The sequence below is a fragment of the Lytechinus variegatus genome, chromosome 4 (assembly GCF_018143015.1).
Source record: "Lytechinus variegatus isolate NC3 chromosome 4, Lvar_3.0, whole genome shotgun sequence".
NCBI classification, from domain to species: Eukaryota; Metazoa; Echinodermata; class Echinoidea; order Temnopleuroida; family Toxopneustidae; genus Lytechinus; species Lytechinus variegatus.
In genome coordinates this window covers 33,086,533-33,158,621 of record NC_054743.1, presented here as the reverse complement: position 1 = coordinate 33,158,621, position 72,089 = coordinate 33,086,533, and the positions used below count along the sequence as shown (strand labels likewise).

At 36.7% G+C, this 72,089-nt stretch overlaps 4 protein-coding genes across 5 annotated transcripts in view; 2 read left to right on the top strand and 2 right to left on the bottom strand.

Moving 5' to 3' along the window:
- Window positions 1-22,568, top strand: part of LOC121413878 — a 24,050-nt gene extending 1,482 nt beyond the window's left edge. Inside the window, exons 2-16 of one of the 2 annotated variants that reach the window (XM_041606856.1) lie at window positions 228-707; window positions 1,318-1,487; window positions 2,265-2,698; window positions 3,228-3,535; window positions 5,607-6,038; window positions 6,997-7,176; window positions 7,603-7,687; window positions 10,461-10,737; window positions 11,247-11,402; window positions 15,406-15,615; window positions 16,344-16,428; window positions 16,749-17,793; window positions 18,517-18,996; window positions 19,234-19,688; window positions 20,074-22,568. In XM_041606856.1, coding sequence (XP_041462790.1) covers window positions 228-707; window positions 1,318-1,487; window positions 2,265-2,698; window positions 3,228-3,535; window positions 5,607-6,038; window positions 6,997-7,176; window positions 7,603-7,687; window positions 10,461-10,737; window positions 11,247-11,402; window positions 15,406-15,615; window positions 16,344-16,428; window positions 16,749-17,793; window positions 18,517-18,996; window positions 19,234-19,688; window positions 20,074-21,236 — 5,960 coding nt within the window. In that variant the 3' untranslated portion in view covers window positions 21,237-22,568. Of the gene's footprint in view, window positions 1-227; window positions 708-1,317; window positions 1,488-2,264; window positions 2,699-3,227; window positions 3,536-5,606; window positions 6,039-6,996; window positions 7,177-7,602; window positions 7,688-10,460; window positions 10,738-11,246; window positions 11,403-15,405; window positions 15,616-16,343; window positions 16,429-16,748; window positions 17,794-18,516; window positions 19,689-20,073 lie in introns of both variants that reach the window. The other variant, XM_041606855.1, reaches the window with a different exon arrangement.
- A 3,117-nt stretch (window positions 22,569-25,685) lies between these two features.
- On the bottom strand, window positions 25,686-29,155 carry LOC121413877 (mitochondrial transcription rescue factor 1-like). The gene is made up of 3 exons (XM_041606854.1): window positions 28,233-29,155; window positions 27,775-27,847; window positions 25,686-26,978 (listed from the first exon to the last, which is right to left on the bottom strand). The coding sequence occupies exons 1-3, from the start codon at window positions 28,727-28,729 to the stop codon at window positions 26,796-26,798; spliced, it is 753 nt and encodes a 250-aa protein (XP_041462788.1). The 5' UTR covers window positions 28,730-29,155; the 3' UTR covers window positions 25,686-26,795.
- A 122-nt stretch (window positions 29,156-29,277) lies between these two features.
- LOC121413876 lies at window positions 29,278-33,898 on the top strand. Its single transcript, XM_041606852.1, has 5 exons — window positions 29,278-29,496; window positions 31,070-31,136; window positions 31,647-31,769; window positions 32,366-32,465; window positions 33,175-33,898. The coding sequence occupies exons 1-5, from the start codon at window positions 29,328-29,330 to the stop codon at window positions 33,745-33,747; spliced, it is 1,032 nt and encodes a 343-aa protein (XP_041462786.1). The 5' UTR covers window positions 29,278-29,327; the 3' UTR covers window positions 33,748-33,898.
- A 9,768-nt stretch (window positions 33,899-43,666) lies between these two features.
- Window positions 43,667-63,228, bottom strand: LOC121413875 (creatinase-like). The gene is made up of 6 exons (XM_041606851.1): window positions 62,911-63,228; window positions 51,016-51,231; window positions 50,083-50,698; window positions 49,320-49,434; window positions 48,337-48,584; window positions 43,667-44,486 (listed from the first exon to the last, which is right to left on the bottom strand). Exons 2-6 carry the CDS (start codon window positions 51,229-51,231, stop codon window positions 44,287-44,289), a joined length of 1,395 nt encoding a protein of 464 aa, XP_041462785.1. The 5' UTR covers window positions 62,911-63,228; the 3' UTR covers window positions 43,667-44,286.
- Between the last annotated feature and the right edge of the window lie 8,861 nt (window positions 63,229-72,089).

The following is a 72,089-nucleotide window of genomic DNA, read 5'->3' as shown; positions in this document are numbered from 1 at the left end:
TTTGATTTTCAATTCTAGACAAGGGGCCTGTTGCATACATACAATTTTTTACCTGAGAAAACTCTGGTAAAAACTGAAAATCAAGGTTAGACTGATTTCTGCCATTGACTTTAACACAGGGCAAAGACTCCGGTAAAAACAACCTGAGTTTTCTCAGGTAAAAAGTTTTATGCAACGGGCCCAAGGTTACCTACTAACTACCTTTCACAATGGTTTTTTTTTTTCAGGTATCATGATAAGGAAAGGGGGCAAGAACAAAGAGATCAAAGTCAAGGGAAAATTCATGGTGGATGGACCTTGGTTCATCATCTCCTTTGATGCTGTTTTGGTGAACAATGTCTACGATGTTCAGGGGACACCTACATACTCTCTCCGAATGGAGATGGGGACGAATGGCGAGGACATCCTGAACAAGCTGCTCGGGTACTCTTTCGGCTTTCCAAGCCCGAAAATTCCTGAGGGCCAGATGAAGGAAGCCTTTTTGACCTACTTCAATCAGTGCCGTAGTAGGAATAAGGTGAAGAACTTCACCTTCAATCAGTTCTTCAAGGCATTGGAAGAAGCCTTGAAGATGGAGGTAGACCCCGATTCAAAACTGTTGATACAGGCAGCTAAGAAAATGATCTATCGGTTTGATCCATTCAATAAATGCTTTCGTGGTGTACCTCATGACCGGGAGGAGGAGGAGAAGAAGAAGCAATCCAAATGTGAGTGACTAACAGACAAAAATATTCTCATCTGTAAATTCTGTATTGTGTGATTGGTCTTGAAAGTAAGGTCTTCCAGTTTTTATGCATGATGTACTATCCAAATATTCAGGGAGTATAGAGTACTTATTTGCACTTTAATGGCACATCAGCTGTTTACTTGTACAGTACAAATGACTATACATGTATTTTAAGCCTTTCGGCAAACTTAAATCTAGCACATTTAGAAGAAGAAAAATTGATTACAGAAATTTGTCACATGTGGCTTTGTGAAAATAAATGCAGAGGGTAAGTGCCTGGCATGCATCTTTTTATGCAAGTTATTCTGATTGTGAGGTGAAATAATAAGAAGAGAAATAGTGTCCAAATCACACATCACCTGGAATAAAAGAGAACTTTGTTACTCTTATTTTTTTTGTGGGGGCTGTTAACATTTTTGAAGAGGAGGGGATCTTGTCTTGTGTTATGTTTTAAAGATTTTTTTTAATTAGGCACTCGTGGAATTCAAAATCATACAGAAATACAATGCTGATCAGTGCTCAACCTGTTCTAATGCTTTTCATTATTATATCCTTGCATTCAATATTCCTTCAAAACTTTTTTTACACAGTTGACCTACGGTACATCTACAGATGTTACAAGTGTCCGGTACTCTTTAGAGTGCTCCCTCTGTTGATGGAGAAGGAAGCATTGGCTATCCTGTCAACGGATATATTGAGTGACCTGGAAGATCTTGAATCGGTGCTCAAAAACTCCCCTGAAGACCTAGGATTTTATACCGTAAGATGTTCGTGAGATGATCTTCAATGCGTAACTTTTTCTTTAAAGAGTATTATGGTAACTACTATACGTGTACATGTACCACGGTAATTGGGCTCAATATCCATGTTTGAGATTTCCTATCACCAGTCCTTTGTCTTAGATTTGCCTCTCTGCCTGAATGCAGAGGTGTTTTAGGTAAAGCTAGATAATAATGATGAGCCTGTACTGAATGATAATACACTTGTTATGAAACATGTCCTACTGTGATTGATAAAGGACATGAATTACTTTATTTTATTGTTCATGAATAAGAGTGAATACAAGGCCCCGTCTTACAAAGAGTTATGATTGATCCAATCAATCGTGACTATGGAAATCCATCAGTGTCCTAATTTTTTCAACAGGAAATATGCAAAATGTCTGTTGTAAACAAAGAAGAACATAGCAAATTGTCAAGAAATCGATTAATTTATGGATGTACATTCATATCTAGAAAAGTTTTTGAACCAACATGCATTTTATATGTTGACTTTGCTAGCTTTCGATAGTTGCGATTGATTGGATCAATCGCAACGCTTTGTAAGACAGGGCCCAGGTGTTCCTGTCATTCTGCTGTGGTTAACGTTCATTATCATTCAGTGTCATTGTATGATAATGAATAAACCTTGAATAGACGGTGGAGCATTACATAAATGATGCATATCCTCTCTGTTTATCTCCATCTTGCTCTCTCTCTCTCTGTCTTTACCTATCTCCCCTCTCTCTCTCCCACACTTTATTTATCAAAAACCACAGACCATGCAAGAGCATGGCTGGGGACGGGTGGAGGCTTCCTTCCAAGGCTTCGTGAAAGCTGGCTTGATACCAGCCAACCTCTTCAAATGCACCCAAGACTCTACACAACAAGGCCTATCTTCCAAACCACCCAGTAACCGGAAGTGCCACCATGATGAACCCTCTACATCCACTGCTCACCAAGACAACGCAGGCACCTCATCATCCAGACAAACCAAAAGACCATTACCTTTATCTGTCACGATGGCTAAGGCGATAAAGGACTATGACTTGGTCAAGTCCTTATGCAGGGAAGGAAAACACACATTTGTGAAGGATTACATGATGAGAAAGGCTTGGCATAGAGATGCCTGTTGTCCAAATGTTCCCTTTGGTCACATCAAAGAGGATCATTTTGTGGAGCTTCAGAAGAGAGACGTGGTGACTATCGAAGAGTATGTTTGGTTTGATTTTTGATTCTGCACAATCAGGTGTATTATAGTGTTCTTGTTCGAAGTTTAAACTGATTAAACTCTCTTACATGTACCTGCATTACTGATTTCATAATAAATGAAACCATTGTATACATTCATGAATTTTCATGTACTAAGGGATATAGGTATTGGACAATTTTATGAGGATGGTAAGTCGTCTCTTTCATGTAAAGCAAGTCCAAGAAAGCCTGTACTGGCATTTCATTGATTTGCCTCGACTGCTTCCTACATTGACAAGTGTGCTAATGTTGATAAATTGGCGTGGGCAGAAGAGAGTTTCAGTCAGTAAGCTTTACATACATCAGATGTGTGATTGCATATGTTAAATTTTTGTTTTGCATTGCTCATCAAATTGGCAACAATATGATTTTCTTTTCATTTTACTTATTTGAATGATTGAATATGGATGCAATACAATTCAAAATGAATAATAAATGCTTTTACAAATTGCCAACTGATTTTGTTGCCTTTCTCTCTCCTTTGTCTGCAGAAGAATACCCCAATCTGAAACAATGTACCACTGGAACAGATATCGCCGATATGAGGAGAAGATTGCACGTGCACTGGTATCAGATCTGCTTCACCAAACTGTTGCCAATCAGTCTACCCCACCCACAGAAGAATTCTCAGAGTTCAACCTCGATGAATACCAACTCCCGGCTGTCATGCACATGTGGAAGTCTCCAGTGTCGATCATCCTCGGCAGGGGAGGCTGTGGCAAGACTCATGTTGTAGCCTCCTATATTTCCAAGTGCCTCAAAGAAAGGGAGAATGAAAAGAAGCTTAAAGTAGAGAAAGGTTTGATGATTCTAATGATTCACTTGATTTGATTCGTCATTGTCAACATTACATAAAGTTGGGTCATTGCTACAATCTGCAGAGAATATATATACATTAGAGGATTATTAGCTCATGAGCTTGAATCAAGTGCTAATAATGTAACTTCATGTACTTGATGACTTATTCAGTGCTTCACACGTGTACACGTAGCAACGGGGTTGCTATTCAATCATTAACAAAATCAAGTCTATAAAAACAAGTATGTAACTTTGTTGTGTCGGTGCAGGAACGCCCTTAGCACCACACATACGCGCACCTCATCGGTGCGGAGACGCCTACACATTGAACAATATGGGTGTTATAAATTGCATTTCTGCACACATGTAAGCCGCGAAATTGTGGTGTGAAGGACGTTCTTGCACCGACATAACGACTTCTATGTTTATGGTAGAGCGATTCCATAAGGTACATTGACCCTTACTAAACCCCCAACAAATATTGTCACTACGCCGTCACGCGAAATGTTTTGACCGCGCTGCTTGCTGACTTTTTAATTTCAAGTCTTGCACATCTTTTGAGACCAAATTTTCGACGCCTGGGTACGCCGTCCCGAAATTGCTCAAAAACGCGATTCTGTGTACAAACTCAATGCAGATTGTGTTTTTCAACAAAAAATCATAAATGTATGATTATTTTTACTTTTTTGGTTTGAATAGATTTATTTTATGCTATTTATGATCACAAAAGGGTCCCTGACAAAGTTCATTGGAAAAAACAATAAAATACATAAGAATTTTAAAAACAATAAAATACATAAGAAATTTATTATATTTTTGCAATTTTGTTGTAGATATTTGTTAGAAATGTAATAATTGATACTCCCACCAAAAATTAGTATTCTAGTAGCTATATAAATTGAGTTAAAGACAAAAAAAATACATATAAAAAGAAATTTAGGGCAAATTTCATATGCTTATTTACATTATTAGTTTATAAAAAATATAAACAATTCATTTTTCAAAAATTTTACTACACTGTCTTGTAGTTTGCATCCGGCTCTGCGCGCATGCAAATTTTCGCGGCGATTGCGCAATCAGCGGCCGAGATCTGGGGGGTGACATTGACCCCCCCTCCCCGTATATACTGGTCCGAAATAGCCCAGTAAAGATAAGGTTAATGTATGTCTAATGTCTTGTGGAAACTTCCTGAAGAAATTTGTGTTTGTCTCCTGTTTTACATTCAGATTATAGTGTCTTGAACAATTAAGGAAATGAAAGAAGAATGAAAATAATGGGGGATGAACGTACATGTACAAATATGTTGACTATGGAATTGCACTGTCGTAAAATACTACCAATTTCCAGAATTCTGACTCGTAATTTTGTAATATCTTGATATTTATTCCAAGGCTTCGATTAACCATCGAAGGCTTAATTTGTACGAAATCAAGTTCTTTTGGTGCGATTGATTAAATTGTGCATTATTCAGCAACGATAGTGTGAATTCACATTGCTTGTTAGTAAGAATACATTGTTGATGTAGGCTTGCTAAATATAAAATACTAGAATTCAAGTAAGAAATTTTCTTAGTATGGATCGATTCCTTGTGGAATAGAGTTGCATGAGAAGGCAAAATGGAATGTTAAGTACAGTTCTTTAATTCATTTTATCAGTAAAGTTTGCAGATCTGGGGAGCATTTCATGAAAGGATTTGTCATACGTTTTATCCGACAAGTACCATTTCTATCCGACAGTTTCCATAGTAACACTGCTTCTTAGTCAATGAACATCATTGAAACTTGTCAGATCTGCCAATTTGTCGGACAAAAATGTTGATGAAACCCTCCCCTGGTGAGGGTTTCATCAACATTTTCATCCGACAAGTTGTCACACCTGACAACTTCTTGATTTTGATTTTCTGAGAACCACTGTTACTTTCGTAACTGTCAGAGAAAACAGGACTTGTCGGATAAGTCCTTTACATGAAACACTCCCCATCTTTATCATTGTAATTTGCAAACTACTGCAAACTTTTCTGCTCTATTGGATGCATTTTGAAATTCAATATTATTTTCTTTTACTCAATGAAGCTGCACAAGAAGGTAATCAGGAAGCTACTGATGAGGCTTCAGATGGAGAGGAGAAGGAGGAGAAAGACAAAGAAGAGGGCGAGAGCAATGATAACAGAAATAGAGTAAGAATCAAGGCAATGGACGAACCACTGGTCCTCCTGACGGCCCCTACCGGCCGCGCAGCCTCCATCATCGGAAGACGCACCGGGCTTAAAGCGAAGACGCTTCATAGCGTTTTGGGTACCGCCCGCATGTCTGAACCAGACAAATTCATCTACAGGAAGGTTGAGATCCTCGTCGTTGATGAATGCAGTCTGGTTCCTATCTCTGTCTTGTCAGGAGTCTTGAGTGCACTTCTTAGACATAGCCTCAAGAAGGTCATCTTCCTTGGAGACCCTCATCAGCTTCCTTCCATCGATCCAGGAAACTTCCTTCAAGACATCATCAAAGGTACTCTATCAGATCTGGGCCTCGTCTTACAGAGAGTTGCGATTGATCCAATCAATCGCATCTATGGATTGCCAGCAACATTAACATCTATTATGCATGTTTGTTTAAAATATTTTCTAGCTTTAATGTATATTCATGCATTCATTGTTTTCTTGAAATTTCACTGTGGTTCTCTTTGTTTACAAAGGACATTGGGCAAATTTCCTGTAGAAAAAATCATGACACTGTTGGATTTCCATAGAGTTACGATTGATCATTCGTAACTCTTTGTATTAAAGACGGGGCCCTGTTTTATTTCAGAAGCCAAGAAGAAGCTATTCATTCAGGTAGGTGTTTCATGAAGCTGTTCTTAAGTAACGAGCGGCTTTATGAACGACCGGTGATCCTTTTCATGGTAAATTTTGAGAACCAAATTTTTATTAGTGTGGATTTAGCCCCTAAGAATGAATCACCTGTCGCTCATAAAGTTGCTTATAACTTACACACGGCTTAATGAGACACCTACCTGAATGTATTTAATAGAGATTGATATTTCATCCCATAGGCAAACCTATTTGCAAAATAATTCAAACCATATTATGTGAAAACATGGGTTATAAACCCTTTCAATGTCGAACAAATTTTTTATTGACCCAGAGATTTAACTTGGATAAAGTTACCTGTATTCAGAAAATATCCACCATTGTGGTGATAAAGTAATAGAAATTTCGTTAGATAACAATTCTGAATTTATTCACAATTCTTAATTTTGTTAATAATTCAATGTGGTAATTAAAAAAAAAAATAATTTTACTTGGTGCATTAATGCTGGCTGTAAAACATTCCACCCTGTTTTGTCTTTTTTTTTTTTGCAAATTACAATGTATCTCTATCAATTGCCAATGATTATTTCCATGCACTACTATCAAACGTCAATTTTGTCATGCTCATTTCGCATCCACAATTCCCTTCTCGCTAGTGTTTAAGGAAACCAACAGTGACTGCATCCATACACTGAAGAAAAACCACAGGACCGACGAGGGCGGCAGACTCATCAATGAGAACTCGAGGAAAATAGCCGAAGAGAAACGGAGCGACCTTCAATATCAACCTGACATGTTTGAATTGTTGGACACCTCGGCACGTCAAGCTGGAAATGGTAAGTGGTGCCTTTGCATCTGTGATGGTAGGGGAAGTCTCAAGTTCTGTTTTGTAAGATTGCATACAGAAAACCAAATAGTTAGTTATTGAGCAGAAGTAAAGATCGAGAATGTTTAGACAATTGCTGGTGTGGTGATAATGGCAGCTTGTTGCTGGCATCTATGTTGTGCAGATTCTCTTTTTAATCTAACATTGTTCACCCCTGCTTTATGCTAAAGGTCTGCATATAATGGTCTGTGTGTATATGGAATCTCAATTATGCTAAATATGTCAGAATGGCATCACTCCTTCAGATTGTTACTTTGAAGTTCCTGCCATCCAAAAATCCAAATTATGTAGAATTAAATTTTCAGATATGATCCAGCCAAACGCTAATTATACACAACATTATTCAATTGTGACATTTTTTTCCCATTTTCTGTAGGTCTAGATCAGACGATAAAGACCTTGCTCGAAAGCAAGCCCCAACTCAAAGATGACAGAAACTCACAGTTTGTTGCATTCAGAAAGTAAGTATGCGAGTCTGGCAGCTAGACATGCAACTTGCCAAATATTAAATTCTTACACCTAACTGAGCTTAATTTAGAAGTTTCATGTATTATGGAGGTGTAATAAATCTAATCTGTATACATTTACTATATATGATAAATTGACTGACTGATATTACTTGGTCAAGATAACTGCCGATTTGTTTATTGCTAATTCGTCCACTCCTCACATTGTCTACCTTCATTTAGTCTAATGCCATTTCCATTGACATTTCGTCAAAAGGTCATTTGGTCCAATAACCATTTGTTCCAATCATCACTTCGTCCAATCACCAGTTCGTCTACAACCATTTCGTCTCATAACCAGTTGCTCTAATACCCATTATCTTTTAATTTCACCCAATCAATATACAAATAGCGAAAAGAAAGATGCTCTATTCAACGAGGCGTTAGCCGAGTTGAATAGAGTGTTTCTTTCTTTCACCGAATGCGAAATCTCACACCATTGCACAAATAAGAATATTCGCTATTTGTGTTGTACAACGCCTCAGATTTTTAGTGAAAATATTGGGGGAAAGGGGAGTTGTTCTTGCAGTATCTATGAACAGGAAGCAAAAAAATTGAAAGCAAAAAGCAAATCCCACAAGCGCACATGACCCAGGGCAGCATTGCGCATGTAGCCAGCAAGCTATGCGCGTATTTAACCTTCATTTACTGAGCGCAATGAATTGAATCGTATTGTGACGTAGCCTCCCAAAGCCATGCAACGGTACATTTTAGATGGTACGTCTTCATGCGTGCAACAGTACAAATGTTTGACATTCATCCTCCCATTTGCTCGCGTACAACAAGCTAAGTAGGCGTTGTACAATACTTAATCCAATTAGACCAAATGGTATATGGACTAAATGGCTATTGGACCAACTGGCTATTAGACTAAATGGTGAGTGGACAAAATGACAATTAGACCATGTGGATAGTGGACAAATTGGCATTATACCAATTGGAAATTGAATCCATTTGTTTACCGAGTTTGATTTTGTTAAGGGGATTAAACTGTAAACCTCTCCACAACAAATTCACACAAAAAAAGCAAAAAAAGAAACAACCTCGATTTTTGTTTGAGATCATTACTTTGAAGATAATTGTATCATTTTCTGAAAGCATTATTAGATGGTGATGATGATGATATTTCAAGTTTCTTCATTAATTTATAGAAACCAGACTGAAATCTTGAAAATAAAGTTTGAAATAGATCATACATTTTAAAGGAAAGGGATAGATTGGGTCTATTGATAATGCTGTGTTACTTGATTTTAAGTTCTACTGTGCGAGTCAAACAAAACTTGACTGTTCACAAATCCCCAATTCATGAACACATAATTATTATATATGGCTTGAAAGAGTATGGTCTCCCAAAGAATTTTATATTAGTGATCAGTAGGTATTCTTTGCAGTCATGTAACTTTTGATTAGCGCCAATGCAAGGTTTAACTGCAATGAATGAATCCAGGGGCGGTATTCTGAACATTGTCTTTTCTCCATATTTTATCTTATCTCAGAGATATGACGAAATCGGTATTCTGGTGGATGTCATAACTTTTGTCACAAAAATTGTCATAAATTTTCTCTCTCCTCTTTAGCGCGCAGCAAAAATATGCGGCTTTAAATGCGCATAATCCTTTTATACAAGCAAAAGATATGAAAAAAGTTATGACGGGGTAGCAGTCATAAATTTTGTCATATCTTTTAGTACCAAATATCCCGATACCCTGCCGACTGAATGTCAAGCAAATAATTATATTATTTAGATTAGATTGTGGTATTAGTTTCACTCATCTTCCATGACAATTTTCAAAATTATTTTTTCATGCTACAATTAGTTAGGCCCTACATATTTATTCCTCCTTTTTTTTCTCTGTTTTCCTTACTTTTCTACTTCTCCTCTAAAATTCTGTCTCTCTTTGTAATTAAGCGCATCAATATACGCGTAGTTGCGCGATGCCAGCAACTGTTTTGGGGATACGCCCTACCTGCCACGGGACCTTCCTATTGGCCAGAAGGGCTCCAACTGGGAACTAACGATGATTTTGATTGGTTTGCTTCCGAAAAGATGGGTGGGAACTTTGAGAGATATGACAGGGAAAAGACAATGTTCAGAATATCGATTTGTGACAATCATAGCGGTGTGACATCTCGGAGAGAAATGACAAAAGATATAACAGAGTTCCAGAATACCACCCCTGATGTCAATGATGCCATAATCCTACAAGGGTTGCATGAAAATCCATTTCTAAATCCCTTTTCAGTAACTTATATTATAATTGTTTCAGTAACACTTTTTAGTATCAGTTCTCAAGTTAATTTAGTCGAAAAGGGATTTGCAAATATGTTGACTAACTCATGTAGGATTATGACATCACTGGCCTCTGGATTCATTCATTGCAGTCATGCCTTACTTTGGCGCAATCAAAATTTACATCACTGCAAAGAATACCTACTGACTGCCCGTGCGTGAAGACATACCTCATAAATATGATATCAAATTATTTGAAAGAAGATACTCGTTCCAGCCATACATAGTGATTATGCGTTCATACCATATTTTTTCCTTTATAAAATTGGGATTTATACGGTGTCAATTTAGTTTTTTAGTCCATGGTAGATGTGCAGAGTCTGGTTGATATGTGGAATCTATGGCCACAAAATCTCGCAATAAAGTCGAGATTCAGTGGTTCTCTACCATTGCAATATAAATTATATTTCCTATTTACCTTTGTTTCATCTTGCTCAGCGTTGACGTCAAGGACATCAATGGGATTTGCTGTCGTCACTACGCTGCCCATGCCCCGTATAAGAAAGGAGGCGGGCTTGACCTCCACATCCACGACAAGATCTGTGCTCGAAAGAACGGTACTATTGTAGTCCATGGGGAATATGATCCAAAGGCCAAGGAGAAGAAGAAGAAAGAAAGAGAGAGGGACGGTGAAGCAGGCTCAAGCAAGGATGATGGGGATGATGGCTGTAGAATTAGACGCATCAATAATGGAGACACTTTCTTCATCAAAAATGTGAGTGAATGAAGAGGACTAACTTCAGATTAGGTTTTATGGTTTCTCGATAGAGGGTGCTAGATAAATGCCAGTTATTATCACCATCATCATTGTCTATCTATTACACATAGTTTCATTCTTGCCATCCAACATTTTGATGCTGATTTTACATAATATAATATGGATGATTCTATAAAGCATGTTTTCTTAAAAGAGGAATTAGTTGTCATGGGAAGTTTTTTAGATGATTTAATTTATCAGTGAAAAGAATTATCTTTTTTCATTTGATGAATGAATTATCTACATTTTGTGTACCGGTAATGATGAGAAGTTGTAGTAGTCATCTAATTGTGATATTGCAGAGAAAAGCTCATCCCATAAAGCTTTCTCTTTTCTATAACTCCTCAGTAAGAAACGATCAAAGTTTGTTGTGCTGTTGTTTTTTTAAGAAAAATTTTGATAATGCTTTATCTTGACAAGAGATTTCAAAGCCTGAAACCAAATAAAAATATTTTTGTTATTGTCAGTGGAGGGTGGAGGTGGAACAGAACAAGAAGAGGGATATTGTTACTCTCCAGTCACTGGACGAAGAAGAAGGAAAGGTGTTTGAGGTCAACTTGAGAGATCTGATACGGAATTTTAAGATAGAGTATGCTTGGGCTCGGACAATCAACACCTACCAGGTAAGTTCATTTGCAGTGATCCTCAGAGATGATGTTCTTACATAGGCTGGGTTTCCCCAGTCTGTCAAATGAGCCAACAAGTCCAAGCTCGGCCAAATTTTCAAGCAAGACACTCAGAGCTACCCAACTAGTACAGAATTTTCAGTATTTAGTATTGAAAAATGTGAAAAATGAGAAAACTTACAAATATTGATATATAAAGTTTCAGTTTTATGTGTTGTCCTGTGGTGGTGATTTTTTAACTGATTGCTAAGAAAGCATGGATGCTTGTAAGCAAGCAACTGGAGGACCGACGGCTTAAAGGTTCTGGCAATGAGGATTAATGCCTTACCAAAGGGCACTAAACGCACCATGTGCCGGATTACCAGAATACGAATCCCCCGCTCTACCGACTTAGCTATCGTGCCTCGCTGTGATATTTCTTTAAAAATACTAATTTTCTCACCGAAATACTGATTTTCATATTTTAAAATATTGAAATGTTCTTGTTCAGGATGGCACGTCTGGACAAGATTGAAATTGGACCCTTAATGATTTTTATTAAAAATAAAAATATTGATCGTCCATACTTTAAAGTAAAGTAAAGTTTCATCAATATCCATTGGTTTAGAGGTATAGCATTCGCATTATTATAATGCTGAAATATTAATATTCCATACTCTTTAGTACTAATGTGCATCCATTAAATGAAAGTTTACAAAAATTTACATATTTTTAGCAAATAGTAAAAATACTCAGCACTCGGCAGCCAACAAAAATGGAGAGTTCTTAGAAGATACTCTGATCATAGATTTTATACTACAAACTCAGGAGAGGGGGGGGGGTCATGTTTCTATGTTCTAAATTCCCTTTTTTAGTTCCACAAATTTGTCTACTCCTTGGAAATACAATGTTTTTATTTTCCATTATTGGTGTTAATTCCTCTTCCATCTCATTTTCATCAATTACGTAGCCCTTTCGCATGTTATTCTAAATGCACATACAAGTACCTTCATTTTTAGTATAAAAAAAATGGGAGGTACCCTCATCTTTAATCCCAGGAGATCAGTGAAAAGGGAAAAATATATATTTGAAAGGCTCGCATTGAATAGAAAACCAGGAAGTTCGAGTGAAAAGGAAAATAAAATCAATACATCCTAGTTGAACTCAAGAAGTCAATGTATAGAAAACATCTATTAAAATTCCCAACCCATTCAACCCACCCCTATTGAATAGAAACACAGAGTTTATTTGAATGGAAGAAAGAATAAAATCAATACACCCATATTGAACATTGTGTACTCCCAGAAGTTAATGCGTGCAAAAATACATCCACCCATCCTCTTCACCAAGTACACAGAAAACACAGGAAGTTAATGAATAGAAGAAAAAAAATCAATACGCCCTCATTGTACTTGTCTACTAATGCATAGAAAAAAAATACAGGGTATCTATGCACCCATCCTCTTCACCCATTACACACTCATTAAATAGAAAACACAGGAGGTTAATGAATAGCGGAATAAATCAATACACCCTCATTGAATATTTTGTACTTAGAAAGTCAATGCATAGGAAAAATATCTATGCACCCATCCTCTTCACCAAGTACACACTCATTAAATAGAAAACACAGGAAGTTGATGAATAGAAGAAGAATCAAAGACCCCATGCTGGGGTTAGCATGAATATACCAAGAAAGTGTGGTTTTTATTCTTTGTAAATTATGAGTCCTACTTTCGTGAGAGAAAGGTTCTTTGGTTAGGTCGAATTTGATATCTCTCTCTTTTTTTATGTTTCTTGTGGATTAGAATAGTTTTGTTATCATTGACAGGGCATTGTGTAAACAAGTGTTCGGTATTTATTTGAGTAATTTAAAGGGGAATCCAGCCTTAGCCATAAAATGTGTTGGGAAGGGGAAAAATACATTAAACAGAATGGTGAAAGTTTGAAAGAATTCAGACAAGCAATAAGAAAGTTATAGCTACTTTAAAGTAGAGATCACTAATAATACTATGTAGATTTCAAATTGGCAACTGGGTAAGTAAATTATGACGAGGGGCAAGGACAACTTTCCCATAGGCCATGTACTTTATCATCAGGGATTTGTGGTTTTCTTCAAGGTACCCATTCCCCAGGGGCAGTAATCTAAATATAACCCAGGTAGTATATTGTTTTATGTCTTCATGAAAGAAAATATAATTTGAAATAAAAATGTTGGGAAAAATTTATTTTAGCCATATGTATTGGAGTACATGCAAGAGTAGTCCTTGCCTTACATCACTATGACATCCCATATGCGGCCAATATGAAGTCTCCATGGGTATAGTGACTACCAATATTTAAAACTTTTAACAATTCATAACTTTCTAGTTAGTCCAATATTGTTCAAACTTTCACCTATCAGCATGTCTGATTTTTATTTTCCTCATAAAAAACAAGTTTTCATTTGGGTTGAATTCCCCTTTCAGCTAGTAAGTTAGCTGTGAGTAGAGTGATGTGATTATTTTGTAGGGAATTGCAAATTTTTCATGTGTAGCAAATATATGTTAAAATGCATATCAAACACTCAAGCTAATATTTAAAAAAAATTGGGTGTGGCAAAAACTGGCAATAAACCTCATGAAATGCTCCTCGAGTTTGCTTAATATTTTTCCTCAACCTTGTACTTATTAATACTGTCTGCGAATCCAGGTTTGAGGCCATGAATGCAATACATATGTTCTGTTTGGAGTTTTTTTTTTCTTCTTTAATCAGATCAATCCTATCATCACAAGTGGTTGCTTCCATATTTGCATTTTTGTGTATTATGAATGCTCATGTTTCACAAAGTGTTATGTGTGAAGTAAATTCCTGGGGTGGGATTCTGAGATCCATTTTATCTCAGATAAAAGAAAATATTTTATCTCCGATAAAATCAGTGACATAAAATACCCTTAAAATACTCTCCAAATTAGTATTCTGAGAACCATTTTATCTCTGTGCATACCTACTTTTGAAGCAATACCCAATGAGAAACAAGCACTTTCATCTCAGTCAACCAATGAAAATCCATATCGTCAGGAGGTGTGGCAAAGGAGCGGGATTGCATCAATTTATTGAGTTCAAATGCGCTTGCACTATACGCTAGCACATCTTTACAGAGATTTCTTTTGAAAAATAACAATACTCTCATTTTTTTTTCGATGTCAATATCTCATCAATACAAGCATCATTTCAAAGACAATGTTAGTCCAGAAAAATCTTATGAAATGGTTCCTCGGAGATTACTCTCAATAAGTATAGGGGCAAGTTGAGTCAACTTTGAAACAGAAAGTACTTTTTTAGAGGAAAATACAAATTTCAGCCAAAAAGTAAAGAATGGTGTGAAATAGATAGGGGCTTTTTAACCACACGTCTTTAAATATAATAAAGACTTAAGAACAACATTGTTAGTCCAGTTATGGATCCTTATTCTTGTCTTTTACATGATGGATGCATATGAAATGTGTGGATGTGAAAATATCGCATTAAGTTCTGACTTGGGTAAGTTGAGCCAGCCAACACAGCTTTACACTAGGCCATTGTAATCTTATGGTAATGTACATGTATATTAAAAAAAACCCTTAAAAATCCATCGATATGCAGGCAGAAAGGAGCAAATTCACATGACAGTTCTTTTACGTTTAGAGCATGTTAGTATTTATAGAGAATTAGCAAGTGAAAGACTTTAAATCAAAACAATTTACATGCTGGTTTTTCCCCCATACATCTTGTACATAGTTTTTGTGGCTCAACTTACCCTGACAAATGAGGGGCAAGTTGTTCCATTTGACATTGTTTTTTTTTCAAAGGTCACAGTGACTTTAATTGTGGGGGTAGAAAGTTATATATAGGTAAAAAATATTTCCCAAGAATTAAATTTTAAGGCAAGGTACTTATTTCTACAAGATTATTTGTCATATCAATTCAAAAATGCAAAAAGCAAAAAGTGTCACAACTTACCCCGCCTTCCCCTACTCTTGTTTTTTCTTTTATAACTCAGGGATCTGAGACAGACCACATTGTCTACGTCCTCAGTCCGAGCTCTCCTTACGAGAACCGGCAGCACCTCTACACTGCCATCACAAGAGGGCGCAAAGGATGCATCATCATCGGGACACCATCCCGCCTAGGCACAGTCATCAAGAAGGATCCTAGAGAAAGATTCACAAGTCTAGCAAGGTTCCTAAAAGAAAACCTTGCTGAACCCCAGGTATGTACTCCATGTACATTATTTCATAGCCCCTTTAGAACCAATGAGTTACCGTAATTGATGGAAATCAGTAAGCGATGATTGTTTCACCAATGTAACAAAGCACTGATTATTTTCCCCTCAATTTGCGTGTTTCTGATGAATTGAATACACTTGTAAATCAGAAAAGTTTATGTCATGATGTGTAGCTCCAGGATATCATTTTATCAATATTTTCGTCTGACAAGTAGTCAGATCTGACAACTTTCCTTGATTTCAATTGAATGAGAAGCACTGCCACTATGGTAACTGTCAGATAAAACAGTACTTGTTGTACATTTATCCTTCAAGTACCTTCATGAAATGCTCCCCTGATTTCGTATTCTATTTCTATTGAGCAATTAGGCTTTACAATAATAATAGCAGGGCCCATTGGGAGAATGGTTTTCAGAACTGAAGTGGCTTCTCTGGGTCAATATACCTATATTATTATCATTATCACATTTTCAAAAGCAGCAGATGTTTTGTCAATAATTGCATATTCTGAATGTTTGTTTACCCCTAAGAGAATACCTTGTTATAAAACCATGATGTTTTCACTAATTTATTTAAGTGAACTTGTTCCTTTGAACTCTCTCTATAGTACATTGTATATTCTACCAACATTATATCATTTTTTTAAAGGGTTCTTTTTGTGTTATGTATTTATTAATTTTCAATATGTTAAAATTTCTTTTTATATCCTACAGTTCTCAAGGTGTAATTATCCTGGACAGGCGGATCCAAGAACACCAGAGAGACAAGCACCAAACAACTTCTCCGGGTCTAACACAGGTAATTAATGAATCCTTGTAGACTGAACCAGTATATTTACTATAAATCTCTGAAAAATTGCCATTCACTGTAGCTAATAGTAGTACTGAGAGATGATCAGCATGTGATCCAGTACTGAATACATAGCAATTTATTATCTTTACACATTTGGGAGCATTTCATTTTCAAACTATCATGAACAGATTAGTAATAATATACGGTAGTTAGTTTGAAAAATAATGATATTATAATTTTTTTTTTTTCATATATTTCTTAAAGGCCAAGTCTGTTTTAAATTAGCACTAATTATTTTTCCCCCATTTTATTTGTTTTTTTTTTAGGAGTTTCGGCATCAAGCCCGTGCCTGAAGAGTCTGGCACAAGAATGGTCTGTGAGGAGATCACCTTTACACCTACCAGCGGGTTCAAATCCATCTACTCCTGCATCTGGTCAGCACCAACCGAACCAGTGGAGAATGTGTGAAGAGCTTGCCAACAGTCTTATATCCAATGGCCATCCAACCTCGAGAGCAGTTCCAGTCTCTGGATGTGAGTCATCTTCAAGATCCAATGGCCCATCAACCTCAAAAGCGGTTCTAGTTTCGGGATGCGAGTCATCTTCAATACCCAATGGCCCATCATTCTCAAGAGCACTTCCAGTCTCAGGATGCGAGTCATTTTCAAGATCCAATGTTCCAGCAACCTCAAGAGCAGTTCCAGTCTCTGAATGTGAGTCATTTTCAAGGTCCAATGGCCCATCAACCTCAAGTGCGGTTCTTGAATCTGGATGCGAGTCATCTTCACTTGGGTGCATGTCGTTAGTGGGCCCCGTAAATGGATGTGGTCCATCAGCACGAGCCACGCCTGCTTGCAATCAACTATCAGGAAACTCCAGAGGTAGCCCATCAGTAGGTCCCTCCACTACAAACACATCATCTACACACAAAGCACGACCAGTGACCGCTAATAAAAGTAACCCATCCATAGCACCAACAGGAACCTCTAATGGATGGAGCCCATCAGAAAAGCCCTCACATGGATACCAACCACTACCAGGAACATCTAATAGAGAAAGCCCATCAGTAAGGCCCTCATCTGGATACCAACCACTACCAGGAACACCTAATAGAGGTAGCCCATCAGTAAGACCCTCATCTGGATACCAACCACTACCAGGAACATCTAATAGAGAAAGCCCATCAGTAAGGTCCTCATCTGGATACCAACCACTACCAGGAACATCTAATAGAGGTAGCCCAACAGTAAGGCCCTTATCTGGATACCAACCACTACCAGGAACATCTAATAGAGAAAGCCCATCAGTAAGGTCCTCATCTGGATACCAACCACTACCAGGAACATCTAATAGAGAAAGCCCATCAGTAAGGTCCTCATCTGGATACCAACCACTACCAGGAAACTCCAGAGGTAGCCCATCAGTAGGTCCCTCAACTGCAAGCACAGCCCCACCAGGAACCTCTAATAGAAGCCCATTAGAAGGTCCGTCATCTACACAGAAAGCACGACCAGTGAACTCTAATAGAAGTAATCCTTCTATAGCACTAACAGGAACCTCTAATGGACATAGCCAATCAGTAAGGCCCTCATCTGGATACCAACCAATCCCAGGAAACTCCAGAGGTAGCCCATCAGTAGGTCCCTCAACTGCAAACACAGCCCCAAAAGGAACCTCTAATAGAAGCCCATCAGAAGGTCTGTCATCTACACACAAAGCACGACCAGTGACCTCTAATAGAAGTAACCCCTCCATAGCACTAACAGGAACCTCTAATAGAGGTAGCCCATCAGTAAGGCCCTCATCTGGATACCAACCACCTGCAGGAAACTCTATTGGATGCAGCCCATCAGTAAGGCCCTCATCTGGATACCAACCACCTGCAGGAACATCTAATAGAGGTAGCCCATCAGTAAGGCCCTCACCTGGATACCAACCACTACCAGGAACATCTAATAGAGAAAGCCCATCAGTAAGGCCCTCATCTGGATACCAACCACCTGCAGGAAACTCTAGATGTAGCCCATCAGTAAGGCCCACATCTGGATACCAACCACCTGCAGGAACATCTAATAGAGGTAGCCCATCAGTAAGGCCCTCATCTGGATACCAACCACTACCAGGAACATCTAATAGAGAAAGCCCATCAGTAAGGCCCTCATCTGGATACCAACCACTACCAGGAACATCTAATAGAGAAAGCCCATCAGTAAGGTCCTCATCTGGATACCAACCACCACCAGGAACATCTAGTAGAGGTAGCCCATCAGTAAAGCCCTCATCTGGATACCAACCACCTGCAGGAAACTCTATTGGATGCAGCCCATCAGTAAGGCCCTCATCTGGATACCAACCACCTGCAGGAACATCTAATAGAGGTAGCCCATCAGTAAGGCCCTCATCTGGATACCAACCACTACCAGGAACATCTAGTAGAGGTAGCCCATCAGTAAGGCCCTCATCTGGATACCAACCACTACCAGGAACATCTAGTAGAGGTAGCCCATCAGTAAGGCCCTCATCTGAATACCAACCACCTGCAGGAACATCTAATAGAGGAAGCCCATCAGTAAGGCCTTCATCTGGATACCAACAACCTGCTGGAAACTCTATTGGATGTAGCCCATCAGTAAGGACCTCATCTGAATACCAATCACCTGCAGGAAACTCTATTGGATGTAGCCCATCAGTAAGGCCCTCATCTGAATACCAACCACTACCAGGAACATCTAATAGAGGAAGCCCATCAGTAAGGCCCTCATCTGGATACCAACCACCTGCAGGAAACTCTAGATGTAGCCCATCAGTAAGGCCCTCATCTGGATACCAACCACCTGCAGGAAACTCTATTGGATGTAGCCCATCAGTAAGGCCCTCACCTGGATGCCAAACTACACATCCACCTCCACCAGGAACCTCTAATGGATGTAACCAGTCAGTCAGGACCTCATCTGGATTCCATCCACCACCAATAACATCTAATATAGGTGCATGTAGCCCATTGGTAAGGCCCTCACCTGGACACCAACCACCACCAGGAACTTCTAATGGCCGTAGCCAGTCAGTAAGGTCCTCACCTGGACACCAACCACTAAGGTCCTCACATGCATACATCTCATCCTCAAGAACATTGCCTGCATGCAACCCTGTAGCAGAAGCCTCATCTGCTTACAATTCATCAGGACCTGTCCCTCTGAGTGATCAATCCAAGGCAGTGGATCTTCCTACACCAGTAGCAACAGAAGATGTTCAGCCAGAAGTCAGAGGTAAGGATGATTATTCAATGTTATATATGAATGATTTTTATATGAATGGTTGATATTTCATTTTCACACTTGATTGTCAGCATTTATCTTTTGGCTTGATTATTTCTGGCGGACTTGGTTTAGATAATTCAGTATAATTTCTGTGATTGATGTCATTACAATAATGAGGTCTTATTATTATGTTAAGATGGATTTCAGAGTGAACACATATAAGTCATAAATGAATCAAGCTACTCTTTGATGATATCCTCAAGAAGAATAATATGAAGTGAAGAGCAGAACCACTGAGCAATACAGATAGATGTTGCCCACTCTCATATTTTCATTTCTGTACTATTCAGGATTCTTATGTATTTTTTTTTCTTTTGTCCTTCTTTATTAACAGCCAAACCCAACAGAGACAGACTGTCGAGGAAGCGTAAAGTCAGAGCTGTTGCTTCTACGGTCAACCAACAGGTGTCGTCCATCCACAATGGTACTGTGCCAGTGGATTCAGGAGAACCCAAGAAGTTTTGTGCAAGGGGATCATCTCTTGCAATGAGTTCAGAGTCTGCTGTAGCCGGGGGGCAGATGCAGCTGAAGAAGGATCCAACATCCATTGAGAATGGTAGAGAACAGGCAAGAGCAAAAGAGACATCGCCAGGAAAGGATGAAAGAGAGATGCCTTTCACTTCTGTTCTTCCCAGGGAACAAACTTTTGTTGTTCCATCCAGGTGCAGTACAGATGGTGATGAGAAAAAGTCCCACTCCACATCCCGCAGCCACTTGAAGCGTTTAAGTGACACCCTAAAGGAAGATGTTCAAAGTGCGGCTACAGGCAGCAAAGTGAAGAGATTAGCTACTGATGAAAAGGTATCAACAGTATCATCTTCCAGGTATGACAGATTGAGCTACAATGATACATCCATTTGCCCAAGGAGGGCAGTGGATGTCAGAGAGTCTCCTAAAAGGCTGAATAGTTGCTCGAGATCACCCTTGAGAAGTCTGTCTTCTACATCTAGAAATGTTCTGAAACCTTTTTCCTCTAAATATCCACAGGGTAAGGAGAAATCTCAAATTATTTCAGAGATTAATGAAATGCAGACGTGTTCTACCAAGATTCAGTCTGTGCAACAATCATCAGAAAGCAGCCAAGAGGTCCAAATCTGTGTTCCAGGTCTATATAGAGGGCGATTCCGTTTTGTAAGGCGGCTCTACAGTCAAGACAGCGAAGACCAATCATCCCAGAATGGAAAGTCAACTGGATGGAAGGAAGAATGTCCATTTGAAGATAGTGAAGATCTAGAATTATCCCAATTTCTCTTGCAGCCACCATGTGCCCCTCAGCTCCATCCACCGCTGAACAGACTGGAAGAATGCCATGAAGATGCTGATGATGAAGGTAGTGATGAGAGTGATGACACTCTTTTATCCTGCTCATCAGATGAAACAGTGTTCTCTTCCAGTGGTACAAGTCCTTGCCTAGGAACAAGTGGTGGTTTTGGTGATGATGAAGATGAGGAACTGTCACAATTCCTCTTTCAACATCCAAGTTTGCAGATACTTTAATTTCTAAATAAGCATCGGAATACTTGCTTATGCTTACATGCAACACAAGACCTTATCAGATGTCCTATATAGTAGTAAATCCCAAAGTCAGGGAGATAAAGGCATAGAAAACTGAATACTTGGCATATCCAGCTTTTCTGGATGGTGTATATGTGAATAAGGGTGATCATGACACCAAGGATTGGTGTGTAGTGTACTTTGTATATAGACAAATCATGAATTGGGTGTGCCTGTAATGTAGAGTAAACACTGCTGTAGTTTACATTGTGCAATAAATAGCAAGCATTCATACTTTTCAAATTCATTGACTGCCTAAATAGATGATATGCATAAATTTCAAGGTGAAACTTCATCAATATCTTGCTACAAAAATCATGTTGCATCATTGATGTATTCCAAGTTATAATAATAATAATAATAATAAGACATTTATAATGCGCAAACATATCCACCCTATTAGGGGTGCTCAAGGCGCTTACAATAAACTTAACTCACTACTGGTACAACTTACAATTTGGCCATTAGATAAGTTTTTAAACTGGCCTTGAAATGTTCTACTGATCTACAGTCTTTTAGTTTAGTTGGAAGATTGTTCCATAGACGGGGAGCTGCTGATGCAAATGCACGATCTCCCCATGACCGTCTGGTTTTTGGAATAGAGAAATCGAGAGAAGAAGTCTTAGAAGAGCGAAGACCAGAGCGACCAGGTTTTCGAAAATCAAGAAGAGAGTTATACTGATTTAATGGCTTGTGTTTTTATTTCTAATCATTGGTAATTTTACAAAGGAAGTTATGTAACACATCACAAGGATGAAAAAGAAAGTGAATATTTCTAACTAAGTAGTGGGGTATGGATTCAGTTAGACCAATATGCTATTCCCAAATTTGAAAACAGTATTTATGTATTTAGTAATTACCATTGTAATACTAGACTGATTACTGAACATTCATTGAAAATGGTCTATTTAATTCATTTGTTTTGTAATCCACCCTCATTTGAAGTGAAAATGGAAATATCAATTGTAAGTAATTGATTATTGATATATTTAGAATGATTATGTAAATCATGAAATTATTTTTTTAAAAATGCAATATATTTATGATGTATTTGATTTCAAAATAAGCTTTAACCCATCCATTTTCAGCATAAATCTGTGCTTTTGCAATCCTTCCAAATATTGAAACTTTGGAGTATTAAAACCTGGTTAAGAAAAAATATATAACCATATCATAAACCAAGCTCTTCGCTCACAAGACCTTGAAGCAGTAATCTATCTTTCTCAAGAAGAGTAGTCTCAAAATTATGTAGTACCGGTATATTGTAATATCAATATGATATTTTTATTAATCTTGTTTCGCAATAATTCTAGTTATCTATACATTACTATCTGTGGGCAATATTGAAATGTATTTTCTAGTTATGTAATTTAATACACATTATTTTACTCTCTGTGCAAAAGTTGATTGTTGGAGGCACTTGGGGCATCGGGTTTCATGATTATGATGAGCCCTCTTGTTTGTTGTTATTAATGAATAGTGGTCTCTCTTTTCATTTCAAACAGTATTACCAATATATATTTCTATATTCAATGACTTTATTTTACTTATCTTGAATTTTGTATAGATATTGTACATAATTTGAATTTTGTTTGATTTTATTTTGAATTTCAATGTAATATGATTTTTGATGTTATATATATATTTGAATGATTTAAATCATTAATTATATAAGTCTAATACATTTCAAAATTTAATTTCTCTGAAGGTTGCACCCACCATTGGTATTACTGATATTGCCTTTGTGTATGCAAATGTATGTAAAAGGGGACCCTTTTTAAATTTTCTGGATATTCTAAATTGCCACTACTGACCTCTGTATAATCGATTATGTACATTGTACAATATGAATGGGCAAAAAAAAAACACATTTTCTCAAAAGTGAGCACTAAAATGTATATTGTAATGTGATCTCTGAGTGAAGAACTGTGTGAAAACATGATAAAATATATCATTACTTATCTCATGTAGGGGTTTTTTGCTGTATTTTTATATATTCCAAATGGCTACTCTACGTCCCTAACTACATGTATATTATGAACAGTTTGAGTGGGGCAAATCATTTTTTACCAAATTTAGCTCTGCTTGACTACAAAATGCCTACAGTGATGTACGAGTGAAATTTATAGTCTGGCAACATAATTTCAAAGAGATATTTCTTTTGGCATATAGATCATAAATGCTGGATTTTGAAATTCAAAATAGCTGCCATGGGCCCTAACAGTATCATGACCAATGTGAATGAGGGACTATATTTTTTTTCACAAGAGCAGTCATCATAAAATGCATGTAATTGTGATCTATTAGTAAATATTATTTTCCTCCATGGTCTACCCACATAGAACATTGCCAGATGGCATTCAGAGGACATTACACATTTTTAACTGCACATTTTTATTTCTACAAATATCCAAGCAATATACATGTACAGTGTGTAACCTTGTGATGGTATGAAGTTTCCTAATAAATATATTTATTTGCTACCAATACCTTCTTTTCTAAAAACTTAGTTTGTACTGTAGTGTGAATATATTGTTTCTTATATATGTTGGGTTGAAAAACTTTGAATTACATGTATGAGGAGAAAATCCAAGGCAATTTTTTTCTAAATCATTTCTAGCAGGATTATAATCAAGGTCCAAGAGTGATTTACATGTACATATAGGTCAAAAAGATCAGCCAACACATGTAAGTATGATTAACTTGGCCATTTAAAATGTTTCCTATATAATTAGTTAAACCTGCTAGGCATTATGCAGCAGAAAGCTGTCCTGTCAGTGTCGAGTTCCTACAGGACTTACTGTGTTAACAGAAACCATATTATCAAGTTTTTCACACACAAAAAAAAATACTTGAAATATATTGGTTGAAAATTAGCATTATTTGTTTTGAAATAATTTAGAGTTTGCACACCAAAAAATAATGTAAATAATCATACTGATAATCTTTACATGTACATTGCCATAATTTCCACAATATGCCCTTTATCTGGCTTTAAAGGGCAAGTCCACCACAACTAAAAGTTGATTTGAATAAAAATAGGAAAATATAACAATAACACTGGAAATGTCATCAATATCGGATGTTAAATAAGAAAATTATGACATTTTAAAGTTTTGCTAAATTTCACAAACAGTTGCAGTATATGCACATTCTGGTCGGTATGCTAATGAGGAGACTGATGATGTCATCTTTTGTATTTCATTAAATATATGAAATATTCTAATTTTCTCATTGCCAATGATTAATTCCCCCTGAACATGTGGAATTAGCATTGTGTACCGGGTAATACTTTTTCTCTCAGTCAAGTAGTCCTTATTTTCAAATCTGTAAAAAATGAAATATTGTATCATTCAAACAATAAAAAACGAAAGTAATAGTGAGTGAGGGACATCATCGACTGTCTCATCTGCATGTCACTAAGTTGTGCATATCACTATTTTGTGAAAAATAAGCAAAACTTTAACATGTTATAACTTCCTTATTTTGACATCCGATTTTGATGACATTTTCAGCGTTAGGGCTAGTTAGAGTTTTCTCTATTCATTCAAGTCAACATTTTTCTGGGGTGGACTTGACCTTTAAAGATGCAATCGTATTTTCATATATTTCAATAAAGAAAACTGCCACATGAAATGTTGATTGCAAAACTAAAAACACTTTTTGGTTCAAACTTCAAGAAAACCCCTTTAAGTTAAAGGACAAGTCCACCCCAACAGAAACTTGATTTGAATAAAAAGAGAAAATTCAACAAGCATAACACTGAAAATTTAATAAAAATCGGATGTAAAATAAGAAAGTTACGGCATTTCAAAGTTTCACTTCATTTCACAAAACAATTTCTCGGTCAGTATGCAAATGAGGAACTGATGACATCACTCACTTTCTTTTGTATTTTATTATATGAAATATGATTTTTTTTTCTCGCATTGCCATGTGAAATGAAGTTTCATTCCTCCATGAACAGGTGGAATTCCATTATTTTAACATTTTGTGCTTCAGGCAAGGAGGTCCTTATCGTCAAATTCTAAAAGATTGAAATATTGTATAATTCAAACAATAAAAACAAAAGAAACTATGAGTGAGCGACATCATCGACTCTCTCATTTGGATGTAACTGGCTCGTTCATAAAACAATTTTGTTAAAAATAAGCGTAACTTTAAAATGTCATAACTTTCTTATTTTACATCCGATTTTGATGAAAATTTCAGCATTGTGCTTGTCTGATATCAACATTTTTCTGAAGTGGACTTGACCTTTAACGAGACAAGAAAAGCCTAAAATTCAAATGCAACCAATATAAAACCTGAATGAAATTTTTTAATAAGTGTTTTTAGAAGAAAAAGACAAATCAGCAAAATATTGCATGATATTACACGAACAAGAAAACTCTGAATATTTGAAAAGTTTTAAAAAGCTGTAAACACTTTATTTGAAATAGAACCCTACAAATTCTATGGGCATCATCAATATGCTTCCATTTGCTCCGATACTCGTAAGGGTAAAGATGAAACTTTCTTTCAAAAATTGTACTTTAAATTTTTTTGCAGGACATAAAACAATACTAGTATGATAGCAATATTTATATTGATACCACAGGACATTATGTACTTTAAAAAAGACATATATCCCAGATACTATGGGAAAATTGTCCCCACCACTTGTCATAAATTAATTACCAAGTTGCCAATTTCAAATTTGACAGTCTTAGGGATCTCAATATCAAAACAGCCTTAACTTTCTTATCTTTTGACCTATTGCTTTCAAACTTTCATTTTTCCCCCTCTCTCATAATAGATAAAGGTGCAGTGTTTTTTTATCAGTTTTTTTTTCAGGAATCCTACCATAATCTGAAAATGTATGCTTGGATGACTTTGAAAAACACAATGATCTACAATGTAGGTTTTGTTGACCGTTTACATGACTTGTACAAGAGAAAAATAAATTAAAAATGCTTTTATGGAGAGATATCTCGTTCAATTTAATCAACTTCAAAAACTTAACTCAAATAAAGCGCATTCAGAGTACATAGGGGTGAACTCCCCCCCCCAAAAAAAACTTATATTACTACTACCTAACCTCACTACTTATAATAAATGAAAAAAAAATCATTCATGATTTCAATTCATAATGTACTTTCCTGCATGAAATCAATTTGAAAAAAAAATAAAAAATCTTTCCCTCAACCTAATTCATTCCTGATAAGTGAGGCAAGAGAGATATGTAAATAATGTTAACCTCTTACACTTATCTGGCTAATCATATCAGTGCATGAAATTTTGTCACAGATTTGCTGAGAATATATAAAAAATGGTACAAAGATGATGTCCAGACTACTTTCTGAAATAAAAACAAAATGTATCATATTTTGCAATCTTGATCAGATACAAAACGTCAGGCTCTTAAGGCTACAACTCGAAAAATAAAAGGATGCATGAATTCTCTATAAGCAGTGATTTTGACATATTTTTAACTTATTACTTGAATAAGGAATACTGGTATCACTTCTCCCTTGGGAGTTCTAGATGTTTCCATCTCCGGAGCTTGACAGGCGTCCTGTCCGTTGACGTTTTTTCCTCCTTGATTTTCTTCATCTCCACCCTCATGACGAGTGTCACTTGGTTTCCTTCCTTGTTGGTGATGCGGTCTTCCTTCACAACATCCAACACATCTCCTTCTTGTACCTACAAGAAAAATGATTATCAAGTTGCACTTAATATTTACTTGAGTGAAGTGCGCAATGGAAGCACAATTAGCTGACAAAAAACACATTCACTGTGAAATGAAGATCTCGATTGTTTGTGTGTTTTTTTTTTTTTTGGGGGGGGCTTGTCAATTTTTTAACAATCCACGATCCCCTCTTCGAAAATCATTCCCAGGCACCTGGGTGACCGCTCCCCCCCCCCCTTCTGCCACCCATCAATGAATAAAAGGAATAGAGGAGAGTATGACAGGACTAGGTAAAATACATCTTGATAAAGCCCTTAATATCAAGGGTAAATTGCCAATTCTTCCACTGCCAACTCGTCCACTCACCGCATGGTCTACCTTCATTTAGTCTAAATGAAAGTAGACCATTGGCAATTGGACGAATTGGCATTAGACCAATTGGAAAAAATCCCAAATGAAGGACAGAAAACAAAATCACCATCAGTGAATTTTCAGGTCTTCTTGCACCCCTCGACCCCCTCCCCTTCACGATGCTACCCTTTATTGACAGACAAATCAAAAAAGGCAAATTAATGATTTCACAAGAGTTGCTTTATGGATGTGCCACAATAAATATCCTCATAAAAATTATGTCCCAGAGTAGTTCTAAATACAATCTCAATGTTTCTTTTCACATCATTTGTGATCTTGAGACAGCAATCCTTCCTTCCACCCCCTCCTGGCCCCACACCAGGATAAAAAAATAGGACAAACGATGGTTAAATCTATTTGAAGATAATGACTTGAAATTCTATTACAATCATTATATACCTGTCGACTCTTTTTCATCACCTTCTTGCCATTGTGCCGGAGTTTTGCATTCAGGAAGGCTTCTTCAATTTTCCTGGAAATAAAAGAGTAATATTATAAGGTTACAAAACTTACAATCAAAATATCCCTTAAATATTCTAGAATTCAAATCACATTTCCTTTAACTCCATATACAGATACAACATGAATAGGTGCCCAATTCATGAAGGATATAAATTTGTGTTTTACTAACTTTAAAGTCAAAGTCAATACCATTCCAAACTTTGTGTTTATTGCGTGTTTATAATTCTTCATGCCATTTAAACCTTTTTGTAGTAGAAACTATTTTAATGATACTAAAAGCAACAAAAAATCCAACTACATGTAGTGTACTCAAGTGTAGAACCCCAAATTGTGATGTCATAAAAAATGACATCAATATATAAAATGAATAAAATAAATGAAATTAAAACACTCACTTCCTGGATACTCCAAGCCCAGCACTCAAAACAGCATCTATCCTCGGAGATGGTACATTAATTTTTAGATCTTTCCAATCTTTCTTACTACCATCTTCAATCTCGTCTTCATCTTCAGAATCAGATTTGTAGCCATTTTCTTCGTCCAGATCACTTTCATCATCTGTGCTATCACCTTTCATAAGTTTCTGTTTTGATTTTGACTTCTTTGAGTAATAGCACACAAGCTTGTTCAGAAGTGACATTGGCTCAACAGCTAAAAATTTACTTTGGTTCATCGTGGTCTTGGGAATGACCCTGCACCTTATCTGTGACTGTGCACTCCTCTCAACTTCTCGGCATTTTCCATGTGTTTGGGAAGGCAAACAAATCGAAGAAAAACGTGCAGAATACAAAGAGAAACATCTAATATATTTGAAGACGGGAGGCTGTAACAGAAAGGAAGACTTTCCCAGAAAGAAAAACGATGATGGTCTATAACGCGACACACCCATCATTTTGATACCTCTGCTGATACTGGCTGCTTCCAGCGGCACACGATAAGATTCTCCGCCGAAACCTAAGGCGACAATGTCTTTAGTTTCACGACAGAAGTCGCGACCGAGCAAGATCTTTAAATTATTGCTACGTACGAAGACTGATATAATAAAATAATAGAGGCTTTCATTTCAGTTATTCCATTTATCCATTTATTAACGTTACAAATGGGAAATGAACACATTTGGAGTACGATCCACTAAATTAGAAGTATATTGCTATTTTGACGTGAACGTGTCGATGCTGAGCAGCAGAAATTCGTTATGTTGATGCTAGACTTGAGTCAGACCATAACTTCACGAGAGACTCTAATTAAATCGAACTTTTCATTATTCTTTCAAATACTGGTCTTACAGCTGCAATCCTGTAACTTTAGAAATACAAATTTTGGTTAATATACTACAAAATAATATCGATTGAACTTTTCTTTAGTATTTCGGGAAAAATCAACCGATTCAAATTTGGTTATTTGTATTAATAATGTAACGTTAGACTGGAAAGAAGAAATAGTTGTAACTTGTAAACATCCGCGAAAAGTCAAAAGCTCAAATTGCAAGAATGGAGTCTGCGACGGGAAAAGACAGCCCTGATCCTGAGACTGTGGAAAATGATCAATCTAACAAGGATCTACCTGCTGTTTTCCAGTGTCAACATTGCAATGTGATAATAAGTGATTCCATAGCATTCATCGCTGCTCATGATGATTTGAAATCTATCACACTGAACAGTGAGTGAATATAGCGTAAGCCGTAATATTCGACCGCGGCGCGCGCGATTTCTCGTGCACACAAGAGAGCATGCATTATCACACTATCGTGTTTAGTTTAACAAATTGCTTGTGCAATGAGTTACAAACTTATGCCACTTTTGTATTTTGATTCATACAATCTGATAATAACTTTACTATAAGTGATACGGTCTGCAGATATGTTGTTTGTTTTAATGGTGAATCAAAATGGGGGGGGGGGCAGAACATTTTTTTGGGAAAATTACAATGAGTATACCCAGTTGTTTTGTATCCGGAGTTCCGGACGGGTTGTGTGTCCGGACGATCAATTTTACAATGTCATTTGGAAAAATTTACCAGCGAAGTTTCATCAATTTTTAGTACAAAATGTTAGGAAATATTATAAAGAACAAAATAGAAAATGATTACAAGTAATCATGGTAATGGATTCATATTTTTAGTGTAATCCACAGACAAAAAAGAAGGCTTCAAAAAGATAAAGTGTCCGGACACCCGACCCCCCATCCTACCGTACCATAAATGACAAAATTATGATCTTGTCTTGTCATTAAAGTTTAATGACAAGATCAGAAAGTGGATCCATCTCACAAAATGTATTGTGAAAGGGCTGTGACACATCCCTGGAAGTTGCAATTACATTATTGTGATTTTTTCAACTCTTGTCGTTCTCTGGTGGACACCCTCCTTTTTGACCGATAGTGTCTTGGATTTTAATAATAATAATATTCAGTTCATTTATAGCGCAGAACACATAGAAATGCATGTCCCTATGCACTTGGATGAAACTAAGGAAAGAAATTATTAGAAAGTAAGTAAAGGGTGTTGGGCACTGAATTCATTACAAGTTAAACAGATACTTTTTTAGGGTAGTCTTAAACTTATCTAAATCATGCGTATTTCTCATATAATTAGGAAGTGCATTCCATATGACGGAAGAGGCATGTGCAAATAATCGCTCACCATATATGTTTTGGTAACAATATGGGGAATAGCAAACAGCCGCTTTGTGGTTGATCTTAGAGTATGACTCCGAGGAGTCTGATATAAAGTTAATAGTTCGGGAAAATATGAAGGAGCTATCTCATGGAAGCATTCATATGCAAAAACTAATAATTTGAAAGAAATACGAGAATGAACAGGAAGCCAATGTAGGTTTCGTAGTACAGGGGTGATTGATTCATATTTTCGAATTTGAGTAACTAATCTTGCAGCATAATTTTGGATAGTCTGTATTTTCTTCATTTGTCACTGTGGTAGACCGAAAATGAGGCTGTTACAGAAATCAATATGACAGAGAACAAATGCATGGATTAGTTTTATCATGCATAGGTTGTGACTTTCTAACAAAGGACTGACAGTAAACACTTCCAGCCTTTCAGATCGAGTGTTTTCCAACTTGATTTGCACTGTCTGAATGCAGCGCTGAGGCATACTAACATGTACATGTATGCTAGCAAATAATGCTATACTATAGCATGAGTGGGGGGGGGGTAGGGGGTAGTTATGAAATACAAAAAGCAAAATTTGCATTTTCTTTGATTTCTTACTTCAGGTGTGAATGCATCTGTAGAATTATCAACAAAGCTGATCACATCAACAGATGGTATTGACCAAGGAAGGTTTGTATCCCATTTTCTTTTCTTTCTTTTTTTATTGAATAGGCCTTTTTTAGTTTTAATTCTTATAAGTCTCTGTTGTGTTATGTGTGGCTAGTAACATATCTATACTGATGAATATTTGAGAATATAGGCCTATCATTATATGTGAATACTTTTTTTTATTCTCTTTTGCTCTACATGTAACTTCAATTTTTCTCTTTACTTTTGTTCCTTTTTTCTCCCTTTATTGTCTTATTTATCATCCTTTTGTTTGTCATCGTTTTTTTTATTTTTTTTCTATTTCACCCTCTCTTCTGTTGTCTATTATTTTCCATTTCTTATTCTCCCTATATTTGTATTCTTCCAATTTTCATCTGATGATGATTATTTTTATGCTTATTCTTTTTATGATCTATACATTGTTTATTAGTTAGGCCTATACTTTGTTATAGTTGCAATTTTCTTTTTCTTTCTAAAAATGGAGATACATGTATTGATTAAGTTGATATCCCCTTCATATTTTTCATGTAGTACTTTCAGCCCACTTGTTTGCCGAGGATGTAAAACGGTGCTTGGGAAGGTTTACAGGACAACACCACGACCCTTGGACGACCTCAGAGATTACTTCACAATCGATGTCAACAAACTTTCAGTGTAAGTCGTCATTGGACATCGAACATTTCAATTTGTCTCTTTGATTTCATTCTGTCAAGGGGCAGATCCCGGATTTTAGGATTTTCCATAAGGGGGGCACATTTTCCAGAGGAAAATTTGACAAGCAAAAAAAAATGGTTTTCACCCAAAATTAAAGGTCATTTCGTCCACAAAAAAATGACAAAAGGGGAGTGGGCACACTTGTGTTAGGCTGCCATATTTACATTACAAATTTTAATTGTGTCTCTCAAAGGGGGGGGGGGGGCACAGCCATTACATGTCAAGAGAGTTGCACACATATTTTACACTTCTGAAATAATTACTCTGTAAGTGTAACAAATGGAAAATGAGGTACTTTTACTGATAACACAACAAGATCCTCTTGTGATACTCTACATTATTATGAAGTGAACAATTGAGAGATTCATTGATACTTTGCTATAGACAGACGTGACAGTAGTTGTAAATTCATTCTCCCTGTTTTTCATGTGAATGAGTAAAATCTGATCTAAGTCAAAACACTTTCATTAGGCCTATCAGTTATTGCTGAAGTTTAAAATAATTTCTTGCATTAACCCATTAATCTTACACCACAGGTACCAAGTTGGTTCTACTGATTCATCATCTCTCCCTGAGTCAGATACCCCTTTCCAACAGTTCACCAACGTGAAAGCATTGAAAGAAACAACACTTAAGGTATTTACCATTAAAAGTTGCTCTATGAGAAGTTGGGAGGTCTTTAAAAAGAGTTTGATAAAAGTTTAGTAATATTATACTTTTCATGCTTAGCTCAGAAAGGAATCAAAGATTTCCTAATTGGGGGTACAGAAATATTTTCTTATTTGGCAAAAGTAAGATTTTTTACAGAAAAGAAAGACCTAATTGCCATCAAGATGAGCAGACAAGCAAAAATGAAATAGATCGTTACTCCAAATTTTCCCCATGACAAATCTGACAAGCTAGACAAGGATATTCTTCACTCCAAAAGATAATTAATTTCCACACTCGACCTTGTCACATCAGGGTGTATGTACTAAATGTGTTTCTAAATTAATGTACAAATTCCCTGTACAGGGAATGTATTGGCCCAAAGGTTGCACCCCCCAAAAAAAAAAAAAAGATTAATAAATACAGGGAATAATATCGCTTTACAAATTTGAATAGTATTTTAGTCATAAGAGAAAAGCTCTCAGCTAAGTAATGTACAGTCCTATGTAAAAATATGCTTTACAAAAGACTTTATGCATAGCAGTCTTTCAAAAATGAGAAGCAAATTGCAATGCACTACCAGAAAAATTATTCCTTGAAATAAATAAATGAATAAATGTGTTTTTCATTTGATTGTGACAATATGCATAAAACCTGGAACTTTTTTTCACTAACAACACGCCTCTTCATTGAACAGTTGCAGGTGCTGATGTGTGCCATGCATCAACGTATCCAGAACATTGAACAATCACTCGAGATCGAGGACACCAATCCTTCAGAGAACCCTCTTCAGTCCATGTCAGGAATTCTAGAAAACAACCCGGGGTTACTGTCTACAAAGTACCCTCACCAACCCAAAGAGGGGTTACAAAGTGGATCGGCCAAGAATCTTGCTTCTCGAAAGAATGAAGGAAGGAATCCAGCCTTGGGTCCAGGATCGGAACGTGGCCAAGGACTTGGAAAGTATCTCGGGAAGGATGTGCAAAGGAATGGTGTCTTCGAAAAAGCAAATGGAAGCCAACAGACATTAACTGATAGTGATACCAGCAGAGCATCCATGGATGATTACAGTGGAAGCAAGAGAAGCAAGAGATCATCTTCAAAGACATCCAGAGCTGCTACCAAGGGTCAGGATAGCCGGGTTAGAGGAACCAAGCGTACCAAAGACTATAATGAGGTTTCTGGAAGTCAAGGGGACTTTCAGAATGAATTGGAGTTACTGTCACCAATCAGGAAAATTTCAGGTGGAAGATTAAACAAACCATTATGAAGCTTGAGATTTGAATTCCATAAATTTGCTTGAATGTTGATCTCATCTTTGATCACCGACAGCTTGGATCCCTGCATTTTGTATTTTCCTTGGAAAAGAGTAATATTGATTTCGGGGGGGGGGGGGGGGGCACTTCATAGACGAGTAGATACCATGCATGACCAAATAAACAAGTAAAAAAGATCTCTTTTTCAAGATAGGGCATGTTACATACGTAACGTAATAAGGGTGTCAAAAACGCTAAAATAATGAAAAAGGGTACATATTTTGATAGGAAAACTACATGTTTACGGTCCAATATGTGAGGAGGGTAAAAAAAGACTAGAATTTCTTTTTGCCCCAACACTATGTGTTTAGGATCCGATTTGAGCGAGTTGTGTAGGGTGGTACTAAACCCAACGAAAGTGAAGGTGAAGCCGACGTCTGTGACTACACACCTACTTGTTTAGGGGGTCAAATCAAGGAATATGTGTTTGTTTCCAACAATTGTTAAGGGTAAGGTTTCACTGCCAATACTTGTTAAAGGGTGCATTTTCAGAACATGGAAAATACTTGTTTAGGGTGCTTTTCGAAAGCCCATTGTCACGCATGGTTACCACTCGTCAATGGAAGTGGCCCCCCATTGATTGATTTATAAGCTCATGCACATGTACTTGTGAGATTATACCTACATATGTCTTTGTTCCTTGTGAATATCAGTAATGCATTATTTGTGTTATTGCTGCTGTTTGGCATGTGTTTTTTTTTCTTCTAAATTCATATTAATGGGCTTCAATTATACCTTGAAAGAATTTGAATTTGATATAGCAGTGTACCAAAATTATTGTGTAGTCCGAGTATTCTCTTGTTCCTTCTTTCCATGGCCTATGTGAGTTGCAGACAGTAATTGAATACTAGGTCTATATTTGCAAAGAGATTAATGTAGCTGAAATTCAAATTGCTGTTTGGCATTTCTTTATTGTTTATTCCAACTCCCGACTTCAAAGGGGCACTATGGGCCCCCAAAATAGATATCTTAATGAATTAAGAGAAAATTTCACAGAGCAAAATGCTAATAATTTTATTGATATCAAAGTGGATTTTGAAGTCTCCCAATATTTTGTGAAAACAGTTATGTGAATGGCGTCATAAATGTTATGACTTCTGTTAATCTCAGATGAATTCTGATTTCTCTGATAGAACTGATTAATCCCCTGACTGGCTCTTGACCAATGCCAATCCACGAGCAACATATTGTCAATAGATAATGGCAATGAGAGAGAGATGGAGAGAATGTTAAACATATTGTGATGTGTATCTCTGTTGCGAAGCATTGTGGCCCAGTGGATTAGTCTCCAGACTTTGAAACAGAGGGTTGTGGGTTCAAATCCCAGCCATGGAGTAGTTTCCTTCAGCAAGTAATTTATCCACATTGTGCTGCACTCAACCCAGGTGAGGTGGATGGGTACCTGGCAGGAATGTAATCCTTGAAATGCCGAGGGCGTAAAAGCTGCTTGAGCTACAGCCAGGGTAATAATATCCAAGTCCTTTGGAAGCACATAAAGACGTTATTCATAATGTGCTATGCGCTACACAAGAACTGGCTATTATCATTATTGCATCTGTACTGGTATTCACTTTCAGCCACAGTGAGGAAAAACCTTAGTGCTGGAAACTACCTGTAGTATCTCCAAGGTATTGAAAATAAAGAAAATGAAAACCAGAATCATAAATCATTCGATTCTCAATCACAATTTGTATATTTTTTATGCTGTCATGTTATTAGATCTGTATCTCTAATTGAATTGTTTTGTGAGTTTGTGTCAGTGGCTGATGAACTTTGCTTCTGTCCACAAATGACTTCAGTCGCAATGCAATCTCCAAAGTATATGTTGAATTTTCAAATGAGATTCATAGAAAAGAATGAAGTAAGATGAATGGTGTAAAATCAAACATGTTATATTAAGCAGAAAATGAAATTAATGCCACTAGGAGAGGAATTGTTGCATAATCATTTTTTTGTGAATAAATAAAGGCAAAAATACTCCCCGGAGTTGAGATTTCTTTGTGAGAGAATCTATATCATGATAAGATAGCAGAAGAGTAGAGAGGTGCAACATGCAGGATTTGAAATCACCGTCATTGCCAGGGTGACCAGACGTCCCGTATTTCCCGGGATTGTCCCGTATTTTGCTCCTTTGTCCCGGCGTCCCGACAAACCCTCCCCGGGACGCCTAATTGTCCCGTATTTCAGAATATTGAACAAACATACATTTAAAAGTGTCAAATTTTCATTAAATTATAAATAACCAACAGATGACGAAGCAGAGACAACAATTACATCGATAACTGTAAACCTTTGCAGTGATTTTCTTGCTTCTGTAACCCTATACATTGCAAACGAACTGGCCTTCTGCCTATGTGTGTGTGGCAGGCGACTAGCTAGGCATGTATGATCGGAGCAAATTCTCAATGGTGCAAACAATCTCACATGATAAACAGTTTTTCCACCAAAATAGTCACAAAGTCGGCAGGTAATTCTTCCAATTATTCTCAGATTTGTGATTTGGAGATGTAATCGGTGCAAGAAGTTTTCAAGATTCAAGAGGTTTATTTCATTTCCAAAACAAATATAAATCGAATGCAAATACAAATCAAAGTACGAATACAAAATAATTTTTAACTTAGCATAATTATATAACAAACGCTTGTATAAAAAAAAAGCGTATATGGAAATGAGGGGATCCACTAAAAAGCATTGCTTGTAGAGCGTGGATCCCCTATAGCTAGTTGAATAAATAATTTATATAAAGCAATTAAGACAAGACAAAGCAATAAAAATTAAGTAAATATGGAAATTCATTCGGCTGAACGAATATACAATATAAAAATGGGAAAGTAAAATGTGATAAATATAATAGGAAAAACTATTTTAGAGTAAGAAAGGAAATGATAGCAAAAAATGGAAATAAGGTGACAAAAATATGGGACATGTATTATCAAAGACACACACACATACAGACACGCGAACAAAGAAAACAATATAGTGACATATTAGAGGATGGAGGAGAGAGAGAGAAAAAAGAATTAGGCTGACCGATAGAGGGAGAGAGAGAGGGGGAGAACAAAATTTGAACATGGATCAACGAGAGCGCTAGCATGAAAACACAGATTTGGGATTGATACCCGGGTGATATGGAAAATTTAGTGTTAAATACAAGATGGATACAAGACAATCAATACCTACAAACAAATCAACTTCGTTTGTAGGATACTAACAAAAATACTTTTAATTTTCTCTTAAAGGAGTTAATGGAGGGGGCCTGTTGAATATCATCATTGTGGAGAGAGTTCCAAAATTTTGGGGCTGTAAAAATGAAAGTACTTTGAGCAAAAATAGTTATTGACTTTTCATAGATCTAGTTTTTTCAGCTTTCGTTTTGAGTCTTAATTGGTGTGAAATTTTATTCATTTCTAGAACATTTTACTTTTAAAATACATTAAGAAAAACACCAAATAACATGATTCTTATTAGATGATTAATTTTTTTTGTTTACTTGAACTTTTTTCCTTTTTCTTTCTTTTCTACCCTATCCTTCCTGCATGCCCCTTTTCGTCCCATCCATCTTTATTTCCTATCTTTCTTTCCTGAACACCTTTTTCTCTCTCTTTTCATTTTTCTTTCTTTACTTCTTTCTCTACTTTCCTTCTTTATCAATCAAAGTTCCCTTTTCTATTTCCTTCATTCTTTCTTTCCTTAAATTTACCTTAACTTCTTCCTTCCTCTCCTGTTTCTTTTCGTTCTTTCTCTCCTTCCCTTATTTTCCCTTTTTCGTTCTCGCCTCCCTTCATTCTTCCCTCCCTCTCTTTCTTCCTTTCTTTATTTTATTTTTTTCTCGTATTTTTCCCATTTTTCTTTATTTCCCTTCCTTCCCTTCCCGTTTTCTTCTTTCTTTCAAAGAATGAAGGAAACATATTTCTTTCCTTCATTCTTTCTTCCCTCCTCATTTGTTTACCTTTTTCCTTTAATACTCTCCTTTATTTTGTCTTTCACACATTTATTCATCTTCACTTCCTTTCCTTTTCTTTTCTTTTCTTTCTTTCTTTCTATATTCATTTCAAAGAATGACAGAAACCCTTTTTTCTCTTATTCTTTCTTTCATCCTTCTGTTCTAACTTTCTGTTATTTTGTATTTTTCCTCAATTTTCTTTGCTTCTCAATTCATCTCTTTTCTTTCTCTCCATCATTCTTTCGTTCACCCTCCCTTTCAATTCTTTATATTTTTTCACAAGTCTAATACTGCGGGTGGGCTTCTTTGTTGATCTTTATCTGTCAATTTTTCCCGTATTTCATTTTGTAAAATCTGGTCACCCTGGTCATTGCTGTGTGGAATATAGTGTCAGAAAAAGAAGTAACAGAATCATTATGAAAGATTTCTGCCTAAATGAGACAGAAAATCGTGTACAACTCTTGAACGCACACACAGGTCACGGAGTGACCCTGAGTGCAAACAGCTGACTGTGTTACAACGTAGGGGTGATACATTTTCGCAATAGGTGTGATCAAACTCACTGGAGGGACTTTAATTCACTTATAACAAAGAAATGTGTACTACAGTACTCCTGTTGAATGCTCTGATGAAAATTATATGAGTTTCACATTCATTTGAACGGGTGGACAAGATTATTGTATATATCGAGTGCATTATCCATAAATCATACTACCATTGCGACCCCTGCCCGGCCGATGGTTCAGGCATGACGATCCTGAGTGACGTCACCGATAGAGACCTCAAATGCCAGGACAGCCTATTCGACAACTAACTTCATCTAGTAAAAAACACGTATTGAAGATATCCAATGGGAAAATGGCTTTCATTTTCATGAAATATACATTCCGTTCCTCAATAAATCTTTAACCCGTCGTTAACTGCCCATTCATTCTCGAGCAATGGGGGAATGAATACAGAGTGTCTCAAAGTTTGTGTGAAGAAAGGTGTATTTTCCATAGAACTTCTGCCAAAAAGCAATGCGTAAGGGAAAGATTAGCCCCAAAACACGAATAGATGAGTTAATCAAATGGAATGAATCATGAAAATCAGTGAAATATAGTTTCTCCTGTACTCATTACTGAATACCCCGACTTGATACGATTAATTTTTCCCCCTCTCCATCAACTTTTAAGAAAAAGGGTGCATATTTTCATAAAAATATCATGTGTTATATCGACGGACGCCCGTGCGTACGAGCAGGAGGAAGCCAAATGTCTCGTATTTTTCATAATGTGTGTAAAAAAACGGGTGAAGTTATTTTAGTGTTGAGCTTAAGGTGGCGCTCTTCAAGCTTGGTAAAAATTGCATTAACTTTAAAACACGATTTGTGATATCGTGACATGTTTTGACAGAGCTATATCTATCTTGTAAATGCCGAATAGCAATGGGACCCCCCCCCCATACACACACGCACACTTCAAGACAAAAAAAAAACATTTTCCTTATCATATTTGGTGGATTTATGTTTAACATGTTTAATAAACGCCGTTAAAATGCATGAGTTAGCCCGTGCCCTCCCCCTTTGAAAACCAAAATTTGTGATGTAAATATACCGTTTTGACGCCAGTGTGCCTCCCCCTTTGAAAGTGAGGAACTTTTTTTTGCTTGTCAAACTTTCGCAGGCGAAATTACCTTCAAGTTTATGTGAAAGCCTTTTTTTCCCCTTTTTTTTGCTTGTCAAATTACGTTTGGCTTTATTGCAAACATTATACGCACTGATCACAAGACAGTTGCTATCACCAGTTATATGATTTCAAGTATGTTCACAACTGATCATAAACAAATGCATTGGCGTGAATGGCAGGGGCGGGAGAGGATCCTGTCTTGGTACCTTTAAATTAGGGAAGAGGGGGATAGTTTGTACAAATATTACACGTCTGCATCCATGCTCCAGAATAATTTTAAAGTATGGCATTGATCAAATCAATGATGTTAATAAAATAGCAATATATTCCGTATCTTATCGATTTCTTTCTTAATTCATTGGAGACTTAAAGTAAATCCTTATTAACATATGGAACAGTTTTTTTGTAAGGATTTGAAATATGGATGGGATATTATTGAAAATTCTGAATTTTGCATTATCTTACACATTATTCGAAGTCTTCCCCCCCCCCATTCATCAATGTGCTATTTACACGTTTTCGAAGTTAATACTTAGGTCTGTGGTGGAATACTATTCATTTTACAAAGCAACCTTTTTCCTAAAAATTATATGATCCAATTTTTCCCCATTCTGATCTCATTTCTAACTAGTGAGTAAACAGGTTTCATTGGAAAAAAAATCGACTGTTTAATCCCCCTTTGATATAACAACTTTCTATTTCTTTCGTGATTTTTTCTTCTAGATTTTATTTCGCTATTGATAATTAATAACCCTTAATTTCCTCTTTAAAAGTGTACACATTAAATGACTGAAGCATGCAACCTTTCAAATGCGCTTTCATACATCCTTTCGCAATATTAGAATCGATTTGAAGGCCTTCATTCAGTCTCTCACATACAACACTTGAAAACGTTACACTTGATATGGTGTTCATTGTAAATTTGTAATTTTTAGCTATAGCTATCCCTACCCTTCCCAGGCCTGCTCTGGCCGGATTTACGCCACTGTTATCCCCACCCTGATGATCTCTTTCTCTCTACCCCCTCTCCTTCCTCTCCCTCCCCCTCTCTCTCCCCCTCTCTCTCCCCCTCCATCTCTCCCCCTCCCTCTTTTTCACTTCCTCCTATGTGTGTCTCATTCCACTGTTGCAATTTATTATTGACTCAATTAAGATTTTGTAGGCCTAACCTCCATGGTCTTAATCAAACTTTCAAATAAAAACTAAGAGAGAATGAGAAAAAGAATATATCATATCAACCCCTTTTCATAACACAAAGTAATTTCCATTAAGTGTACACAGAGCTCAGCAGCCAATCAAATTCAAGGTTATATAGCCCTGAAGGTTACTACAATGCAAAGCTACAATTAGTGGCCCGTATTCTGAACTCGGGTTAACCCTGGACTGGTTTAAAGTTGTGGTTTAACTATATGGAGAGCCATTTGGGGCACAAATCCCTCACAGTACACATCCAATTTATTAACTCATATTACACCCAAACTGTTCATACTTGTCTTGGAATGATAGCTGAACTATTTTTCCTCATTATGAAAGCAAAACGAAACAAAATAGTTAACAAAAAATATACAACATAAACAGAACTTTCGCATTTTTGGCTCCCCATACACTCTAAAAACAAATCAGAAACAAAAGACTACTTAATAATGTCAGCTGGGTGCAACTACACTCTAAAAAATGAAGTGCTAATTCAGCTCTTAAGGAGCGTGTATAGTGACTGCACTTCGGAGTGCTGATATTCCTCGTTCAAATTTGAACTAGACAAAACAGCACTCCGAAGTGCAGTCACTATACACGCTCTTTAAGAGCTGAATTAGCACTTCATTTTTTAGAGTGTATTATTCTGGTCATATTTGACTATTTTTGGTCGTATTTTACTAGAACAGAGTTATTTCTGACGAGGATATAAATCATGTCAGAACTGTGTTTGTCATTAGTTAGAGACCGTGGTCTAAGTTAATTAAACCTGACTTCAGAATACGAGGCCAATGCGCGTTCAAGTCTGTGGGAAACGATTCCAGATCATGCAAATGAATACAGTACAAAACAATAAACCGTATATACGTTTTTTTATATATAGTTTCTTTGTTTTCTTTTCTTTATGACATGATTTCCGATAGCAAAAATAAATGATTGATTGATTCCGCCTAAACGAAGAGCCTGGAAAACATATGTGATGAACAGTTACGACATTCAAAATAATCAGAATCGGATACAAATTACCAGATACATTATCGTTATTCATCATTTTTGCAGGGAACAAAAAATGGAACGTAATTCCAACAGCTTATCTGCATTTAATTCGGAGGGAAGGTGATACCAATCGTATACTTGCCCTTCTTGATATAATATTTTTTTGCATTGATGGTGATCAATAAGTTAGCTCTCATATAGGATAAATTATTGAAAGAGTTCATATTCATTGTCCTCACGAATTGCCATATTGTCTATGTGTATGCGATTCATTATTAATATTTCTTTTAAAAAATATTTAGTTTTATGTCGGTAAATTGCCAATTCGTCTACCGCCAACTCGTCCACTCGCCACATGGTCTACTTTCATTAAAGGGATGCTCCAGGCTGAAGATATTTATACCTTGATAAATAGAGTAGAATTCACAAAGCAGAATGTTGGATTTGCATTATCCCGGTGAAACAGTTCGAGGCATGTCTTCATGAATATTCATTAGGTGGGCTGATGATGTCAAATCCCTATTTGTTCATTTGTATGAAATTAGGTTTATTCAATTTTTTCTACCAAGAACTAAAACAATTGGAATGTCGATTAAGTGCATTTTGCTGCAACTTATTTCATCACAATGGAGACACGTCATTTACACATGTATGAAAAAAGTGAAACAATTATGATTTCATGTAATAACATAAGAAAAAGAAATGTGGGGGTGTGACATCATCAGCCCACCTAATGAATATTCATGACACGTGCATATAACTGTTTTCACAAAATATTGCCAACTTTCAAAATTCAATAACTTCGTTCTTTGTTATCGGATTTTGATTAAACTTTCAGCATTTTGATTTGTGAATTTTACTCTATATATTTAGATATAAATATTTAGGCTTAGCCCGGAGCATCCCTTAAAGTCTAATGCCATTCCGTCCATCAACACTTGTCTAACAACCAAGGTACAAAACCATTTGGTCCAATCATCACTTCGTCTAATCACTATTTCGTAAATTACAATATCGTCTCATAACCAGTTGGTCTAATATCCAATTCATTTTCATTTATTTTGTACAATTAACGCTCAGTCCAATTAGACCAAATGGTGTATGGACTAAATGGCTTTTGGACCAACTGGTTATTAGACGAAATGATGAGTGGACGAATTGGAAATTAGACCATGCGTACAGTGGACGAACTGAGATATGGTAGACCAAATGATAATAGACGAATTGGAAATTAACCTTTATGCCGTATACTTTCTTTTCACATTTCTCAGCATTCAGAATTCATGACTGATTTTTTCGTTCACTTCTCTATTCGTTCAACTTAATTAAGCAAAAACAATTTTAGCAATCATATTTCTCTAGATTTATATACATGATTGTACACAGAATAATATTGTCATATAATTGCTGTTGTAATGTCATTAATAACTTCCTAGAGGCGGATGTATTTGCACAAATAAGCTAGTTCATCTGAGGATATGCAGAATATGATAAATAGCCTATAATTCAATAGTTGTTATAGATCTACCAGCACTGCCATGAATGCAATTATCATGATTATATGAACTTCCCGTCCGACGATCATGTACATCATTCGAAATAAATCCCCATTCTCTTCCCCTATATTTCAAATCAGTTATAGCTCCTCGACTGTCGTTATGCTTGTTTCGAAACATTATTAATGAACTCATTGATTTCTAAATGAAAGAGTGAAACTAAATGAGAGGGGAGATTTAAATAGAACATGTAGAATGGGGAATTTTAGCACCATATACCATCACCGTGTTTACCTCTTTTTAAATTACCAATCTTGGGCATGGCCGTACGCAACAGGTTCCAGAGGGCAGAAGTGGCATGCAGCTGCCCCCCCCCCGAAACTTTGAAAACATACATTTTTTACTGAAAATTTTCGCAAAATTCTTCAATTTCATTAATGAAAGTGTAAACAGTGCCCCAAATGACAAGCTCGGCCACTTCGCTCCCTCACTTTCGGGATTCTTCGAAAATGTTCACATGCCTGCGGCGTACGGCCTTGACCATGGGGCTACTTTGCCCCCACCCCCTCCTAAGTTGATCCAAAAGAGTACACTTAAAGCTTAATTGCATCCTAAATTTATATACAACAGGCCCCCTGAAATAAGTTTACAACCATGACAACAGTATAGGCCTACTCCCTGAATATATATATTCACCCCTGATTGCCTCTAACTCGCTGAATATGTATATCACGAATGTTTCGCTGTAACGGTACACTTTCTCACCAAATCCCTTCATATATACTGGATACTGTAATCCACCTTGTTGCTAAATCATTATAATGCCAACACATATATCTCCATTTTATAGGTATATGTTTAAACATTCCCGACTGGTTCATAGAAACAATGAAAACGCAGTTAATTGTTATACAACGCTGTTTACTTTATGAACATTACATACAGAAACTGTTTAAAATAACCATGCTTATTTCATTGAAGATTTATTAAAGATTAAACTTTAATTGTCTAAGATATCATTTTAACACAAGTTTAAATTTAACTGTTAAACAACTACTGTTAAGTTCAAATAGAAAGCAACGTTGTATAACATTTAAAACAGCGTTTTTACTGAGTCATATGGGACAGTCACGATCGTTCGAACTGCAAATAAAATAAGACAATACATTCATGATATTATTTTGTGTCGCATGATTGTCACTTTCTCACAACAAGGTGTTCGGGCCCGAACGGAAAATGAGTGATGTTTCGGGCACCATCTTGTGTTACTACCAGAATGTTGTGTTCCCTGTAACCTCCTGCGCCTGGCTGGCCTTCTGGTATGGTGACCATAGGCTCCATTGAGATCACCATGTTGGGTTCCAATACTGTCTTGATGTCTTCACGAATTTCAAGAGCTTTGGAATGGAAGTAACATAGGGAGTATTTATTAATCTTTTAATGAACGATTTTGAGTCATGACATGGGTTTGAAAAGTGTTTTGAAGGTGTCTAGGGTGTCGTTCCCCGTCGGTCCATAGGCGGCGGAAGCGGGGGGGGGGACGTGATTTCAGGTGGCCAGGGACGACCCCCCTTAAACTTTTTGTTGATAATCTGTTTTTTTTGCAAAATTTTGGTGGTTCCCCCCCTAATTTTTTTGGCTTCCGCCGCCAATGCGTCGTTCCATAAACTTTTTGCCATGATAACAACCACCATGGCATGGATCAGCAGTTGTGGCAAAGCTACCACGTTTAAAGGGTACTCCAGGTTGAAAATAATATGGACAGATGAAGAAAAAATCGGATAAACAACACACTGAAAATTGTATCAAAATCGGACAAGGAATAACGAAGTTATTGAATTATTCTGGTACGTGAAGCAGTTCTAGGCATGTCTTCAAGAATATTCAATGAGAAAACTGATGATGTCATATCCCCACTTTTTTTGGTTGTTTCATTAAAAGAAATGAAGAAATTAGGTTTATTCAATTTTTTCCCTTCAAGAGCCCAAATTATTGGAATAACAACTGATTAAGTGCATTAGATATTGATTGCTGTAACTTATTCCATTGAGGGAGACATATCATTGACACATGTATGAAAAATAAACCAATCATGATATCATGAAGTAACATAAAAAAGGGAAAGTGGGGGTGTGACATCAACCCACCTAATGAATATTCATGACTACGTGCATGCTTTCACAATATATTGCTAAACTTTAAAATTCAATAACTTAACTATTTGTTATCAGATTTGACGAAATTTCCATCATTTTGCTTTGTGAATTTTACTCTATTTATTTAGATATAAATATTTTCAGCCCCGGAGCATCCCTTTAAGTCTTCATGAAACGGACCCCTAAAGAAATGTATAGATATATAGATTTAAATCCCATAGAAAGAATACTTCAGATCGCAAATAATAAATGACGGACAGATCTCATGGTTATTATTTTGATAAACTGTGAAGGAACAGTATCGATTGTATATAAATGGCGAAAGTTAAGAGCATATGAATATCACTCAAATGTACTTCAAAACAGTGGAGCTACTACACTGCGAGTGAAAAGGGGAAACCAGTGGGGTATACGCGCAGCACGATTTTTTTTTTACAATAATACGAAAAATTAGGTTTGGGACATATTTTGACAATATATTTAGAAAAATAATAATGTCCCATTCCTATTTAAGCCTTAGTCCTTAAAATACAGTATAGGGTTTCTTAGGATCATATTCTCCCCATTATCCCTTAAGCATCTTATCCTTATGATTATATTCTCCCCATTATCCCTTAGAAATGCAGTAGGGTTTCCTTAGGATTATATTTTCCCCATTATCCCTTAGAAATACAGTAGGGTTTCCTTAAGATTATATCCCCCCCCCATTATCCCTTAAAAATGAAGTAGGGTTTCCTTAGGAATATATTCTGCCCACTATCCCCAAAAAAAACAGAAGAGTTTCCTTAGGATTATGTTCTCCTAATTATCCCTTAAAAATACAGTAGGTCTTCCTTAGGATTATATTCTACCCATTACCCCTTTAAAATGCAGTAGGGTTTCCTTAGGTTTATATTCCCCCCATTATCCCTTAAAATGCAGTAGGGTTTCCTTAGGAATATGTTCTGCCCACTATCCCTAAAAAACAGAAGAGTTTCCTTAGGATTATGTTCTCCTCATTATCCCTTAAAAATACAGTAGGTCTTCCTTAGGATTATATTCTACCCATTACCCCTTTAAAATGCAGTAGGGTTTTCTTAGGTTTATATTCTCCCCATTATCCCTTAAAATGCAGTAGGGTTTTCCTATGATTATATTCTCCCCATTATTCCTTAACCCTAAATAGACTGGGCTATTTCGACGCCTAAGAAGACTGGGGGGCTGATTCAGCCCCCCCCCCCCCCCACTTATGATCTCGGCCGTCGATCGCGACGAAAATTGGCACGCGAGTTACCCATGGCATTATCTACAAAACTAAAATATCAAAGTCTGCGAAAAATCTCATTGCTCATTAATTATGCTAATTTATGCGTAAAATCATAAGTTTGCTCTAGCGAATAACATAATGCCCCTAAAATGATAATTTTTGTTTCACATACTCTAGATAGGCATCTGATCAAATTTATTTTTCAAAAATTTCAAATGTATTCTATTGTTTTCTAAATTTATGTATTTCTGTGTTTTTCGACTTTTTGTTTTTTATTGTTTTTTTCAATGGAAATCGTCAGGGACTTTATTTTGACCATAAAAAGATAAAATCAATTGATTTTATGCAGTTAAAGGAAAAATAATGATACATTCAATGAATGTTGGCTAAAAACACTATTTGCATTGGATTTGTACACAAAGTCACGTTTTTGAGTAATTTTTGGTCTGCATGCACTTAAAAAATGTTGTGTAATTTCGGAACCGCGTACTCGGGGGTCACAATTTTGGTCTCAAAAGTTGCGCGAGACTTGAAAGTAAAAATTCAGCTAGTGACGTGGTCAAAAATTCGCGTGGCAGATTTATCACGAAAAATGTCGATGGGGGGCTGAATCAGCCCCCAGTCTTCTTAGGGTTAAGAATACAGTAGGATTTCCTTAGGATTATATTCAGATCATTCAATGTGACCCGGACAAAGCCCTGAGAAAGAGGAGACGTATTTTTTGTCTTGAATTCGTTGAAGCATATATCAAATACATCAGCCCTCTTTATAAAAAAAAATAAAACAGTGGTTCCCTTTGGCACCCTGATTCTCCGACGGTTCTCAGATAAGTCATGCGTTGTAGACATCTTTGACTTTTCCATGACCCCCAATCAGGAGTGGTAAGAAATAGTTTTGCGTACGGAGAAGACGGCTGCTATAGATTAAAATAATATAACCGTATTGCTTTTTACTTCCATGCGACTCCTCATCAGACACTGTCAGAGAACCGGCCAACTATTGTAGGTGACTCGGGACAATAATGGTCGACCTTCAACAGGAATGGGTTCCGTCGTTTCATTTTGATGTCGTCTGAGACGATATCAGATCTGACAACTCCTTGATTTCGATTGACTAAGAATTAAGCTCAAACATCTGACTGTTAATATGGGAAATGTCGGATAAAAAATCTTTCAAGTCCTCTCACGAAGCGCTCCCCAGTATGTCAAGAGAGTGGGGGATCCGGGGGGGCATCCTTACAGATCAGGGCCCCGTCGCATGAAAGTTAACATTATGGTATCTTTGCCATCCAATATGGTTACTTCCATAAGATCCTGGATTTTGATTGGCTGTTGATCAGCGTTACCATTGGATGCCAAAGTTACCATAATAATAATAATAATAACAATAATATAGGTATATTTACCCAGGGAAGCCACTTCAGTTTCGAAAACTGTTCTACCAGTGGGCCCTGCTATTACTATTACCCCGGCTTTAGCTGGGCTGCTTAGGCGCTCAAGCATTCAAGGAAATTCTTCCTACTGGGTACCCATTCACCTCTCCTGGGTTGAGTGCAGCACAATGTGGATGAGTTTCTTGCTGAAGGAAATTACGCCACGGCTGGGATTCGAACCCACGACCCTCTGTTTCAAAGTCAGAAGACTTATCCACTGGGCCACAACGCTCCACAATGGTATACCATATTTTACCATAATGGTAACTTTTGTGCGACGGGGCCCGGGCCCTGATCAGTCACACCAACGAAAACCGACTCCAAGCCGACCGATGGTCTACCATTCGATATAACCTAATTGCTTTGGTCGGTCAGGAGTCGGTTTCGTTGGTGTGACGGTAGCATACCCTCACCTGCTTCTCTGCCATAATAATGACACAGCACACCGAAGGAATGGCCGTACCCAAAGCTCCGGTACTTGAGGAGATCGTACTGCCGATAGACGTCATTGAGCTCGGCTGCGATGTCGCATACTCGAACACCTGGCTTGATGAGAGCCATACCGCGTCGGTGAATGTCGCAGTTCTTCTCCCATACCTCCATGTGTCGATCAGAGGGGACGTGGTCGCAGAACAGCGTTCGTTCTAAAGCAGTGTAATAGCTTTTGTAAAATATGGATATAACTAATGAGACGAGGATGTCAGTACCATAACAATGACGATAATCATATTTTCAAATCTTCTCTAGCTGTAAGCAAGTGAGATGCAAAAATCTTTCTATAGAGAAGTTAATTTGAAGATGATCTCTACCTTATTCGAGAAAATTCTAGTCAAACGCAGACACGGAAGGGGGGGTATCGGGGGTAATGTGAAATATTTAGGGAAATATCCGAAGCAGCTGAGCAAGGGAGTGAATCTGACAAGGCCTACTCGATAATATTGTTTGGTTTGATTTGGCTTTTTGGCGGGGGATCAATTAATGGTGCACAATATATTTTGGGTGGAATTCATGGCAGTAAAATTGCAATATAAATGTTGAATTCTAAAGCTATCTGGGTCAAGAGCTGATCGGCTGATCCCCCATCCCCGCTTCTTACAAAATGCAGAACATTATTAAATACTATTTATTTATTTATTTCATAAATTATTATTCGATAATGGAGAAAAATGTTCAGGGCTATAAAGTCTTGTTAGGAATTTCACCTATCTACCTCGAAATTAAGAAAATCACCATTTTAGTGATTTTTTTAACTTGCTAAGGAGAGTCGTTTAACTCTTCAATGTAAGGAGCAGCTCGGTCGCTTCGCTCCCTGATTTGTACCTTTTCACAGTTTTTTAAGTTCATTCCTACCCTGCCTACGCTACAGATGTGTCAGTACCAAGAAATAATATCTTACCCAGCAATCATGGGGAATGTGTTCAGACTAAGAATATCACCTTTCTGAATTTTGCGCGATGTCACAGGATTATGTGCTCCATCCGTATTGATACCAGATTGAAACCAAATCCATGCTACAGAATGAACATGATGAAAAAGAACAGTATACTTTAGATAGGGCTAGTTAATGGCTGATACTACTATAATAATTCTAATAGCTCAATAAGCAACCAATTGTTTAAGACATTGAACTGATATAATGTGATGCATTGTCGTTTTTTAAATACAATATCGTTAAAAAGAAAATAAGAAATAAATTAATAAATAATAATAATAGTAATATATGATTCGTCTAGCGCACGTATCCACCTTGCTATAGGTGCTCAAGGCGCTCACGTAAATCTCAGGCTAATCCGATGCGCACAGCTTTTTGAGGGGTTACTTCCTGTCGGTACCCATGTACTTTCCTTGGGTTGAGTGCAGCACAATTTGGGTAAATTCCTTGCTGAAGGAAAACATGCCATGGCTTGGAATCGGACCCAGGTCCTTCAGATTGAAAGATGAGAGTCTTAACCACTAGACCACGACGCCTCCACAATAACTGCTGTGGATATACCACACCGACGCGTCGGTGTGGTATATCCAAGATTCGGTGGGATATTGACGGAGCAAAAGGGCTAAATATACAGGGAAATGAAATATACGTCCTCTTTGGCCTAACAACATGATTTGTGAAAACACCGACATGACTGATATCAGATGAAGTGATACTGGGAACTTACTATCTCTAAGTTCTGCATGAGGGAAGGACTTAGCTATCTCCATGACCATTGCTTCAGTACCCTGGAGGGCCACCTCGTGTTCACCAACACCTTCTGCGATGGCACCAACCACTGCATCTCCCCCGAGATCACATATCCTCGCCCCCTCGGTGATCAACGCAATCTCCTCATCGGACTTGATCAATCTCCGCATCATCATCGGCGTTCCGACGTCAACGATGTCCTTGCCAGAAACGGCTTTTTCCAGCTTCACCATGTTGTCCAGCGTCATGTGGTCGAATTCGCAACCGATCTTTCCCGAAGGCACATTGGCCAGTTCCTCCTGGACGGCGACCCAGAAGTTGTCCCGGTGCCAGTCGGTGTAGATAACGTTACCTCCAGTGCTTGTCCTTCTCCAGGGTTGTCCTGCGTCGATTCCTGCGGAGATGCTCGTTACCTTGTCCGCGGTGATGACCAAGCCGTAGGGACGACCGAAGGAACAGTAGAGGAAGTCTGAGAAGTAATTAACGTTATGCATTGAGGTGAAAAGGATTCCACTGAGGTGGTTTTCTTCCATGTATTTCCTTACCATCATTATACGGCTGTCCATCTCTTCTTTTGAAAAAGTCGGGGAGACCTTTCGAAAAATATAAGAATATAAGAAATGAATATAAGTATAAGATAAACCAGGGGGGGTAAGTACGGAAATTTCCTCTTTTATGTTGAATCTTATTAATGAGGGTTAACATTACTTAAAAATAAAGATTTAAACTGTTTAACAATTTTGTTCAACCTTATTTTTATACATCTGATACACTATTGGCAGATCTATAAGGTCAATTGTATCATAAATATTGCCGAAGAGAGAGTCAATTAAGATATTGTTTCATGAATACATAAATAAACACATTCATAACTAGTTAATGTAGAGATTTGGTACGCCGGAAAAATTACCTTTTCTCCATTGTTCAAGGTATAAAGTCTTGGCATCTCCTGGTTCGCTGGGGATGTTGCTGCTTCAGACGAGAAGCGAACAAGGTTCCCATTGTAACAATTCGTTTCTTTCCGTCGATATCCACTCGATGCTATGGCCCTCCCTATTCGATTTTGCTGGGCTCTGGTTATGACATCGACTGCGGATGAAACTCGACGAATCAGGGAGCGATACATCTTGATAATGAAGTGAAAATACAAACAAACGAACAAACATGAATAAATGCATGAATATTCTCATGTAGGCCAACAAAATATGTTGATTTAGGGGTGAATGGGCCACAGTGTCAGCTAATAAACATCAGTAGTTGTTATGTACCATGTCCTTTTGATTTTAGGAGAATCAAAATAATATTTTCTCGTCTTAAAGCTACCGAATCAAAACAAGTCTCGTCGGATGTGCTATTACACACGAATTTGATTGACAATAAGATCATCTGTTGATAAAGACTGCTACTGTTATTATTGCTTCGCCGTGAAAATAGTATTTATGGGAACTTTGTCAGAATCATAACAATCGATGGTTATCTATTGTGATAGCTGATCCTAAGATGTATGCTGTCAGGTCAAAGTCTGTCATCATCTATGAGCGCATTAACACGAAAACAATATGAAATGCCACCAAGTTGAGTTTGGTTTCAACAAATGAACTTTGAATAATAAATTTATAGGATGATGCATATCGAATTACTTGGCAACTTGGGGTAGTAATTTACTGTAAATCTCTTGATAATTTTTCCAATAATATTATGTAAGTGAAATACATGTTTCTACATTTTCAGACCTTCCACTATAACAGTAGACACCCCTGTGTAGAAACAGGTGTTTCTTTCTTTTTTTTTTTTTTATTATTATTATTATTTTTTTTTAGAAACAGGTGTTTCAATGTTGGAAAATGTATTCCTTTCATTTCGTTCATGGATATCTAGTGATCATCTTTTTTTTACAGGAGTTTCTGTATTTCAATACTTTCAATCATGAATCAATGATAAATTAACATGTTCACATAATAAAAAAAATGTAAATGAATTCATGTTAAATGTGATAATTGAAGAGATAAACAATAATGGCAAAGACTGATAATTAAATCATACATAAAGCATGTGATATAGAAAGATAAGTAAAATACAGGGGCCCAGCTATTAAGCACAATTTGATTAGTTAATCTGAGTTGATACAAACTTGAACACGGAATCACAAATTAATTTATGTAAATCGGGATGAAAATCAACATATTTACTTCTAACCTCTAAATATTCTGCAAATATAAATATTCTCCGAATAAATTCTGCAAAATTCCATCTGCAGAAACGTATCACATTGGTTTTAAATGCTGTGATTACAATGTTTGCTTAAAATTTCTGATGATTTGCAGGATTTGATGGCTAAGTTCCAACAAACCCGAAATGCATACAAGACTTGTCTGTCGTTAGTCAAAGTTCAGCCAAAGTTCGGATAAACTATACCTCTTCAGTTACCAGTGGGTCAAAGCACTTTATTCTTTGCTGTTGTTATTATTATTTATCACTATTATCATTATGGAGCGTTGTGGCCCAGTGGATTAGTCTTCGGACTTTGAAACAGAGGGTCTTGGGTTCGAATCCCAGCCATGGCGTAATTTCCTTCAGCAAGAAACTGATCCACAATGTGCTGCACTCAACCCAGGTGAGGTAAATGGGTACCGGTAGGAAGTAATTCCTTAAAAAGCTGTGTGCGCTATGAACGCCTAGCTTAGCCGGGTAATATAGGAGCGCCTTGAGCACCTAATAAGGTGGATATGTGCGCAATATAAATACCCTATTATTATTATTCATATCATTATTACTATTATCATTATTATCCTCATTATTATTATTATTATCATTAGTAGCAGTAATAGTAGTAGTAGTAGTAGTAGTAGTAGTAGTAGTAGTAGTAGTAGTAGTAGTAGTAGTAGTAGTAGTAGTAGTAGTACTAGTAGTAGTAGTATAGTAGTAGTAGTAGCAGTAGTAGTAGTAGTAGTAGTAGTAGTAGTAGTAGTAGTAGTAGTAGTAGTAGTAGTAGTAGTAGTAGTAGCAGTAATAGTAGTAGTAGTAGTAGTAGTAGTAGTAGTAGTAGTAGTAGTAGTAGTAGTAGTAGTAGTAGTAGTAGTAGTAGTAGTAGAACTAGTAGTAGTAGTATAGTAGTAGTAGTAGCAGTAGTAGTAGTAATACTAGTAGTTGTAATATAATTGTCATAAATAATTTATTCATCAAGCTTCAAATTGTACTCAAACTTAAATCCCAATCATACAGTAGTCATGGTAATACAGTCGAATTCTGTGCAACTTCACAGATAAATTACTCTTCAAGATCCCCCTTTGAAATTAGCTGCCCCCAAACTAAGGAATGGTCTGTCGATTGATATAAAAAGCTCTCCATCGCTAAATGTCTTAAAAGCCATATTCAAATCCAAATTTGGTATATAATATCTGTTACGAAAATTTATTTTCTTCACCTTCTTAATATCTGTTACCAAAATGCATCATTTTTCCCAGCACATCTGAATAATTATTTTGAATAAAAGCTACGAACTTTAAATTTCCTTTGACAAGAATGATGACTCACAAGTCACTGTGGAAGCATCATTTTGAATACAATGTGGATTATTTGTTTACCATCTGTCTCTTAACTTGTTTGATTTTAAGATAAGTGTCCTTACTAATATTTGTAAAGCATTGTACATTATCAAGTTCTTGACTATACGAGTACGATGCCTCTTTCAAATTAAAGGGATGCTCTGGGCTGAAAATATTTATATCTAAATAAATAGAGTAAAATTCACAGCTCAAAATGCAAAAATTTCATCAAAATCTGATAAAAATAGCGAATTTATTGAATTTTTATGTTTAGCAATATTTTGTGAAAACAGTTACATGCACGTAGTCATGAATATTCATTAGATGGGCTGACGATGTCACATCCCCATGAAATTACATGAAATCATAATTGTTTCATTTTTTCATACATGTGTGAATGATTTAGAGTGAAATAACTTGCAGTAAGGAATATTCAATGCACTTAATTAGTTGTTATTCCACTATTTTTTATCCTTGAAGGGAAAAAATGAATAAATTCTAATATTTTTGGTTCTTGAAGGAAAAACAATGAACAAACCTTACTTCAATAAAATACAAAGAACAAGTGAGGAAATGACATCATCAGTTTGTTCATTGAATATTCATGAAGACATGCCGAGAACCGTTTCACCGGAATAATACAAATATATAAAATGCCATGTATAACTTTGCATAGGCGGATCCAGGGGGTGAGGGGCCTGCCCCCCCCCCCTCCTATTGGCGGAGCAAAAAAAAAGGAAAAAAGGGGGAAGAAAAAAAAAGAATAGGTAATGAGAGGAAAAAAGAGAGGAAAAAAGAGAAGGAAGACGAGTGAATAAAATTAGGTAAGGGAAAGACTTGGAAAATAAAACGAAAATCTTTCATATCTTTATTAAAAAGTTTCGCTCGCGCTCGAATTGCTTGTTTGATGAGATACATGTCTTATCATTAGGCTGACATGGAGCTTAAAATATCAAGTTTTGAAGTCAATATAAAAAATCATATTTCAGCTCGGATAACTAGCTTTCATTATTTTGTTTGATTTTTAAAAGTGCTCTGTAAAATTTCCGTTTTATGGTCTGAATATCAACATTTTCATCTCGCGCTGCGCGCTCGCATTATTTGATTTGTCAACATGGTCAAGTACCTATTATTTTCGTGTATTCAATAAAGTTTTCAAAATGTCCCTTCACGGGTCCGTTGCAGAAAGAGTTGCGTTTAAACGCAAGTAAAAATGTCAATCGCAAGTCCCGAATGCGCGCTGTTGATTGGTTAAAAATCAAGTTGCGCATGATTTTTAGAGTTACGATTTATTGCAACTCTTTCTGCAAAGGGCCTGAGGTCTGATTGTCAAAACGTATCAGCTAGCGCTGCAAGACACAATTGTCTGATGGGTCGGGTTTGCGGTTCTCTTATCCTAACCCTTATCCCTCTCAATTTCCTTTTCTATTTCGTTTGCCTTTTCTTTGCCTGTTCCTTTTGCTGTTCCTCTTGGATCTATTATCTTTTTTTCTTCTTCCCTTTTCTTCCTTTTCTTCTCCCCTCGCTTTCCTCTAATTCATTTCCTCCTCCTTCTTCCCCTTCTTTCTTTTTCTTCCCTCCTCCTTCTTCATTAATATCTTCAAGAAAATGGAGTATTAGATTTGAATTGAACTGCCCTCCGACGGTCTGACCTACCTTTCCAAAGATACCGTCTTAATTGTTACGTCCCCAAACATAAATGTGAGATTTGTTACTCTATTTCATCATCAAAGAACTAACGTACCCTTTTAGCCGTCAGGATTTTTCTCCTGGAAAATGCTTCAAAAAAAAATTGGTGACCCCTGTCACGCTTGTTTTTTTCTCTCTCTCTCTCTCTTTGTAGTTGTCAGAAAATGTTTGCATCTATATATACTGGTTTTCCAGGTATTGGTTGCACTCTTAAAAAAAGGATTGGTTAAAATAAGAACTGCGTTGATGAAGGTTCGGTGTAAAAATGGCAGAGGTAAAAATAGTAATGGTAGAAGTATAAAATGGCAAATCTTAAACCCCCATGCAAAAAAATTGTCAAAATGCCTCCGCATGCACATAGATTAAACAAGAAAGGTTCTGAGAAGAAAATTAAAATTATAATGTTTGACTAATGGAAAGGGTAACATTTTTAAATCATAGATAGATCGTCTGCACCAAATTCATAAACCTTTTGTTGGTTTATTTTGTTTTCCTGGATTTGCATGCGTGGCCCTTCTCATGTCAAATCGCTCTACTAATATTCACATTTTAAGCTCACTTTGGATCACTATACATAAAGTTTATTATAAAAATAGTAGAAAATATAAAAAATAATATTGGTGAGGGTTTTAGGAAATCTATCGAAGAATTCAAAAGCTATTACCGGACATGGTGGCTCAGTGGTAGAGCGCCCGCCTGATGGACGGGAGGTCGTGGGTTCGATCCCCGGCCGAGTCATACCAAAGACTTATAAAAATGGGACCTTCAGCCTTCTTGCTTGGCGCTCAGCATTTAGAATGGAGAAGGGTAATAATAACATATAATGTTATGCAGGGCCCGCTGGAAGAACAGCTTACAGCTGAGAGTGGCTACCCTGGGTAAATAAGAGTTATTATTATTTATTATTATTAGAATATTATTTTAATGGTGACGTCATTTGCAAACAGCTTTCCCGTAAATGGTGTAATAAAAAACAATATCAGTAACGTAATTTTCTTTTTAAAAAATGAAAATTGTTTTTATTGTATCTTCAGTATATCAAGAGACGATTTATCGCACTTCCGCTCTTGAATTATTTTTTTTCAGCAATCACTAACCATCAAAAAATGGAAAAATATACATTTTGTAGTGCACAAATTATCATGGGGCAGCTGCTCGTATATATGACGTCATAGACTAAAAACTTAAAAGTTCTAATAACTTTCTCGATTTTTAATGGATTTTCCATCTTAACCTCTGCCATTTTTCCCTCTGCCAATTTTACCATTGCCATTTTTACCTCTGCCATTTTACTTGGCACCGTTGATGAATAAGTGTCCGACCGACGAATATGGTCAAAATCAGTCAATTTATTGGTCAGAAAATAGAATCTAGGAGAATATTGGTTGATATTGACCATTTTCTGGCACATATTTACTAACTGACCAAAAGATTGGTCACTTTTGACTAATCGTTTTTTCAAGAGTCTAGGCGCTACTGAATAATCGTTTTCTATTATCCACTTCTATCAGTCCTATCATGCCTATATAGGGACGATTTCGAAAGCTCCAGAGGTCTTGCTTCTCACTGAATCCTATTTATTCATTATGATGCAACGAGGTTATGAAACATAATTATTATCATTCGTTTCAATACGAGCAGCAGTCACATGAACTCTTGTATAGAGATGACCTGGATTTTTCAAAACCATACCACATGGACAAGCAGCGTATAGATAACCCATTCATCCGATCGTCCATGAACTCGATTTTCTGTTATACAGAGAAAAAATATTATCCAGATTTTCATCAGTGTACAGTAGGGTTGTGTCGTCAGCAAGCAAGACATATTGTAGATTGGGAGAAACATGTGAGATATCATTTACATAAACTAGGAATAAGAAAGGCCCGAGTATAGACCCTTGGGGACGCCACATTTCAGATTTAGGATATCGGATTTATGATTGTCAAATTCGGTATATTGTTGCCGGTTGGAAATATAATCACTAAACCATGCAAGTGGCGTTCCCCTTACACCACTTTGTTCGAGCTTATGGAGTAGAATTTTATGATTTAGGGTGTCGAATGCCTTGGACAGGTCTAACATGACACCTACGACAAATTGCTTTTTGGCGATGGCAGTTGTTATTTTATCATATATGTCCAATATTGCCAAATCTGTAGAGTAATTCTTACGAAAGCCATATTGTGTGGGGAGCAGTATATCATGTTAAAATAAGAAAGAATATAATTGATTCTAAACTATCCGTTCGAGAATCTTAGACATACAAGGCAATATTGAAATTGGTCGATAATTGTTACATTGATTGCGGTCACCCTTTTTGAATATTGGTATTACCTTTGCCAGTTTGAAGGATTGGGGGAAAGTTCCTGTCGTGAGCGACATGTTGAATATATGACATAATGGATCAGCGATATTATCGATGATCTTTTTTAAAATAAAAGTATTCAATCCTTCGTGACTACATGATTTACTGTTTTTCAGAGTTTTGGCAATGGATATCTCGCTAGGAGTAACGTGTTGGAAAAATATTGATTTACTGCATCTTGGAAATAATGACTCCTTTGGAGACGGCTCATTACCACCTGTAGAATCTGATAAATTTACACCGATGTTGACAAAGTAACTATTAAGCATATTAACTATTTTTGTGGTTCACTAGTTTTTAAGTTATTCATATTAAGTTCAGAAGGAAAATCTTTTCCTTTTCTTTTCCCTAGTATCTCGTTTAAAATTGTCCATGTTGCTGAGGTTTGACCGGATGCAGCATGCAATTTGTTAAAATAATTTGTCTTCGAGAATGCTTAATCAAGGCGTTCAATTTGTTACGATACCTTTTAAACTTATTGTGTAGTGATAAGTCACTTGGATTACGTATGTAATTCTTGAATAAGACGTTTTTCCAGTTAATTGATTTAAGTAAACCTTTAGTGATCCACGGTTTACGATTTATATTCCATCTATTGCCTTTTACAAGTCGACGTGGGACGTGTTATTGAATTTTTTTCAATAAAATATCAAGAAACAGATCATAGGCCTTATCGACATCATTTTGCACTTCAAAAACTACTGACCACTTCTCTTTGCAAAGAGCATTATTCAATTCTTTAATTTCTTCTGGCGTATTTTTTTCTTAAATAACTAAGCCCTTGTTTAGGATTATTGATTATAGTTGGGTGACTGTGTGTTTTGTGAAAAGCGAAGACTGGCATGTGGTCGGGGACGTCCGAATATAGTATTCCACTTTGAAGATTTTCAGATAAAGAACTTGTATTGTAAAAACATTATCAAGCAGGGTTTGCGAGGAGCCAACAATGCGTGTCGGCTTATCTATTAATAGATACAATGCATACGAATGAAGAAAATTCGTAAATGTGCTACTAATTCGAGAATCTGAAGATGTTAAAATCTCCAAGGAGAAAGATTTCTTTACCCCCTCGAGAAAAAAGAACTTAAAAGAGGATCAAGGTCAGCAGCGGACCGTAACCCGGAGGAAACAAAGCATTGGAGGGGCACAGCATTGTTCACAAACAATGCAGTGCCCCTCCAACCGACTATGACGTTCTTTTTATTCCGGTTGTTCTTAATTTCAAGGAAAAGGGATTGGAAGTCGGGAGAAAGGGAGGCGTCGTTGAAAAAATGAAAAGAGATATCATCCTTTACGTACACAACAACTCCACCTCCACGGCCAGTCTTTCTATCTGCACGAAGCATTTTGTAGCCCTCGAGGTCTAACAATTGGCATGGGGATCGATCATGAAGCCATGATTCGCTTACACAGATAACAGAGAAACTATATGTCTAAAAGAACACAAAAGACTTTGTATTTTATCTATATTACACGATAAGCTCCGGGCATTGAGATGAAGAAGGCTTAAGTCTGATGAACTAATTGGTACATCATTAAGTTTGCTCGGTAAGTAGTATCGGCATTCTTTGATATCGATTAAATCTGGAGGAGTATTAAGTAGTTCAGAATCGGTCATTAAACAATTGGGATGGATAAGTGAAGACTAAGGTCAAATTCTAACTTAAAGCTAACTTAAAATACAATGCTGTGGAAGAAAGGTTCCCTTGATAGGGGTACTAACTTTAGAAATATATACAGTGCGTATCAAAAAAAAGTTTACACTTAGAAAAAATCATGTAAAATCATACATTTGTAATATCCTGAAGATTTTTCCGCATTTTACCATTGGTACGTATCCATTTAAGCAAGTGACGATATAACTGTCGAAAAATATTTCCGCTTGAGTGAGCACCACTTACTCTTGAAAAGTTGGTGAAAAATGATTTGTGCAAAACTTTGAAATAGTTATGCATATGAAATAGACCTTGATCATGAATAACACATGGAATTTAACTAGGAAACTTGATTAGAAGATATCTTTAACCCTTTTTAAACTTATTTCCTTGCCTAAAACACTTCAAAGAGTGCATTGCGCCCCACCCCACTCCCCCACACACCGAGGCCATCGTGACGATGTTTGCTTTACACTGAGCCGTGATTTACATGAAATGGCTTAGGCTTGATTTTCATTTTGTTAATCATTGTCAAGCTTGGAAAAAGTGTTGAGAAACAAGTATTACACGAAAAATGAAATGTAAACCCACTTTGAATGATAAAAACTTAGTGAAAAAAGATGTCTGATATAAACTTTTGTTCAGATTCGGTTATGTCCTCAGATCCAGCTGGCACAAAAAGGGTAAAGGTTGTGATTATTAAGTGTTGAAATTTCAATTTGGGTAGTAAAATTGTTATAAAATGCTTGAATGTATCCGTTTTATTTCAATTGACTAAAAGTGCAAGGGAAATGTATGAGAAATGTTTCGCAGGGTAAGTTTGATTTCACCGTTTCCCCTTGACACAGCGTGAAAACGAGCATTTCTGCGCAAACAGATTTCTGTGAGCTTTACAAAAATGGACAGTGCTCACTCAAGTGCCACATTCTGTCAAAAATCTTACTTTCATTGGATAGATGAGACCCAAACCCATGATTATATGTGAAAAGAATACCCACATGTTGTATATTTTTTAATTCCCAGGGCTTTTTCAAAGTGTAAAATTTTTTTGATACGCACTGTAGTACAATACAATACGTATGGGCTACTGAAGCTTGAAATGCCAAACTTAAAGGTTACAAATGAGTAAAAATATATATATATATAAACCCCTCAAAAAAAGTTTTGCAACTCAGTTTTGGGGATGATATCTTTTTGGTTAATGAAGTATAAAAGGTGAAACTGGTATCATTGGAAAGCTAAATTATTCTTCTTTACAATGACATGCCATTTGCTGTGATTATGTAATCATTGAATATGCAATCACCCTGAACATTGAGAAAAGTCAAAAGTGAAATGTTGCAAAATGCATTGATTTCTAACAAGAGTCTCCATTTCTATAGAATTTCCACCATGCAGGTGACAGTGAATGCACTCGGTCCATCCTCGAAACAATTGGAAATTCGCTATTGGAAACGACGCATTTTGCAACATTTCATTTCTATCATTGCTGCGTATTATCATGTCTGTGTATTTCATGATAACACTAGCATTACAAATGACACATGATTGTAAAGAAGAATCATCATGCTTTCTAAAGATATCAATTTTACACATGATGATGGCACATTAAGAAATTTATCGGCACTCAAACTTGCAGTTTGAGTTGCAGAACTCAAACATGACATGGCAACGAATTTTGCAACATTTCATTTTTTTACATTGCTGCATATTTATCATGTCTGTGTATTTCATGATAACACTAGCATTACAAATGACACATGATTGTAAAGAGGAATAATCATGCTTTCCATTGATACCACTTTAACATATGATGATGGCACACATACAAGAATGATTAGCACTCAAACTTGAGTTGCAGAACTTTTTTGAGGGGTTTATATAAGATGAAACAAGAATCGATTAAACAGATAGGTGAATCGATGGCATAAAAAGTATTACAATGGATATTGTAATATTAAACCTATTACAAAACAAAAAAATCTGAATTCATATAACTGTGATATGAAGTGTCCAAGGCCCGGCGAGGGTTGATATATAACTTTTGATAAGTCAACTTGGCAAGATAAAATATCTCACCATGTTGACATATAACTTTTTACAAGTCGACTTAGCGAGATAACGTATCTCGCCATGTCGATATGATAAGGTAATTATGTCTACATGGCAAGATAAAGTATCCCGCTAAGTCGTCAAGTCGATGGCACTCTAAAGGTTCCGTATTTCCCACATGGAGATATGCACAATTTCAATCTGTAGGGAATGATTTTGAACAAAAGCATAGCTAATAATGCACAGAGGATCGTCACCTATCTTTGTCCTGAAGACGCAGTTTATTCTGCTCTGTTGTATTCTTTACTGTCAGTCATGCGAGTGGCTCTCGTTGTTAAACGATGTTACTGTAATCCGATTTAATTTGAATCTCAACAGGTATGACACGCATGATATTGATATGTATAGTATAATGATTGACTTCTTTGAACAAAAACAATCCTTTTCACGATTAAGAATTATAAGGTTAAAAGTTGACCCACTTCGGATCAAAGCGGAATTTTCACCTTGATCAGAAGGGGTAAACTTTAACTTAAACTTTTTTTTTCTTAATTTGCCCTTTTTCTTTTTTTTTCAGAAGTTTTCATATGGTGTTGATTCCCCTCCCAATACCACTTCAACACTCACACGTGCACCGATGTTTTTGCCAATCATTGGTATATTTCTAATTAACAAGAGAATGTCACTCCTTATGACATCAATAGTGCAATAGTTCATATCATTACTGAATCAATCAACACCTTTTGTGAAATCGAGCCTCTGACTTTTGGAGAGGTGCATAGATGTATCCCACTTCCGAGAACTGTTATGGCGGGCATGACTGGAGCTGCTTCCAGAGAAGAACAAACGCACTGGCAAAACTTGGTGTGTTGTTACGTCAGGGCATAAATAGGGCATATTTTGAGACCACCCTTCTCCTTGGAAATTACCGTAAAAACATCACCCATTTAACAAATTGATCGATAGATTTTTTTTGCATGTTGTTAAGCAGATTCTAAAAATGTATCGGAGATCTGTGAAGTATTACTGTTATGTTTGCCTTTATTCCTAGAAATCCGATCTGTCTAATTCATTATCCACCACAAATTCCTTGTGAAAATAACGAAACTGTGCTGATGCGACGGGAAAATCATATTAGGCTATCTTATCATACCTAAATGATGATCACATGGATCCATCATAATCGATATATAAGCAGAACATTATTTAGAAACCCTAACATCACTTTGCCGTCAGTCACTACACGCCCATCATCACACTCAACAATCCCTATTTGAAGTATTTCCCGCGCGAGCACTGCATCCATGACAAAAGTTTGTCAGAGTCCGGTTATCATGGTTATAGGGCTCGGCTGGCATATGATGCCCGCGACCACATGCCAAACAATATTAATGATCATGGATCAGTAGTAATGTTTGGAGCCAAACAATCATGGATCAGTCATGTTTGGAGTATAGGCCACAGAACACTCCAAAATCAATGAATGAGCTACTTACCTTTTGTTAAGTTTAATTTCCCTCCAGCTATATTCACTAAATCCACAGTGCAAAAATTCGAATAATGTTTGATACCGTTACTTTTCGGCAAATTTAAAATGAATTTGTTTCAGCTACCAACTGTATTTCGTACTAAGCAGCAAACAACGTGTCCATGTGGTGTTTATATAGTCGAGTTGTATTCCACTCTTTCGGTACACGCCCACATTTTATCCAGGGTGGCTTGTTCATATAAACGAATCTTTTACGACTTGGTACATTGTTCCCATGAAATATCCTTCCGACTTCACGCGGAAGTATTTTAGGTATCGATTTCCACGACATGGTCTCCTAATCCGTTACAAACGAAAAAATCAGAGGCGGGTTCATGAATCCCGGTCATGATTCCAAGGTTCATCAATTATGTACAAAAAGGATTATTCTTCCTTTACGAAAGAGGACCGTGTTTATGATTTGTCACCGCACTATCCACCTCAGTGACCTCACCCTCCACCCCCATAATCTCTGGGACTAATTTTCATTTCCGAAAATGTCAAAAGATTTGTATACATTGAAAATATGAACCAAGATTTTGTAATATCATGAAAGCGTCTTGGTCTACTGGTTCTGACCCTCGGCTTGCAACCAGAATTGGTCGTGGGTTCGCATCACATTCACGTACGGCATCAACTCCATGAAGCAATATATTCATCCACTCGTACTGTAGGCCTACCTACCCAACCAAGAGTAAATGGGTACCAGTTAGATTTAAGTCTTCAAACAGCTGTGAGCACCGGAATTGGTAGCCTAGCTACTAGCCGAGGCAGGGGTGGATCCAGGATTTTCGATGGGGGGGGGGCACATTTTTGCATGAAAATTTGACTAGCGCCAAAAAAAATAAAATTAAAAATAATGATAATAATAAAAAGTGTCATCACTTTCAGGGGGGCACACTTGGGTAAAAACGGCACATTTACATTACAGATTCAGATTATGGCTCTCAAGTGGGGGGGGGGGGGCACGGGTCGGCTGTGCCCCACCCCTAGATCCGCCAGTGAGCCGGGGTATGATATGAGCACCTTGAGCACCGAAGAAGATGTATGTATGCGCTATATAAATATGGTCATTATTATTTTTTTATTACTATTTCAAATAAAAATATATGACGAAATCTTGGTCAAAATGGAAAGAATTTTGTTTTAACTTCGCTGAAGTGTATGCAAATTCACTATTTGACCCAAGTAGAAAGTATGTCTGGCATGTACTTTTCGGATATTATAGAAGGATAATCAAAAAGATTTCTCCAAAAGACAACGTGATGATAGATGTGAGTGATAGGACGATTGTTTAACTTTTTTTTAGTTAAGCAATATGAATCGTCTTTTATACCCTAGATTGACATAGATTTTCACCGAAAGTATATTTTGACGAATTTCATACCTGAATGCAATCGTTAGGATTTAAGGTTAATTATAGCATAATTAGGTAATACCTGATGGGAGAACACTTTTTGAGAGAGCTGATTATTATTACAATTTTTTCTTCTTCTCTGTATAATGCTTAAAATTTACCAATGGAACGTGATTTTACCCATTGTTGGTGAAAGTTGAAGTGAAGTGTAAACAATAATAAATAAAAACAAGTTAGATTTCTTTATCTGTGTATATGATTGTATATGATTTGAATGAAAGGTAATATACCCAAATTTCATTGATATATGCCGTCATATATACTACACAGCAAAAACTGTGGTGTTAACCGGTGTACATAGAGGACCACACCAGTTATTTTACACCGGTGTTAAATTGGTGGTGTTAGTTTTACACCTATAGGTGTTATTACAACACCTATGGTTGTTACATTTACACTCTTTGGTGCAATGTTCAATCTCTAGGGTGTTATTTTAACACCTCAGGGTGTGGTCCTCTATTAACACCAATTGGTGTCAATTGTAATACATGAGTTTTTACAGTGTAGAAAGGACATTGTCCCAAGGTGTGTGTAAGTTCACTATGTGGGAAAACACTGTAAATAACACACTAGAAAATCAAGGGGAAATCCCTGACAATTCAAAACACAATTTATATTTACCAACCGTATTAAATACTCACAGAAATCACGGCATTTCTGTGCTTTTGTTTCGAATGCAACCCGTATTATTCGTTCCAAGTCGCTGATCTTTTGAAGGACGTGCGCATAACACTCGATTGCCTTCAGGCCAAATTTCATTGTCTGGAATAATTCTGCTTCTGTGAATACAACACCATAACGAAGCGATGATATTAACCATAGACACCTGATATTGAATGATTTTTCCGTTATTCTTTATTGGTTTTTTTTTATTTTTTGTCCTTACGCATGACTGGGGTAGGACCTGGACAAAGATTAAATGGAATTTTATGATGTTTACAATTATTTCCCCAAGCCGGCAAGCAAAGCAATGCAATCAGAGAGAAACAATGGACGTATTATTAATTTTCCGCATGGCCAAAAGATAAGAAAAAAATAGACCGAAGGGGGGAAAAAAGAACAGGCCGAAAGCTAAGAAAAACAATTTGCATGAATCAAAATGAGCTTGTATTTTCGGGTTTATGGAATGTGCTTGGGCAGTGGCGTACCGTGGGTCACGGCATTGGGGAGGGGGGGGGGGGGCACCATCAAAAATTTTGAGTCACCTTCGCGCGCTCAGTTGCCAGATATACTGACCCAACAGAGACATTTTAAACGGATATGTATCTCACTGATCAAATAATCCGAGCGCGAAGCGCGAGCTGAAAATTTTTGACATTCAGACCTAGAAAGGGGCATTATAAGCAATTTTTTTAATCACGAGACATACCTGTCTCGCTAAACAAACAATACGAGCGTGAAGCACAAGCTAATTTTTTTGTATATATTGACCCCAAGCAGGGACATTTTAATGATTATATTTTAGGAATCAATTTAGAGTAAATATATCTCACCATAGTCATCTAATGCGTATACCAAGCGCTTGTTTATTTGGTTAGAATTACATCTTAACACATGAAGCACTTTCTGTAGTCATTGTACTCATGATTATCATACGCATCTCACTAATGAAATATTGCGAGCGCGAAGCGCGAGCTGAAAATATAGGAAATTCAGACCTGAAGAGGGGCATTCTAAGGCTTGTTTATAGGAATTCACTAAGACCTTACGCATTTCACTAACCAAATAATGTGAGCGCGAAGCGCGAGCTGAAAATTTTTGATATTCAGATCAGAAAAAGGGACATTTAAGGACTGATTTTAGGAATTCATGAAGAGCAGACATATCTCACCAATCCTTTAATGCGAATGTAAGCACGGACAGGAAATGTTTTATATTAAGACCTTAAAATGGGGCGATCACTTTAAGTAGTCATGAAAAAGAAGCATGTCACTACATAAAACAATAACAGCTTGAAGTGCGAGGAAACATATTTGGAGTATATTGACTTGATTTGACAAAGTCACGTCTCTCAAACATACTTGAAAACTATAGTATTCCGAAAAAAAAATTTGATCTATTATATCTAGTTAAACGGACAATGCGAGCACCAAGCACAATGAAGACATAGGCCCTGAGCAAATTATGTTTCATAAAGTTATGACCAAAAAGTGTTTATTGATCTAATATACAGCAATATATCATAATTATAATGTAATACAAAATTGATAATTTCTTCTTTCCCACTACCTTTCTCTTCCCTTTTCCCTCTTTTTCTCCTTTTGCTCGTTTTTTTTTGCCAGCCGATTGGGGGGGGGACGTGCCCCCCATGCCCCCGTAGTTACGCCACTGTGCTTGAGTGATTTAAAAACATCGGAGCGTTCACGCACCCCCCCCCCCCCGAGTTGTATCTCCAAGGCTGGCATCGAGGATAACTCTGTGGCCTAGCTATCCTCGTCAGTCTAGGCCTTGGTCTTGATCTCGGAAGTCTAGTCCTTTATCATGATTTCGGTTGTCTAGTTTGTCACGGTTGTCTTTGGGCTTGTCCTCGGGCATCAGGGTAGGCCTTCGATTGAACAAAGCTTTGTAAAAGCCATTCAAACCTTGTCTGCTCGGCAAACTCTTCACTCGAGTTAAGGGTCTGAATGTGCAGCCTACTCATGCCTTGTATACTGATGAACATGATGAAGGTACAGCAAGTTTTGTATGTACTAGTATTTGCGTGGAGGCACACTTGTTGATCAGGGTCTGTGCCTGCTGAATAAGTCATACATGTATTGTGGCCACCTGTGTGTGTGTGTATTTGAGTTTTGTCAGACGTGTATCAATCAGATATGATTATTTACGTCTGGGGCAAACCTTAATTAACGTCACCATCCGAAAGACGTGACCAGGGCTCGCACCTCGAACCTCTGCATCAATTTGTAACTTCCCCACAGCTTGGATTACACTTGCACGCCACAACGCCACCTCTCTATAACAGCCACCTATATATAGTGACCACTTGCACGGATAATTCCACACAATGGAAGCAATCGTGTGTATATAAATTCCCTACTGGAAAGAACGCATTGTCTCACAGTGTATGCTGCAGTCTGTGTTTAAGGCACTGGCACTGTAATGTAAAAATGCCATTAAAACAGAGGTGTGCCCCTCTTTTGAAAGAGAATACTTATTTTCTTTTTGCTTGTCAAGTTTTATCGGTACAAAATATCCTTATTTTTGGTTAAAAACATTTTTTTGGCTTGTCAAATTTTCCCTCCGAAAAAATGTGCACCCCTTTTGGAAAACCTTGGATCCGCCCGTGGTTTAAGGTGCGCGGAACACGATGTGCATGAGATCCCCCTTTACACTGTTAAATTTGAACATTTCGGCGAATCACATGATCCACACAGTCCATACATACTGTGAACACACTGTGATCAAATGGTGTGGGTGTGACACTGTATTCTTCCCTGTCTGTAGCAGCCAACCTGATGTAAAAAGAAATGTTTAATTTACTTATATTTTTTAATTAAGGTCCCATTTGCTTAATACCTGAATTTTCATTAACAACAAGTAAATCTTATCGCTGATGTGGTTTACACTACACACTATGTGGAGTGTTATAGGAACAGAGGATAGAAGGAGAGAAGAAATGGATAGGCGAGAAAGTGGAGATTTGAGAGTCGTGCATTCTTTCTTGAAAGTAGTCCTAAAAGGACTCTAAACCAGAAGAGATTGTCGAGTTGAGAACAACTTGAGTAGTAGAGCTGATGAGGAGATGCTGGCTTGAGTCAGCGAGTAGAGATGATGCGTAGTAGAGAGACTCGATGTTTCGGACAGGTTGACTGTCTGTCTTCAGGAGTGCAGATCTTAAGATTCCCAAGTAAATCTTAAGTATCTGTCATGGTTCATATTGTGTTTTGAAATGTATTTGATTATGTGTAAAATATGTCGAAACATGAAAACAAACATTTCCTATATTGCAAATTCTGGTGATGGTAGGTGCGAGAAGCAGGGTTACACTTCGTAATTCCGAAGCACGTAAATTGCCTATACCTCGATGTTCGTTAATCCGAAAACGTAAAATGGTTCGTTAATCCGAACATTTGTGGCGTTATTCCGAAGGTTCGATAATCCGAAAACGAAATAAGGTTCGATGGTCGAAGGTTCGTTAATCCGGAAACGAAATAAGATTCGTTGTTCCGAAGGTTCGTTAATCCGAAAACGAAATAAGGTTAGTTAAGCATCTAGTTTTCGGACTAACGAACCTTTGGAATTACGAACCTCATTTCGTTTTCGGATTAACGAACCTTAGGAATTACGAACCTCACTTCGTTTTCGGACTAACGAATCTTCGAAATTACGAACCTCATTTCGTTTTCGGACTTACGAACCTTCGGAATAACGAACCTTCGGAACTACGAATGTATGTGGTGAAGCAGTCTCACTGCTTTCAAATCATTTCAAGATGATTTTATTCAATTCTATATAAAACAGTTACATCAACAATTAAAAATATAGTTATCAAAATGCAATGATAAGATGATAGAGATAATATTATATGATCAACCTGAGAGGGTTTGTTTTGACAGCCACCACAACATTAAATAAATCAGTTTTGGAAAACAATTATTGAGAAGGGACTAAACATCGGGATAGTTTAACGGCATAACAAATAAAAAACAGCATAACGACAAAATAATCTAAAATATGCAAAGAATATAAGAAAATAAAAAAAACCGCACAATCCTAGAAAACACTGTGAATTTGTGAAATATAAATTTGCATCATTTTTAACACTTTGGCGTCACTGGAAATAAGATATTGTTTAAGCTTTTGTTGAAAGAAATTCATATTTGTATATGTTAAGTTATATGTGATGGGTGGGAGTTCCATGCTGACGGAGCTTTGTATCTAAAATTATTTATGTCATTATTTAATGATAGCATATGAATGGTAATTCATGTTATTTCTGGCATTACAACTATGTACAGAGCAGTTTAATTTTAACATGTGGCTTACGTTATAAGGAAGTATTCCTACCCTATATGTTTCAAAAGAAATATATTATATTTGTTAGGATGCACCGATCAAGTATAGATGTAAATATACCTTATGAAGTACACATAATGAATTGGTTTTAACATTATCTAAGTTCAAGTTTCAGTGACTTTCGTGCGTATAGAATGTCCCCTCGTCACCCTTGGGTTAGTACTTACAAGCGATTATGTCATTAAATTATCTTACAATTAATATAGACTTAAGACTGGTGTATAATAAAAAGAAAGTATGTACATGTATATTGTATTCTGATTGATTATACATCGAAACCAAGAACAATGAAGTCTAAACCTGACACGAAGACAATGACAAAACACTCTTTAATTTGATATCACCCTTATAAAATAATTAGAAACTGAAATATCATTTGCTCAAACGTCGGCCAGTATTATCCGCATGCGTTCGGCAGTTGGACTCTATCGAATGAATCGGGATAAGCATTAGTTTATTCGGATAGATATTGATTTGTTTGTGATTGTTTTTATTGCATTTTTGTCGGAAAAAATAACATGAATATGGATAGCAATTCAACAAATTCAACGACAATAATCGTCTACTCTACCAGGTATGTATCTCTAACACTTAATACCACTTGGAATTTTATCATTGGTGATGAGTAATTTGAAGGTGAAAAAGTGAATAGACTCACTCCAGTGATTACATGTATGAAGAAAAGAGTCGAAATCAATTTTTAAAAAGTGTTATTTAAATGTAATAAGGCAGCTTTAACTCTTCGGGTGCATGAAGTTTTGTGGAGGAGGGCTGAGGACTATTCTAAATAACTTTGAAATACTAGCCTATATCTAATTTATTAATTGAAATATTATTTTTCACAGACGCGCTGTGAGATGATCCTGCAGACAATATAAAATCTTGTTCTACTCTATACTCTTTAAAAAGTCGCTCTTAAAAGAAATATCACTCAATCGTATTCATACCATACTCTAAATTAGCGTAGCCTCACAAATATCCACACTCGCCAGTTAAATTTTTACTCTAAACTGCTATCTACAGCACCCGCACCTGCACCTCCATTCGGTAACGAACCGTTTTATGAGGCCGCCATCAATTTCAAGCTTAACCGCTCACGATGGCGGTCTCCATCGTTCATTAAGTATTATTGTTATCAAAAAGTTATTTGAAATTTTTGCTCACATCGTTATTTTGTATTCATTATGCATTATGATTATCATGTTTATGTTATGGACTATTTTGTATATTGCATATAATTATGACGTTTAATTGAATGAAGTACATTCATTTCCAACTATAAAAGCATCAATACATTTCAAGAACTTGAACAAAACATGGGAGGTAGCAACTCAGAAAGTACAGCTTGTGAGGAGTTCACACTGTAAAAACTGTGGTGTTAAAACTGACACCAAATTGGTGTTAATAGAGGACCACACCCTGAGGTGTTAAGATAACACCCTAGAGATTGAACATAACACCAAAGAGTGTAAATGTAACAACCATAGGTGTTGTAATAACACCTATAGGTGTAAAACTAACACCACCAATTTAACATCGGTGTAAAAAAAACTGGTGTGGTCCTCTATGTACACCGGTTAACACCACAGTTTTTGCTGTTCACCGTGACATAAATAATAAATACATAGTACATGAAAGAAAATATCCAAACGGAGTACAATACAAAACAAGGGGGAAATGGGGGACAGGGCAACTTTACATACAAATACTAGTATATAATTTGAAACAGAAAATAAATTGTCAAACCAATCATCCTTCAACTAAAACTATGAAGCAAATCCCAAAATTCAGGGACCAGACGTAAGTTTCTTCTTAAGTTTTGTCTTAAAATTATTCAAAGTTGGTGCATTTCTGATGTCTGTAGGTGAATTGTTCCACTTTCTCGGACCCGAATGAGACGAATATTATGTCGATAAGAATTACAGGTCCTGTGTCTTGGCAAATGAATTAATGAAGAGGAGCGTGTATTGTATTTATATAAATTCAGATTTGTATCAAACAACTGAGAAAAATTAACAGGCATAAGCCGACTGTTAAATAGAAATACATTGCTGGTAGGTTGTAATATTTTCTAAAGTAAGCAGTTTAAACTAATAGTAGAATGTGCTAACTTTAGATCTAGGGCTTACTCCAGCTATGATTCTAACTATTTTATTTTGTTTTGTAACAAGTTTCTTTTGGTTAGACGAAAATGTACTACCCCAAACTAAGTTACAATAAGACAAATATGGCAAAATACGTGTGGAATACAAAATTCGCAATATATGAGCTGGTGAAAAGTAATTATATCTGGATGTTATACGAATAATAATTATTCTTTAATATTTTCTTTCTATGTTTTGTATGTGAAATTTCCAAGTTAATTTTGAATCAATGGTTACAACATGAAAAATTGTTTTTCAACCTTAGGAATCTCAATGCTATTCAATTGTAATTTAGAACAATGAGTGTCGTATTGCTTGTTACGATTGCTAAAAACAATGAAGTAACATTTACGAGGGCTGACAGATAGCCTATTTGCCTGGAACCACATGCACAGTTTAAAGAGATCTTTAGTTACTTGTTCTTGCAAGGAAGTTAGATCTTTACCACTAAACAGCATATTTTTATCATCAGCATATAGTATGAACATCGGCGGATCCAGGGGGGGGTGCGCAGGGTGCGCGCGCCCCCCCCCCCCTAATATTTGAGCGGCGCCGCTCAAAATAAAAAAA

Bases quoted from the DNA above. Each gene is read 5' to 3' on its own strand.
- LOC121413875 (XM_041606851.1), bottom strand. From the start codon at position 51,231: ATGTATCGCTCCCTGATTCGTCGAGTTTCATCCGCAGTCGATGTCATA. The intron at 50,699-51,015 runs GTAATTTTTCCG...ATTTTTCGAAAG, and splicing joins CCTTGAACAATGGAGAAAAG to GTCTCCCCGACTTTTTCAAA. The intron at 44,487-48,336 runs GTGAGGGTATGC...TCCATTCCAAAG, and splicing joins TTATTATGGCAGAGAAGCAG to CTCTTGAAATTCGTGAAGAC.
- LOC121413877 (XM_041606854.1), bottom strand. From the start codon at position 28,729: ATGATGGGTGTGTCGCGTTATAGACCATCATCGTTTTTCTTTCTGGGA. The intron at 27,848-28,232 runs GTGAGTGTTTTA...TTTTATTTCCAG, and splicing joins GGGCTTGGAGTATCCAGGAA to GAAAATTGAAGAAGCCTTCC. The intron at 26,979-27,774 runs GTATATAATGAT...TTTTTCTTGTAG, and splicing joins TGATGAAAAAGAGTCGACAG to GTACAAGAAGGAGATGTGTT.
- LOC121413876 (XM_041606852.1), top strand. From the start codon at position 29,328: ATGGAGTCTGCGACGGGAAAAGACAGCCCTGATCCTGAGACTGTGGAA. The intron at 29,497-31,069 runs GTGAGTGAATAT...TTCTTACTTCAG, and splicing joins GAAATCTATCACACTGAACA to GTGTGAATGCATCTGTAGAA. The intron at 31,770-32,365 runs GTAAGTCGTCAT...CTTACACCACAG, and splicing joins GATGTCAACAAACTTTCAGT to GTACCAAGTTGGTTCTACTG.